The 70,755-nt window shown below is 36.7% G+C and overlaps 6 protein-coding genes across 9 annotated transcripts; 3 read left to right on the top strand and 3 right to left on the bottom strand.

Annotated features, from left to right (window-relative positions):
• Positions 1–1,097: 1,097 nt before the first annotated feature.
• Positions 1,098–2,630, bottom strand: LOC121753367 (GATA transcription factor 5-like). Its single transcript, XM_042148651.1, has 3 exons — positions 2,440–2,630; positions 2,017–2,341; positions 1,098–1,923 (listed from the first exon to the last, which is right to left on the bottom strand). Exons 2-3 carry the CDS (start codon positions 2,320–2,322, stop codon positions 1,276–1,278), a joined length of 954 nt encoding a protein of 317 aa, XP_042004585.1. The 5' UTR covers positions 2,323–2,341; positions 2,440–2,630; the 3' UTR covers positions 1,098–1,275.
• Positions 2,631–16,698: 14,068 nt separating this feature from the next.
• On the top strand, positions 16,699–21,506 carry LOC121751572 (SH3 domain-containing protein 2-like). The gene is made up of 10 exons (XM_042146333.1): positions 16,699–17,358; positions 17,968–18,084; positions 18,451–18,520; positions 18,601–18,752; positions 19,217–19,318; positions 19,466–19,666; positions 19,754–19,816; positions 19,947–20,117; positions 20,214–20,288; positions 21,132–21,506. The coding sequence occupies exons 1-10, from the start codon at positions 17,299–17,301 to the stop codon at positions 21,246–21,248; spliced, it is 1,128 nt and encodes a 375-aa protein (XP_042002267.1). The 5' UTR covers positions 16,699–17,298; the 3' UTR covers positions 21,249–21,506.
• Positions 21,507–21,944: 438 nt separating this feature from the next.
• Positions 21,945–28,728, bottom strand: LOC121751570 (squalene synthase 1-like). Of its 2 annotated transcripts, none has more exons than XM_042146331.1 (15): positions 28,568–28,728; positions 28,223–28,424; positions 27,770–27,812; positions 27,598–27,687; positions 26,884–26,959; positions 25,762–25,831; positions 25,268–25,411; positions 25,065–25,169; positions 24,790–24,936; positions 24,627–24,702; positions 24,384–24,472; positions 22,777–22,868; positions 22,650–22,698; positions 22,498–22,568; positions 21,945–22,193 (listed from the first exon to the last, which is right to left on the bottom strand). In XM_042146331.1, the coding sequence occupies exons 2-14, from the start codon at positions 28,415–28,417 to the stop codon at positions 22,503–22,505; spliced, it is 1,242 nt and encodes a 413-aa protein (XP_042002265.1). In that variant the 5' UTR covers positions 28,418–28,424; positions 28,568–28,728; the 3' UTR covers positions 21,945–22,193; positions 22,498–22,502. The 2 variants fall into 2 exon arrangements, with proteins under 2 accessions (XP_042002265.1, XP_042002266.1); XM_042146332.1 differs by having other exon boundaries at positions 28,518–28,700.
• Positions 28,729–32,085: 3,357 nt separating this feature from the next.
• Positions 32,086–37,150, top strand: LOC121752000 (protein DETOXIFICATION 46, chloroplastic-like). Its single transcript, XM_042146857.1, has 14 exons — positions 32,086–32,587; positions 32,720–32,814; positions 32,890–32,998; positions 33,085–33,140; positions 33,687–33,742; positions 34,277–34,415; positions 34,532–34,669; positions 34,746–34,814; positions 34,887–34,997; positions 35,246–35,374; positions 35,900–35,977; positions 36,411–36,482; positions 36,641–36,703; positions 36,787–37,150. The coding sequence occupies exons 1-14, from the start codon at positions 32,164–32,166 to the stop codon at positions 36,892–36,894; spliced, it is 1,647 nt and encodes a 548-aa protein (XP_042002791.1). The 5' UTR covers positions 32,086–32,163; the 3' UTR covers positions 36,895–37,150.
• A 146-nt stretch (positions 37,151–37,296) lies between these two features.
• LOC121752656 lies at positions 37,297–54,488 on the bottom strand. The gene is made up of 7 exons (XM_042147770.1): positions 54,289–54,488; positions 53,984–54,130; positions 53,639–53,875; positions 38,965–39,637; positions 38,028–38,381; positions 37,609–37,696; positions 37,297–37,511 (listed from the first exon to the last, which is right to left on the bottom strand). Exons 1-6 carry the CDS (start codon positions 54,486–54,488, stop codon positions 37,610–37,612), a joined length of 1,698 nt encoding a protein of 565 aa, XP_042003704.1. The 3' UTR covers positions 37,297–37,511; position 37,609.
• A 797-nt stretch (positions 54,489–55,285) lies between these two features.
• Positions 55,286–64,753, top strand: LOC121752020 (kinesin-like protein KIN-7D, mitochondrial). Of its 3 annotated transcripts, none has more exons than XM_042146891.1 (25): positions 55,286–56,062; positions 56,197–56,294; positions 56,516–56,605; positions 56,821–56,873; positions 57,431–57,496; positions 57,649–57,702; positions 57,999–58,058; positions 58,351–58,429; positions 59,162–59,229; positions 59,530–59,586; positions 59,699–59,803; positions 59,892–59,996; positions 60,260–60,367; positions 60,460–60,591; positions 60,747–60,929; positions 61,144–61,365; positions 61,697–61,837; positions 61,971–62,090; positions 62,184–62,234; positions 62,380–62,427; positions 62,578–62,724; positions 63,134–63,874; positions 64,072–64,201; positions 64,286–64,399; positions 64,507–64,753. In XM_042146891.1, exons 1-24 carry the CDS (start codon positions 55,737–55,739, stop codon positions 64,366–64,368), a joined length of 3,267 nt encoding a protein of 1,088 aa, XP_042002825.1. In that variant the 5' UTR covers positions 55,286–55,736; the 3' UTR covers positions 64,369–64,399; positions 64,507–64,753. The 3 variants fall into 3 exon arrangements, with proteins under 3 accessions (XP_042002825.1, XP_042002826.1, XP_042002827.1); XM_042146892.1 differs by having other exon boundaries at positions 55,287–56,062; positions 63,146–63,874; XM_042146893.1 differs by lacking the exon at positions 61,144–61,365 and having other exon boundaries at positions 55,287–56,062.
• The last annotated feature ends 6,002 nt before the right edge of the window (positions 64,754–70,755 follow it).

The raw sequence follows: 70,755 nt of genomic DNA, 5'->3' as shown, positions 1-70,755 counted from the left end.
AATATAAAATGGGCTCATTTTTCACTATGAATATTTCAAAATTTGAAGTTTGCCAGCATGTGGATTTAAATGAATTAATTATACACAGCAAAGGGCAACAGCAAAATGGCAAGGAACACACAACAAACTGTGGGGCCCAAGCCCACCTAAATGACGTAAATGCCAAATCTGGGCCCACATCCATCAAATTATTTCAAATATTTGCTTTATCTTCACATCAAAGCAATGAATTTTCATGCGGGGGTAAAACAGTAAATTTAAATAACTCCCGCGTCGATAGATTTTCCATTTTCAAAGGCAAATAGCCAGCCAGAAACCGCTCAACTGCTTAGAATTTTTCAACCTGGCTACTTTTCATAGAGGGGAGTACTACGGGAATTATTCCACTTTAAATTACATACTTACCCCCAAGAATTGCATTTTGCTAGTATTTGACATAAGAAATTGTAGTTGTCAACTCACTCACTATTATGCCCTCCACAAATAATGATCACACATTATTTTTTTAGGAAAAATGATCAATAACCCCTTTTATATAACCCTTACCCAATTACTTAAATCACTTCATATCTCCTTTTTTTGACCTTAGATATAAAATTTTACTAACATTTTGGTCATCTAATTCGTACATTAATGGGGCACATTGATCGGTGCATGTCTTCTAATATCAATTCAAAAGAGTAATAAATACATATGGTTCAACTAGTAGTACAACTATTTATGAATGCAAATGTGCGAAATTCTAATTTTTTTTAACAAAAACAACTTTATAATGTTGAAATTTGCATGAATTTTATTTTTAAAATATTGTAAATAATTTAGTTAATGGAATACTCCATCTATCTCATTAAAAATGAAATTTTTTTATTATTTCATTAAAAATAAAACGTTTCTTAAAATAAAATAACATTATACAATTATTTTTTCATCTTTCTTACTTTATTCTCTTTTCGTTAACTTGTAAAATAATACTAAAATCTCATGCAGAAATTCAAATGTTTCATATTTATTGAACGAATAAGTAATCTCTCTTATAGTGAAAATAAAAAATAAATAAAGATTACTAGAATAGTGTAAATGAAATTTGCAAAATAATCTCAATTGGCAAAACTAATTAATATTAGTCTAAACACTGCAAAAAAAAAGATGGATTACATCGAAGCAAAAAAGAACTTAATTCAACCTCCCTATCACTACGGTTCGCCACCGAAATTGAACATTTCAGCAGCCACCGGTCCGCACCTACCGGTTCTAAAACTAGCACCAATCCTAATCTCACTGACTCTGAACCGGTGTCGTTGACTCCGGTTTCACCGCGACGACCACCATATCCTTCTTCTGCCGCATTTCCAAAACCTTCCGGTGGCTATTCGAATGCAACTCCTTCGAATAAGTCGGGCTAAAAGCCGGTCTATATTCAGGAAAGAGCCGGCCCGACTTGAACCGGACGCCGCAAGCGTTGCACAGCGTTTTCGGACCCAAAGGCCCGGTCCGCCACTGCGGCGTCTTCTGCACCTGACAGTGCCTACATCTCCGCCCCAAAACCGGACCAGTGTCTCCATCGGTTTTCCGCTTTTGTTTCTTAACCACCGGTTTCTCCGCGCTGGAGAACCACTCAACATCAAACGAGGGTAAACCGGAGGAGCTGTGCGATGACGACGTCGTCGAAGACGAGTCGACGGAGCTCAGCGGCGCCGCCGCCAGATACCACGGCCAGCCGGTGAACCTCGGCCGCTTGCTCCTGGCTTTAACCGGAATAGGAACCGGGAAATACGGAGGCATAATTCGCTTCGCCTCTTGCATCTTGTGAACCGGATGCGACCGGTTCACTGATAAAATTCCGGTTGGGCACAATAACGACACCTCCGACGTCGTATCATCCACAAATTGCGACAACCATTCCAAATTCTCGAAATCCTCAACCTAATAACCCGAAAATTGGAAAAAAAAAATCAATAAAATTATCAGAAACAATTCTGAATTTTTGCATGTTAACTATTTTTCAAAATCAGTTACCGGAGCGGTGAGCTCGGCGGAGAGGCTTACGAAGTCGCCGGAAAAATTGGAAGACGAAGAAGAGGAATAAACCGAATTTCCTTTCTGCGAAATATCCTCATCTTCGTGAGAAAAGCAGAGCTCCTGAAATTCCTTTTCGGGAAGATCAAGGTTGAGCAGGTCCTCGACGGGAAAATCCTCGGAAACAACGTTGTTAACACCGGTCAAACACCAAACGTCGTCGTTGTAGTAAACTTGAGAATTCGTTTTCAAAGCCATTTGCGACAGGAAACTCGGTTTCAGCGCACGTGCCTCAATGCATTCCATTATTCAAAATTCCCAAAACCTAAAACAAAAGGAGCAAAATTCGGCAAAATTCAATCAACAAATCCAATTAATTATTCCAAACCGAAATTCCTCATGCATATGTACACATATATATACCTGGATATAAACAGTAGGCTAGAAATGAGAGAGAATAAGAAGAAGAAGAATAGAAGAAGAAGAAGAAGAATAAGAAGAAGAAAAGAAGTTGAGCACAGAAATGAAGGCTGGTTCGTGGGCGAAACTGGTGGGGGCAGGGGCGGAAACCCTCCTTTTCACCGTTTTGTAGCTTTTTTTTTTAATTGCAATCTACCAGTAGAGTACTTAAATTTTATTAAGAAGACAAATTTAATTGGACAAAAAGAACGAAATTGATAGCACTTTATAAGTTCGAAGTCTCTTTTTAAAAAGTAAAATATGTGTCAAAGTTATTAATGTTGGTCAATTTGATTTTTTTTATATTACTTAATTTAATTTTAAGTTACTCATCTTCTTCCTCACATCCGACAGCGCTATTGTTATACATTTTCTGTGCAAATTTTCACTTTTTCCTTCTTTAAATTTTTAGCCTTTTACAATCATTCGTTCCTAGAAAATTTGTTCTTCAGTAGCATTATTTGATAAGGGCTTAACATCAATTTTCAAAATTTTAAAAAATTTAGAAGTAAAAAATTACAAAAAATGAAAATTGGGTAAGGGCTTAAGCCCTACCCTTCACCCGCCCCTGGGTGGTGGTGTGGTAATGGTTTTGCCTTTTTGTATATATATTTATTTTAACTTTATAAAAATTGGTGTTGAAAACATTGTGTATGGTATAATGGTGAGTTGTAACGCACTGTATAATTAACACGGGAGGCGAGATTTTTAATGAAGGAATGGCTGACTATTCATAGATTTTGCATGGAATTGGACAATGGAAAAAGGTTAGATTTTTCGACTTCGGACCGTATCTACAGTTTCCACTAGGAATTTTCCATTGACCATTATTTGCTCAGTTTATGGATTAGAAAAGTCATATATTTAAGGTGGGTTATTTCCAATGTGGTCAACAATAAAATTGAGATAATTGAAATAGAAAATAGGCAAATTTTAATAACTATAACGAGATTCGATATTATATAAATACATGTGTGCATGCATAATAGATTGCAAAATAAAATACTATTGTGAGGTCAATGAATTTATTTGTTTTGAGTGGAGGAAAATAAATGCTCGTATGACGTATTTGTGTTAGAGCTAAGATTCGAGATTTAATAGGAATAATACATTTATGCAAGTTTATTTTTAGTTTTTTATTGTGTTGAATATGCTAACACATTTTTAGTTTTTTTACTCGGAACGAGCACAGTATAAATAAAAATTCTACATACTGTATTTACTCGATGTAAGAAGGATTGATGCTATATTTTAACATTGTATAGCGACCACATAAGTTTATTCTAGTACATTTGAAGGAGATAAATATAAGTGATCGTTAAAATTGAAAGTACTTATATGTTTTTTTTTGGTAATAGAAAGTGGCACAGTTCGAAAACCATGCCAATAAAAAACATAGAAAACATATAATTAATCACGCAGAAATCAAATATTAATATCCAACAAAATGTATTAAGAACATGGACAATTGATTAGTAAATGAGTAGACATGTTGTGATAAGTAGTCGATAGTAAAATTACATAGTCGTAGCAAAATTACTTTCTCGATACACTTTGTCTCCACAATTAAATTTTATAAGGTTATTAAAATAATAATTGAAACACATGATAGAACACCTAAAAAATGTACAGTCTCCATACGAAATTTTAAAAAATAAAATTGTACGAGTCAGAAATCTATATAAGAAGCTGGTCGATCAGTCATTACTAATCAGTGAGGTAATGAAGTGTGTTATTTATTGCAACCAACTGATGCGACATAAAAAAAATATATAAGAATTTATATTTAATATTTCATGTATTGTAGATTAGTCTAACAGTTGTCGACCAAAAATTAATAATTGAAACGTTAAAATATTTTTTTGGGATTGTCAATTTTTTTTTTGGTATTATTTTTTATTTTAAAAAATAAAAATAAAAAAATGATTTTTCAAATGATATGCCGTTGGCCAATCAGAACGCGCCACATTGCCTGCTAGCTGGCACGGACGTGCTCGATGCATCGAGCAGCGCCCGTGCCAGCGGCAGACAGCGTCTCCGTGCCGCTGGCACGGACGGACAGACGCGTCCCTGCTCGCCGATGTGAATGCTCTAATACCCCACTCAAAACCAATATTGAAAGTTATTGTTTTCTTTTTCATTAATGTGCAAACTAAATTTAATACCAGTTGAACTAGATTATAACATATTTATATTTATATTTATGCTATACAACATGAGTATATATATAGTTGATAATATAATACGTACACGCATATAATCATTCCCCTTTTCTTTTTCTTGAATACTACTACTATCATTCATTTATGCATCTTTATATATGTGGGTGATATATCCATTTTTACTTAATTTCATTGTACAATATAACAAAATGTTCCGATGAGACGTAATTTTCGAAGAATTATGACATTTAAATGGAGTACTAATTACAACTGCAATATATTGTAGTTTTTTTAAAATTTTGTAGTCAGGTAGTTGTTATGTGTCACAAAAATAAAAACATGCCACCAAATTTGATGACATATGTGAATTTAGCTAATTTGTGACATTTAAAAGATTGCTTATATATATTGTGATATGTGAAAATTTAAAGCTAATTTATAATCAGTTATTGAAAATAAATAATTATACTAATGATAAAAACACTATAATAAAATTGTGTTTCTGTAAATGTGTGAGGGAGGGAAGATTATTGTGAGAGAAAAGATAGAGATTTAGTGTGTGTGACCAAGAGATATTGTGATATATAATAAAAATACTTCGGGGTATCTCAAAATGTTTAGCAAATTAAGTTTAATTATATAACTCGATGTTATAAAAATTGTTACATTTATATATAACAACTTTACTTACTTTTTGTTGGAAAATTTTGAGATACAAACTTGCCGGGCGAAAATTACACGGTAAAAACAAAGAGAAAATTACACGGAAACAATTGAAAAGAAATTACACGGAAAAACTTGTGGAAAGCGTTAAGCCGAGTCGAGGGGTCCTCTTTCCGCAAGACGAGATACACCCCGATAGTACTCTCGGTTTGGCGTGCCGTCCCCAAAGATAAAACGGCTTCGTCTCTGAAGTAGCAGCACCGCTAGCAGCAGAGCTCCGGCGAACGGGAGTAAGGCGGGGGCAGAGCTTCGACGGGAAGATTATGCAGAGATGGAGAGAGCGTGTATGCAAGAATGCTTGAGTTTGTTGTGTGTTGAATGCAATGGATGCATGTCTATTTATAGGCCAAGTCCACCCGCAGGGGTTGCTGGAGTCAACAGACATAATGTCTGTCATCAAGGCCATTGACCGTAACCGCCGGGGTTACTGACTGGTGCACTAGCCGTCGGGAGCTGAAGAGACACGATGCATCTGAACATACTACACGATGAGATACACCCTGGACCGTCGGGGTCCATCGGGGACCTTTTGTCTCCCGTTATGCGTCGGGGTCCAGCGGGGACCTTTTGTCTCCCGTTATGCGTCGGGATCCAGCGGGGATAGCGTGGAGTTTGAGGTGGTCTAAAAAGAACAAGTGGGGCTTGAACCACGCTCAATGATCAGCTCCAAATAACAGCCCAAAGACCAATTGCCAAGGCACAAGGCGCCCGGGGCACGAGGCACGGGTCACGGTGGGCGGTGCACGGCTCGCGGGCGGGCGGCGGCGGCGGCGCGCGTGTGGGCTCTGTCACCCATCTTATTCCATGATAATTATTACACATAATAATTCATCTTATTAAATACTTCATCAAAGAAGTTTATCATCCCCGATGTGGGATAATTAACACTTAGTTAATTAATCCCTTAGTTTTTCTCATAGCTCATTTCTAGCTTTATTGTGACTAACTTTATTATAATATTCCTCACTCACCGGGAATCAGATTTGAGAAAATGAATATGCTACGGTCATCTACTCGGAACGTAGATCGACGCTATTGCATTTAATTTCACAAAATTAAATGTCTTGTAACATTTATTATTAGTCAAAGTCGTTTCACCAAGCACGATTCCAACACTTTTTATGTACCAAAACTATGATAAATTTTGTGACATTTTTCATGATGCAACTCAAATTGTGACACTGCTAAACATTTTATTATAATGATATATTCCCTCTGTCCCACAAAATTTATCATGTTTTGAACCGTCACTAATTTTAAGAAATATAGTGAAAAGTAAGTTTAAAAAAATGCAATTGAAAATAAGCTAGTAAGATGTAGTGTTCAATATAAAAAAATGGTAGAGGTGAAATGTGATAAAGTTTATAGGACATACGAAAAATGGAAATAAACGACAAACATTCTAGGATGACGGAGGGTTACTGTATAGTTAACTGAAACCAAATTATTTGAGATCTCAATTCAGCACGCGAGTATGAATATCTGAACTTAATTGATATATTGATAAATCAAACAAAATATAGCATAAACTAATCAAAACTGAGTTTTAAAATAGTACTAGTAAACATATCCAATAGAAATGTGGCAGGTCATTCACAATTGTAACTGCACAAGAAATCGAAATTTTGAAATGGGTTAGGGCGCTAATAGTAGATAAATTTGATAATTCAAAAGTGAGAGGAGTCATTTTCTTTAATTTGAAATATTTGTTATTTTAACTTCACGCGATTGATTGAATTTTGATTTTTAAGATTGGAGTAACAAGAAAAGTAGGCAACTTTGCCGCATTCATCGCGCCGTCCATTTTGGTCTTTTCGCCAGCAATCTTACACAGTTACTCCTATATCGCGTCACGCCTTTTTTTATTTATTTCAACTTTGGATTTAAGCGTCCATGTACTCCATAATTTCAGTTACGACCTTCAATTATTATATTATTTGTCAATTATATAAGAAAAATATGCAAATTAAGTTTTTATCAATCTTGTCATTCTCATATTCATGGTCCGTAATGTTAAATATTACTCCATCTGCCAGCCATTAAATGTATCATTTTTCTTTTTTCATATGTCCGCCTATAAATATCTTATTTCATTTTTACTATATTTAATAAATAGACCCTATATTCCACTAATTCATTCCAATCACTTTTACAATATTTGGTAAAATGGAAAATGACAAAAATATTTTAAAACAATGCAAAAGTCCTTTTGGTGATTAGACATAATTAATGGACTTATGATAGTACTGCTCTCTATTAAGGACCGCAAATGTGAGAATGACAAAGTTTAGACACTAAATTTATAGTTTCCTGTCAAATAATAGTAATAATATTGCATGAAATCTAGGTCGAAGGTAGATAGCCGTCTATTTATTTAAAAAATAACGTAATTGTTAAATTATTATAATAACATCATCCTCTTTAATTTCATTTATATTAGTAGAAAATAGGATTTTAACTTTTTCGATCATTATAGACGTGCAACATCAAGCTTTAAACAAGTTGAATTGAAAAAACCACGGCCATGCAAATGCAATTTGACAATAGCGGTTCTATTAAAACAAGCAACTCCAACTACCATATCATATGACCATAGAAATTTGGGTGGGGAATGAGTTCAACTTCACCATAAATTAAAAGGTGCTGAGAAAAGTCTAATATTTCAATTATCGTGCTGAAATTATAAAATGGGTCAAAGTTTATGCATTGGACATTAAAGTATGTGAATAAATTAGGAATTCATACCAAATTTAGACACGTAATTTTGGATAATTGTGTTCGATTTTTATAATATCTACATATAAATGTTAGAGATTGTCGCTGTCGATCATTTGTTGCATATAAATTTCTGTTACAATTACCCTTTTCTCTTTTCTGAGGAAATATGTTGGAATTACTTTACTAACAATAAAGGCTTGGCACCCAATTTTAGCCTCGACAAAAATCAAGTACTCCATTTGAATATAATTATCAAATTTTATATACGTCTGAATATAAATATAATTAAATTCTAAATTTTCTTAAAAAATTATATACACTATTAATATTATATATAGTCCTGGTGTTGAGGTTAATGTGAGGCGATTATTTCTGACTTTTTATTGTCTTTCTGATTTTTATTATTAATTGAATACAATTAAGTTAGTAGTATTACTTATATATAGATGTGTAATATAGACAATAATATTTTACAAATAACTATTATGCATTTATACCTTTTCTATATGAATGCATTATTCGTTAAAAATCATAAAAGTGAAACCCCAGTTTCATGTTAATTAAGTACAATATTCATACATGCACATTTTTTTATAAAAATATTTCTTTAAAATCTTAATTTATTATTCATCTATCTATAACCACAATCAGTTACAGCATTTAGTAAGTCGATTAAAAAATGTATATAAAGGCATTTATTTCATTTGAATTCATGGAAGTGGATCCAAACTCTTAAGAGCACCCCCATCGCTACTCTTTGTGGCGGATGGCGTCCGTGCCAGCGGCGCGATATAGCCCCATCCGCTGCTGTGTTCGTGCCAGCGGCGCGATACGTCAGTACCGCTGAGCATGGCGACGTGGCAGCGTGCGATTGGCCAGCGGCAATGCCGTTATAATTTCCTTTTTTTAAAAAAATCGAAAATAATACCAAAATTTTAAAAAAATATATTGGATTCCCAAAAAATATAGTTGTTTATTACCGTTTTTTATTATTTTTTAAAATTTGTTAATCCCAAAATCATCTATAAATACACACATTCATCATCCATTTTCTCATACAACACATTCATCATCCATTTTCTCATACAACACATTCATCATCCATTTACTCATACAACACATTCATCATCCATCTTCCTCTCTTACTCAAACTCCCTCTAAAAATTCAAAAATGGATTTCACCGATATCATGGCGGAAGTAGAGCATGAAGAACAAGAATAATATGAACAATATCGTAATTTTTAGGATTTGAATCATGTAATTTTTAATTTTTTAATAATTTGTAATAGTATTCTGAGTATTTTTAATGCATTCGAATATTGTGGAAATATTTTTATTTAAATTGAATAATAGAATGGTGGGACCCTTGAGCATGTCCTTACGGAAGAGTATGAATGTGAGTGTTGTGCTCTTAAAGAAGAGTAGAGAGTAAAAAATGAATAAAAATAGATCCGGGTCCACTTCTATGCTTTTGCATGAAAGCATGGATAGGGATGCTCATCGAACAAACTTAGTTTGATATTATCGCAAACGGTGGTATGCATTGCATGCATGATTCGTGCATATCCACAAAGCGGTGTCGTTTTGCTCGACACGTGGGCTGCAAATAAAGAAGTTGTCTTTTCAACTGAAATTTATGCCGGCAGTGGCTCAAATACTATGAGTCACATCATATTTAAATAAGTTGAATTCGAAATGATACAGCCTGAATATGGTTTGGTTTAAATCCGCAAGTTTAGCCTTGATCAAGGGAAGAAGCAATAAAAATTTAGCCTACCTTCAACATTTTCAATATTTAGAAATCGTGTATCTAATGTGGGTTGGGTCGACCGAAACGAAATTACAATACTGAAGCTTTATCCAATTTCTTGGAATTGTGGTTGGCTTTCGTTTTTGTTCGCCATTCATTGTCAAATGTCAGTAATTACTTCTCATCGCTTCTTCTTACACTTTGTCTATCTTTTTCGCATAACCCATCCCACAAATTCTATTTTCTTAATTTGTTAATAATATACATATATATATATAAATTAATTAGACGTTAATTTGGACAATTCATCTTCTCATGGCGCGCGAAAAAGAAGTATGGAGTACAAGAAAATCATTATTATAAGTAGTATTTAAAATTAAAGAATTTAAAACTATCTATATAGAGGTAGATAAAAAATCTACTAGTAATATTTTTTTTTAAATCTAGCATAGTACTTATAATTGAATTGATTAGAATAGCGAATCAATAATCCTTCATTTAGGCTGGGGAATATAATTCCACTATATTATGCTGGTATAAATCAAAGGACACGTATTATGAAGGAAGTGATATACACGTTGATAAACCATACAAAAACACATCCACTAAAGGAGTAGGAGTGAGTGTGAGTGGGCTGCGTCGCATGACTTGCCGGTTGCCCCACACTTTTTTTCTTCTCCAACAATTGCTCTATCATTCCACTTGCCCACCACACACTGTGTACTCTTCTTACTTCTAATAGTACTACCTAATTTTACACAATTATGGAGTATAAATATTTCCAAGTTAGATACCAAACACAAACTGCCTAATTACAAAACAAAACGCAATACATACATGGATAAAAATCTACTTGAATAAGTCTGAAGTTTATGGACTTTTTTTGCCTAATTAGGCTAGTATAATAGTATCAAAGTATTATAAGATCCGTGTAACTTTGTAACGCTTGTATATGTAATTATATGCATCGAGGCCGAATTAAATATGAATTCTTATTTTTCACTAACCATGAACCAAATATTATTACAATAGGAGAATATGATTAATACTTTATTGTAACATATAAAGAGCGTGAATAGAAATTATGATGCACGAGATTGAAACATTCAAATATTTTTTAAGATAGAAGTGTATTGTCTGTTTATTAAGATTTATTTTATACACGAGATTGAAACATTCAAATAATGGTCATTTTAGTTTGCTGCACAAATTGAAGTTCCGAAGCAATGAACTACTCCCTCCGTCCGTCATTAGGAGTCTCATTTCTTGACGGCACGGATTTTAAGAAATGTCAAGAAAAGTGAGTAGAAAAAAGTTCGTGAAATAGATGTCCTACTTGTATATAGTATTAGTTTAAAATTAAATGGAATGAGTTAGTGGAAGGTGTGACTCTATTACCATTTATGATAAAAGTGAACCGGGACTCCTATTCGCGGACGGACTAAAATGGAAAAACGGGACTCTTATTCGCGGACAGAGTGAGTAATTTAATTAAGCTGACCATAAAATAGGCGCAATTATGTTGTGTAAAGTCTACTTCCGCTTCGTTTTCGTTTAAATTCAAACTAATTAGTACATCCGTAGCGTGACGCATTTCTAAATTACTGCAATTTTATGAAGTAGAAGAAAAAATAAATTAAAAACTAGGAGTACTAGATATCTTATGACATGAACTTAGAATCCATTTGTCCTAACATAGCCCAAACTTTAAAAAAAATCTATGTGAATTTTTATAAAACTTGTAAAGATAACATCATGGAATCACACTTTTAGATTCGAACTATATAAATTGAAATCCTCATTTCTTATCTCATATCGATTTTATAATGTTAACCAATAAGAGCAATAGAATTATAGGAGCAGTTGGGAAAACTCCAATATAAGGCAGTGCTACTTTTCGAAATTTTATGAAAATTCATGACATTAAATTTTAATTTAAGCTATATTTAAAAAAATCTAGAATCAGGTGAATAGACTATATAATGAAACTAAAAATAAAAACGGAGTCCCAACTCCCAATTTACCAACAATAGAAATCTGGTTGAATCATTGAAGACTTGGAAGTATGGGCAAAATATAAGTAGAGCCGTATAGGCAAAAAATAAGGAATCTTATCCAATAATATAAAACAAAAGTAAAAGTATAATATAAAATCTAAATTTGCATTTAAAGGCCGTGAATTCAAATTCTTTTAAAATGTACACGGTGGAGCCCATCCCATTTGCATAACTTAATACACGATTTATTTACCAGCAACTGATTAATAGTAAAATAAAAGAGAAACTTAGGAACATTAACAATTTGAAGTGAACAACGCATTATTATTTTATCCAAGCCCCCTAGCTCAAGTGGTTGAGGAGGGAGGCAAGGATACCTCCTCATCCTGGAGGTCACGTGTTCGACCCCTGGGCGGCGCATCTTGGGAATTTATTTCCCCTGGGGCTTATGGATTCACTGGCCTGGACCCTGGTATTAGGGGAGGCTGGTGGCTTGGACCCGTGCTAGGGGGAAGGTAGGTAGACCCTTTGGTTGAGTCACAATATACCAAAAAGCGGCTAACTGATCAAATCAAACCAAAGTTGGCCCATACCCGATTTGCGCATCTTGGGGATTTATTTCCCCTGGGGCTTATGGATTCACTGGCCTGGAGGTAGACCCTTTGATTGAGTCACAATATACCAAAAAGCGGCTAACTGATCAAATCAAACCAAAGTTGGCCCATACCCGATTTGCGCATCTTGGGGATTTATTTCCCCTGGGGCTTATGGATTCACTGGCCTGGACCCAGGTATCGGGGGAGGCTGGTGGCTTGGACCCGTGCTAGGGGGAAGGTAGATAGACCCGTTGGTTGAGTCACAATATACCAAAAAGCGGCTAACTGATCAAATCAAACCAAAGTTGGCCCATACCCGATCTGAAGAGGAGTGAGTATTATTCAAAATATGTGGTTAAAATTAAAAATAATAAAACGGCTAACTGATCAAATCAAACCAAAGTTGGCCCATACCCGATCTGAAGAGGAGTGAGTATTATTCAAAATTATTGTGATGTGATTCAGTTTAATGTTTATGGAAAAATTAATTTGTGACGGTAGCCCTAATATTATTCCAAAACTAAAAAAGAATAATTCATACTACTATTTATTACTTAGATAGTGAGAGTGATGAACCCGAAATGCGACCTCGCAAGTCCATAATTCGCATTAAACTCAAGATAAATAGTAGGTCAACAACTTTTTTTTTGCTTCCCAATTTTTATTTTTTCAAATCCATATTGTTTCATCGGTACCACTATTGTGCACTGATATATGTCACTCTTGAATTTATCAATCCCCTCTTTAGCTAGTAGCAAGACGGCAAATCTTTTACTTGTAGAAGATATATTCCTATAAATTTTGATGTGCCTATTTTATACTACCTCTATTCTAAACAAAATAGACAAGTTTAGAGTGATTTATATTTTAATATAAATTAATAAAATATAAAAATGAAAATAAAAAATCATTAAAAAAAATGTGACCTATGGCCATGAGCTGTCCCAAAGAGGGGGAGGGACTTTAAGCCCTCAATAAAATATTTTATTTGTTCCCTTATAGTCTTTCATTTTGAAAAATTTACTTATAGTTGAGTCATTTACCTATATAGTACTACTTTTTAATAATGATTATTTTTTCTCACTCTTACTTATCCTTTACTTTATTCTCTCTACTTTATTCTTTCTACTTTTTTCTACCTCTTACTTTTTATTTATCTATTTTAACACGCTAAACATCCATTACTTAAACTCCGTCTGAAAAGTTTCGTCTTAACTATGAGGAAATGAAGGGAGCAATTTTTTTCAATTATTCTATTAACTTTTTGGAAATTTAGTCAAGTTTACCATAAGTTATGTAAAAGCCTTTACAAATTATCTAAATTACTAAAAAATATACATCAAAATAAAATTTAGAAATCTAAGCCATTATCGATGTTTATTTATGCGTCCGCCCATGGACTCACCTCATTAGAAAGTGAAACCTTACCAAAAATAAATATACTATTTTTATGAGACGAACTAAAATAGAAAGAATATTTATTTTTATGGAATCAAGGGAGTATAAAGGGGTATGTATTAATAGTTCATACTTAAGTTTTATTTATTTGATAAAAGTTTATAATCCTTCTTTTACGGTTGAAATTTTTCGAAGTTTACTTTGTTTAGCCAAAATTTGTTCCGAAACTCTACCACATTTGGGGAATCCTCCCTCCCTATTGCTGTGTTTGGAACATCAAATTTGATGACATGATTGTTGTTTGAACAAAAGAACACCAATTTTCAGGAGAAATGATCTGTGAATATACGAAAATAAGCAGAAAACTGAGATGGTTTACTTTTTTGCTGAATTGCAAGTCCACTTGTGCACAGGGTGCAGACTGACCTCTTTCATCTGATACAGAGTCTAACACCATCGGCATCTCTCACGGCTATAGCTTCCGGTAAGGGAGAATCTCTGAGTTCGTGTCTCAAAGCAAAGAACCACCTCCCCGTGCCAACGAGGCATTCCAGTTTTGCTCAACATTAGGTGACTACTGATTCAACATTTTTTATTTATCAATAGTGATTCAATATTGTGTGTGCAATGTTGTAGAAAAAGACTTATCTATCTCAAATTATGATACTACTGCTAAACAATGCAAAACCCAGGAGGGGTCATTTCTACTGAGTGATCAAGAGCTTCAAATAACTTCAACTTCCTCTTATTTTTTGCTCAACATAAACTAGAAGTACCAAACATTGCAAAACGCCAAAAGGGGTAATTTCTCTTGATTGATCAAGAGTTTCTTCAACTCAAAGATTTCCCCTAGAATAACTTCAACTTCTTTTGATTTGTTGTTTAACATGAACTCTTTATGCTCGTGATTTTACCCAATGCAGTGTGAGAGGTTGAGCTCCTGCCCTTCTAGGCAAACTCCACTCCAACGAGACAGCGTAGCTTGGACACCATCTTCGCCTCTGAAACTCTCTGATACAGGCTATATTAATCCTGCACTAAACCAAGAACGAATGGCATGAAACGAACGTCCTAAACATCTGCAAGCAAGCAACATCACCTGTCAAGAGGATTCCATCAGCCAATCACTGATTATCTACTTGCAGAAAACCCTAACTCATATTTGTGTGCAGATGATATATTCGATTAGGCATCACACGAGCAACACCAGGCAAATCCTGTAGGCCGTAGCAGAATCTTATTCTTACAAACAAAGCAAGATAGCATCCTACACTGTTGAGGGAAATGGAAAACTAGACAAGGAGTAAACCTGCCATGAGAGCTTCCATATATAATCCTATTCCTATAGAAGCTTCTTTTCTAGCATAAATTCAAGATGAACTTATCTCCTATCTTTTTTTTTAAAATAGAGAGCTGTCATATATAATCTAGTAGTATAATTAATAGTAGTAGTATGCACAGTCAAGAACTGAGATGCAAATTGTGATTAATTGTTGAGCAAAAGAGGCATCCTATTTAGAATCATACCAAGCTCACGCCCATCATGTGCATGGCACAGATATTGTAACATATATATCTGCTCAAAATTTGATTTTGATCAAATCTTTCACACAATAAACTGTCTCTCCATTACACGACAGTAACCGAGCCGAGCTAATAATAGTCGTCTCGAGCTCGTCAACTTGAGCTATTGCATCGTTGTCCTGGCTCAGCTCGGCTTGTGTGATATTACTTCCGTCTACCAAAAGTAGTCTTATTTTTTATTACTTATATTAATAAATTTCAAACTTTATAACGAATTGTTCAATTTAAGAATTGCTAGTAATTTTTAGTAAGTTGAAAATATTTATACTATGATTTTCATTCCATATCCCTACAATCTTTTTTACTGTTTCCTAAAAGCCGTCGAATTGATCTCATTCAACGTGTAACTTGTAAAAATAGAAGTTTCCCTTATGTGGAGAAATTTCGGAATAAGGGGTTAACTTTGCTGACATTTCGTAATTAGGGATTCAATTTGCTGACGTTTCGTAATTTGGGATCGAGGCATGAGTATTCTTCAAAATAAGGGATTTGTGATATTTTATCTTATTTATGTTCTTTTTTAATATTATTTTCCTCTAACCATTTATTAATTGTCTAAATTACCCCTTCAAATTTTTACCTAAATTCTACTTCAGAATTTTGAAGATCCAAAGTTCAAATTTCAAATTCCTCTACAAATTGTTGCATAGCGAGAAATTGCAAGATCTCTAGTGGGAGGTATGACATCTACTACATTCATTCATCTCATTACATCAAATATGTACACTTGTTTCTAATCTAACCTTCACCTGAAGTGTATCTTCATTATCTGACTACATACATTTCAGATGCCAGCTTTAGTTGGGTTGTAAGTATAAAGGAATTCGCTCATCCCACACTTGAAATAACTTCTGCCATGCTGAGGGCAAGGCCGACCTTTTTCCTGGTCATTTCCATGTTTTCCTTTGTCTTCCAAATTAGTGCTTTGATAATGGAAAATGAGCTCAAACTTCATCAGGTATTCGTTTCAGCTAAAAAGAGCAATTGTATTATGCTCGGTACTAATCCATGTTCTTTTGTGTTCTTTTCATAACAGGCTATGACGATGATGGGTCTTTATGATACCGCATATTGGTTATCATGGTTCACTTGGGAGGGAATACTAACCTTTATTTCATCCCTTCTAACAGTACTTTTTGGGATGATGTTCGGATTTGAATTTTTTTTTAACAACAGTTTCGCAGTTGTCTTCCTCTTGTTTTACCTTTTCCAATTGAGTATGGTAGGTTTGATCATCCTAGCACGAAACTTCCTCAGTTCACATCTGTTTCCAAGTCTCGACTTGTGGAAAATGCATAAGGAGATTCCGAGTGATAGAATAATTTGTTGTTTTATTTCTCAAGTTGGTTTCGCCTTTATGTTGTCTACCTTTATTGGCAAGTCATCTTCATCCTCAACATTATTAAGGAATTTGAAATTTGAACATTGGATCTTCAAAATTCTGAAGTAGAATTTAGATAAAAATTTGAAGAGGTAATATACACAATTTGATAAATGGATAGAGGGAAATAATATTAAAAAAGAACATAAATAAAATAAAATATCACAATTCCCCTGAAGAATACGCATACTTGGATCTCAAATTATGAAATGTCAGCGAATTGAATCCCTAATTACAAAGGTCAGCGAATTTAACCCCTTATTCGCGAATTGAATCCCGGTCAGCGAATTTAACCTCTTTTTCCGAGATTTCTCTTAAAGTAACCGTACATCAGTAAACTGTTATCCGGAAAAATCAAGCACATTCATAATCATTTTGACGCCTATAGCTATAGATCTTCCTTTAAACCTGACTCCGTTTGCCGTATACATTCCTTTTTCTGAAAAAAAAAATTAGAACTGTTTCAGCTGTGTGTGTAGATTATAGCTACGGGAGGTGTTGATCGATTCGTGAATGGAAGCCATCAGAAAACAAGCGTCCAGACTCCGAGAGCAGGTCGCCAGGCAACAGCAGGTATTCTACCGCTATGCGACTCGCAGATGTGTGTGTAATTTTGATTCTGCGTTTAGGATTTTTTTATGCGAATTTTGCAGTCGGATCGAGCGGCTCAGTTTGGATGCTGTGATCATTCGGATTGGCATGAACTGTAGAATTTATGATACCGGAATATGTTGTGCATCCATAGTTGGAATTGTATTTGATTTCATTGAGCTGATTGATTTGAAATTCAGTGGTTCTGTTTGTTTATCACCTCGATTTAGGTTTACTGGCGTTAATTCTCTTCTTGTTGTTTTTTTAATGTAAATAGATTTTGACAATTAACGGTGTAATATGTGATATGTGGATTCGTGTTATTCCAGATGATCTCTCAATTTTTTGATCCGTTTGACTGCCGCATATGAGTTTAAACATTGTCATTTGAACTGATTTAAATGCAAATGAGCACGTGCAACTGTGCAAGTTTATTGGTCCGATACTGGGGCCTGGATTTGGTTTCTTTTATATGCATTGAATTGAAGTTGTGACTACACGATATTTAATTGTACTACTATACAACTCAGACATATATCTGTTGTTTTCGTACTTACAAGTTAATCTGTTTTCACTGAGCTCGTTTTTCAGGCTGTTTTGAAGCAGTTTGGTGCCTATGGTGGTTCAGATAATGTCATGCCGGATGATGCAGAGTTCCAGCAGCACCAAAAGCTTGAAAAGCTATACATATCCACTCGAGCTGCCAAGGTTATATTGTCTATTGTAGAGTTAAATGCTTAGGATTGTGGAAAGTCATTGTCGTAACTCATAGAGCATAAGCTTATCTGGATCAGTTTTCATAAATCCTAACCATAGCATAAAGCTTATCTAAAGGGGAATTTTTATCCTTCATCCCAACCATAAATAAACTCAAATTCACTAGAGTGGGCGGAAGAGAGAGAGACACACACATACAAAGGGAGAGTGGGTAACTGTGTTATAACTTGGGGGCTAGGGAGCTGTCACAATGGTTCCTAACTATTCAGCCTTTGACTTAGGAATCCTGTTTGTAATGCTAAAGTATTCATTATGTATCATAAGTTTCTGATTGCATTTTGTCTTTTCATACTACAGCATTTCCAGAGGGACATTGTTCGTGGTGTTGAAGGCTATATAGTAACAGGGTCCAAACAAGTCGAGATAGGTTAGTTTTTGTTGATTCAAAATGCTCTTGCATGACGAGTGTAAATATAATAATTCCTTCATGTGCCATTTTCCCTTCAGGAACAAAATTGTCAGAAGATAGCAGGAAATATGGTGTTGAAAATACATGTACCAGTGGGAGCACGCTATCAAAAGCTGCATCAAATTTTGCCCGAACTCGTGCGCAAATGGAGAAAGAACGTGGAAATCTGTTGAAGGCCTTAGGCACGCAGGTTATTATTTTGCTTCCCCGAAACTTGATTACCGTGTTGGTATCGTTACATAACAATATTGTTGATACCTGCATCTTTTGCGAATTCTGCGAATTCTGCTTGTATGAAGTTATTATCAACTTAATTTATCAGCTTAACATTCACCTGATCCAACTTTGTTTATGCTTTAGTTAGATTATTGATTAACTTTCTCATATCCCACTAGGAAATCGTTTGAATTTTACTCATGATTAAGCATTTGGTGTCTATCGCAATATTAGTCCACTGTCATTTCTGTTACTTGGATGCACTTAGACTTTCAGACTCTCTATCATCTCTGTTTCATCATCAACTAATTTAAGCTCGACTTTCAGACTCTCTATCATCTCTGTTTCATCATCAACTAATTTATGCTTTCTGCACAGTCTATTTTACAAAACTTGGACAGCTAGTTCGTTAATGAGTCTTGACTTCTCCTATGCCAGGTGGCAGAACCATTGAGAGCTATGGTTATGGGAGCTCCATTGGAAGACGCTCGTCATCTAGCACAAAGATATGACAGGATGCGGCAAGAGGCTGAAGCTCAGGTATTGTAATTAAGCTATTTCTGTAGTGGTTGACAGGATCTTAGATGAACTTAAAATTGCTTTTCTTATTAATTGAGATGTTCGCATGCTGCTTATTGACTGAGATCCCCTCACCAGCTTGTTACACTGATTGTTGGAACTAGATAGGCTGTTGAAGTTGCAAGAAGACAAGCCAAATTCAGGGAAGGAAATGCCCATCCTGACATGGCTTTTAAACTTGAGGCAGCTGAGTCTAAATTACAAGATCTGAAGTCAAATGTGGCCACTCTGGGGAAAGAGGCTGCTGCTGCCATGGCTGCCGTAGAAGCTCAACAACAAAGGTTGACACTGCAACGACTAATTGCCATGGTAATATGCCTTCGTACTTTTACAGTTTGGGCTCCAGTTTAAAACTTCTCTAAATTTGTACCTAATATATCCCTGTTTGTTTTTAAGGTTGAAGCTGAACGAGCCTACCATCAGCGAGTTCTTCAAATACTTGATATGCTAGAAGGCGAAGTAAGTCAATCCAGCATATCAACTCCACCCCCCCCCCAAAAAAAAAAACAGCAGCAACAAAACATATGCTCTCTCTTGTTGTACTTTTTGATTTGTTTCCATAGATGTTTGATGAATTATATCTTTTCAGATGATGTCTGAGCGCCAAAGAATTGAATCTGCTCCTGCACCTGCTGCTGCTGCTGCAATTCCAAGCATGGGCAGTATGCCTGCACCTCCAGCATATGAAGAAGTAAATAGTCTGCCTACTTCACCAGTACAGGATGGATCAACCGATGCCATGGGCTACTTTCTTGGGGAGGTAGGTAGTTTGCTAAGGCGATATATGTCAGTAATTGTTAAGTACACTCGATCATTGTTGTTTAGCTTATCCTGCTTTTTATTGCTGATACAACAGGTCATGTATCCTTATCATGCTGAATCTGATGTGGAACTTACTTTGTCAGTTGGAGACTATCTCGTCATTCGAAAGGTATGCTAGTTTTTAGTACTCATATTCTCAGTCAACGTATCTATTTCATGTTGAAACTTGAAAGCTGTCATGTTCTATTCTTAGCATACTCAATAGGAAGCCCTTGATCAACATTTCTTCCCTTGCAGTGAATATATTAAGGTGGTGTTCGGTTTCTTTGATAAAAATAGTACCAAGATATAATCTAGGATTGAGTTGTGAGATTATTTTACTTGGAGGGGGTTGGCTATGACTAATTATCACATGATTATCCATCTAGGATTGAGTTGAGAGATTCAATCTCATAAACCAAATACACTATGTATTTTACGTATTTAATCCGAGATACAATCTTGCCAACCGAACAGCCAAGTGAATTCTGGTAAAAAATAACCATAATCCATTAACCTTGAACAAATATTATCTTATGCATAAAAAGCATAATCCCGTTTGAATATCATTCTTGACCATCCATGAGTCAAGATCTATGGACTAGATTGGTTTCTAGTTAACAGAATACGAAAGGTTTTATTTAAGATATGGCTTTACCGAAGGCTTTTATGGCTACTCTATTTTTTTCTTTTTAAGAGTGGCTACTACTATTATTATTGTTTTCTTTTTTCTTTCATTTCAATTGTGAACTTAACATGTGCATTACGATCGACAAACAGCTGAAAGTATAACTATAAACTACACTTCTTTTTTTCAAATTAGAGAGGCAGGCGTGTTCTCTTCCTTTTCCTTTACTCTATACATGTATGCTACCTCTGTCTTTGAATATTGGTTAGTATCAGTGTTGTGTTAGTTAATTAGTTTTATGTTTAAAAAATATCTGGTTAAATGAATCTTGTTCTCCATTTCAAGGTTTCGAACAACGGCTGGGCTGAAGGTGAGTGCAAAGGCAGGGCCGGTTGGTTCCCGTTTGGGTACATTGAGAGGCGTGAGCGTGTTCTTGCTAGCAAGTTTGCAGAAGTTTTTTGAACTATTCTCATGAGTTTCGTTTTGTATTCCTGTATTGTTGGAATATATGCATAATATTAGAGTTCGCCTACTACAGAAAGGATAACCCTCCCTTTCTTTTCTCAATTCATTATTTGGTGCAAATTTTGCAGATTGGTGTATTTTGCCTGCAGTTTTATCGAGTTAATTTGTTTCTGGTTTGTATGTGTAAAATAACAAAATGTCATGTTTTCTTTTTTCTATTTGCGTTAACTTCAATTGCATTTCATTTGCTTTTTCTGTTTTGGGCCTCGAATAGTACATCTGGGTCTTCTGTTTATTTTAGGCATCGATGTTAATTTACTTAAATGGCATAATTTACAGTGTATGAATGCTGATAAAAAATGCACCATTTATTTAACTCTTCATTGCCCCTATATTCTTATTCTCCTTATTGAAGTCCCAATTTTATTTAACTCTTCATCTTATTATCTTATTCTTATCGTATCCTTTATTAAAGTCCCAATTTTTGTTCGTCTATTATGGATCTTTCGTCGCTTAAGTAATAATTTTGGTATATTTTGACATAAAAATTACTAACTGAATTTGTAAAAAACCTTTTATGTCTTATGCAATAGACGACATTATTAATACTAATAATAATAATAATACCAACTTTGCTCAACAAGTATCGAGAGAATATATGAATGTGCAGTATATCTGCTTGTGGATCAGAACTAAAATCAACATGCAAATTGAAATTTGGTTCTATTGCACAACTGCAATTCTGGAATAAGCAAGCAGTAAACTTTGTGGGTCTAATACCAGTCCAGCACTACAAGGACAAGGACAAATTCAAACATATTCACAAATCCATTACCTGTTTTTTTTCTTTTTTATTTTTTGTGACAAGCTTGTTTGTACGTGGAATTAACTCGTGAAGGCAGTAGCAAAGCAAGTAGAAGTTCTCATCCAAGCAAACTAATCCTGCAAATAGGTAGAGAACGCATTATGATTTATGAGTTCACATAAAAAAATATACATAAAAAAGCATTCTACTATTATAGGGGGTATAACTTATGCTGGTCAGAGAGAGAATCTGATATTTCCTACTTTCATTTAATATGTTAGAGACAGGGGACTGAATTTATACAGTCATAATTCTAAATGTCGTTGACTTGAGTAAAAAGCTTGCATTCTTATTCAACTAGAAACAACAGTGTTGTGATTTTAACAATATTTTCACATAAAAGAAGTAGTATTCGAGAAACAAGAGGCGGGAAAAACTCACAGATATTAGGAAGCTTTCTTTGGTGCGAAGTATGCTTGAAGAATTGCTAATATGATGAAGAAAATAGCAACCTGCATTGTCGATTAGGTAATTGTTTTGTTTGGCTTATGACTTCTTTGATGAAAACTTGAAAAATGAAATCCAGAACTAACCATATAAGCAGCATTGTACTGGGGGCCACTCTCAATAATATAAGATTTCCTATGAGTAATAAAGAAGGGTTGTGGTAAGAGGATAGATAAGATTTGTCTAAAATATAACATAATGAAGCTACAATACCTTTCATTCAAGGTGCCAGAGTTCCTGCAAATTTTCAAGATTGTATCTAGTCTTTCGTTTGTCGTTCCCGCATTAGGATCGTTGTTGTCAACCTAAAAAGGATGATGCACGTATTTTTTTAGCAAATTACGAAAGTAAACAGTGAAACATTTAAACAAGGTCTATCATTCAACATGTAAAAGAGAGTGTAATGCTCATAGGAAATTAATTCTAATGATCTTAAATAGTAAGTATTCCAGTAAAAGGAACTGGACCTTTATACGAAAAACAGATAACCAAAATACAATATTTGAGATCAGCACCTATAATCCGTTATAGAAACCAAACAAAAACTAAGTTTGCAGAAATGCCTCAACATATTATTTAAATGAGACATTAATTATTAGGCCATCCGCAATGGGCGGACGATGGCACGCCCGATGGCGCGCATCGTCCGCGCCATCGATCGTCCGCGCCCATTGCGGATACGGACGATAGGTCGCGGACGATCGTCGCGGCCGATACTAAGGGCGCGGAGGATGGCGCGCCCGATGCCTATCGTCCGCGCCATCGTCCTCCCCATTGTGGCGTACACGGACGATAGGTCGCGGACGATTGGCCGATGGCATCTATCCACGGTGGCCTGTTTTTGTGAAGACGGTTAGCTGCCCAATTGGTGAGAAGAGGGTTTTATTTGCGCAAAAGCAGGAGTCGGCGAGGAAGGATGTCGAGCGGACATTCGGCGTGCTCCAATCACGGTGGGCAATTGTGAAAGGGCCGGCTCGTTTCTGGTTCAAGGATGTCATCGCCGATGTCATATATGCGTGCATAATCATGCACAACATGATAGTCGAGAATGAAGGCGGAAGCATCACCGATTGGAATGAAGATGATCGTGCATCTAGTTTGGCCGGCGCGTCGACCGAGCCACCCGATAGAGGGTTACCGTTAGGCTTCAACGAGGTTCTATCTAGACAGGCCTCAATGCGCAACCAACAGGATCATGCGCAGCTCATGAACGACATGATCGAAGAAGTGTGGGCTCGCAACCGCCGTTGTTGAGTTCGCGTTTTTTTAATTCGCATTGTAATGTATTAATTTTTATTCAATGAAATGAAGTTTTTGAAATTCGTATTTTAATGTATTAATTTTGTTAAATTCGTATGAGTTTTGTAATAAATATTAAAAAAATGATGATGTGGCGCGCCATAGGGCGCGCCTTAGGGCGCGTCTTAGGGCGCCCCACTGCAGGTGAGGAGGTAGGAGGATAAAACTGCTGACGTGGCGCGCCATAGGGCGCGCCTTAGGGCGCCCCATTGCTAATGCCCTTAGCACTCAAATAAAGAGGACTGAATCAATATGTTTATTGTAACAATAGATCTATCAATTAAATATAGCATGAACTACGCTTTAATTGAGTTCTGCAATAATTTGAAAAAATTCCAATGTGATACTATTCAAACGAACTCAAATTTGCCAAACATGTTCCTCTCTTGAAAAAATGATATTGTTGTTTTTTTTAAATAGCACCACATGTTCCAATGTGATACCTATTCAAATGAACTCAAATTTCGTATGTCGGGGCGACCAGCCAGACCAGCTTTCAATAGGTCTAAACAAGATGGTACCTTAAATTTCAGCATCCGAGAGAAGTCGTAAAAAGCTCCATATACATCAGACATTGTTTTGGTTCTGTCGATAATTTTAGCAGTAAGGCCTAGAAAAAGAGAGACATAAGAAACAAATACTATTAGATTTTTTAATTGGTCCAAGAAAGGAAAAAGAATTGAGAGATGGCAGAAAGGAAAAATTCACGTAAATAAACAACTTAGATTCACACAGCAAGAGGAACACTAAGAATGTCAGCATACCTCTTCTCATTTTCACAACACCTCTGAACACTTCAATGTTGTTGTAGCATAAAGCTAATGTCCCAATTGCCATTATCTGGTCAAAAAAAAACAGAAATCAGATGCACCTTCTGTGCAAATCCAAACCGCAGATGAATGAAAAACACTGCATTTACACGTATACCTGTGGAATTGCACAAAAACGAAAGATAGCTGGATCTCTCAAATCAGACATGTACTTGAGGCAGTCTTCTACATGCACTAAAGCATTTGTGACCATGTCGTTTAGGCACTGCACTGCTTTAACTGAGTTTTCCTCGCTCTTCAAATCCTGAGAACATTACGTGAAAACGTGTAAGGCATTTTCGACATCTAATTCACATGTAATATACATATTCTATCAACATGACTATTGAAATTTTGAAATGTTTCATAGATTCAATGGAAATAATTCTTTACCTCAAGTTTGTTCACGTATTTACTCCATATTTGACGAGGCCAGAACATACGTGACTTTGGTATTTCATTGATATCCTCAAGGTAATCTCTGATAATGTTTGTTTTCTGTATTGTTCCAAGTGTAGAACAGTTCTTATAGTTAAAAAATGACAGAGGTCTCTAAAGCAATGACTTGACTTATCAGCGCATAATGGAATCAGTACCTGAAGAAATAAACCCATTGAATTGGACAGTTCATCTGTAGCAAGATCTTCTTTTCCAGAAGCATGGAATAGTTTGGATAACCCCAATCCAACAAGGCCAGCCACGTAATGACAATATTCATCATAATCATCAGTGGTTTCTACCTGGAAAGTGAAAATTGATCATAAGTAATTAAATGAGATTTACCTGGTGAGCAGAAGTATAATCTGGCTAAGAATACCTATTATGGTTTTTAAATTAACATTAAAGTAATGTCATTCTGATATATATTATATAGTATAATATGCAAAAAAAAAAAAGTAATGTCATTCTGATGTTTTTAAAACAGAAAAAATAACTATTTCCCTAATAATGTGGCCAAAGAAAAATGTGTCTAGGTACAGAAATAATATAAAAATAAGTTATAAGTCTCATGGAATCTACATTAAAATCCAGGATAAATAACTTCATAGTTCAATTCATGGACAGAGAAACAATCTGGTGTGATATATACCTCCTTGCAAATAAATTTTGCCATCCCTGCACCCATTCTCATGGTAATATCCTCAATTGCTTCCTGATAACTGCAAAAATATAGGGGGGGGGGGGTGAAGGTTATCTTTCATGCATAGAAGTAGTTATCTACCAAATTAACTTCCACTACTAGATAAATAGGAGAAAGGCCATAATTTAAACTGAAAAGTAAAATGTTTTTGGTACTACTCTTCTGAAGTTCTCTTGCCAGAGTCCAGAGAAAGTTAACAAACATCTGTCATGTTATCAACTGGTTAAATTTAATCGAATTTCTTGCTCTCGGATTGTTCAAATTTACTTTAATGACAGGATGCATCAATAGTAGTCCTAATATTTCCAGTGAAGATAGTTTATGTACATATTGGCATCCCAGACATCAAGAACTCAAAAGTACATTGTTATAAGATTTATCAAATGCAACTGAGATTGAACAAGTTCTTATCACTTTTATTTTTTTTCCCTGGACTAGGCTTGTCCTAGTGGCTCCACCAGATTTTTATACTGCAGTTATCCTTTTTTATGATCTTTAAAGGAAATGAAAAACTGTTTCACCACATCATTAAGAAGCAATATTATGTCGTTGTTGGTTAGATATAAAACTACTTCCTGGTCCACACAACTGAATGTCACTAAATACTAGTACTATTAAATAAGATAATGCCAGTATATGGACCTTTTCCTACTTCAATCCATCACAATTAACAGTACCCTAGGTCTTGACCATCCAATACCTATGAATTAAAGACATTATGAAGTCAGTATTGTACAACTTTCCAGATTTAATTATGTATTGATCTAATCCAGACCTATTATCTCCAGTCAGTGGCCCTTCTGTTTAATTCCAAACCTTCTGCTTCAAGTTATTAATAATGTTATTCAGACATTCCTCTGTCAGCCACCAACAGAAGTATCATTTGAAAAGCATATAGAAAAAAATTCCTGATCTAGGATGTCACTGCCAAATTCATCTATAATTAAATCATCGCTCAATAAATTTGCATATCGGGGAATATTAAGACTCATGTCTCTTTTTATCAATGCCATGTTATATGTTGACCGAATCACATGAGTAATATACTAATATATGACACTTAAAGAGTACCCAGGTGCGAGCTCCAGAAAAGCAGTGGAAACATGATGGAACTGGTCCATTAGAACTCTGTACTCCTTTGTACCACCTGTCAAACAAATATCTAACATAAATTTGGACGTATAAATGATATCCTTCACTTAAAATAACAAAAAATATAATTGAGATATTCCACTTCTGAAAATTGATTATGGATAACAACAAAAATAACAACAGAATAAGCATTAACTGCAACATTTTCCAGTGAGCACATATGTTCCTTGCACATCAGAGTTTCTATTACTGGAAACACAATAATCCATTACAAGGCTTTTAATTAGTAGTACATTTTAAAGTCGTAATTTGGCTGTAAATATTATCAAACCTGGAGACAATTAGCAGAATGCAGCTCATCAAGCAAAAAGAAACAGTGCCATCAAAATTTTCATTTGATTTGGCTTTAAGAGTGACTATAGGCAATTGTGTGAGATGCATCAGGTCCTAGCCGCCTGAACCCAGCGAGGTGGCCATTCAATTCAATCTTCAGACATATGTTTTCTTTTGTTGACAACTAAATTGGTTGTTTCTGATGCTTATTGTGCAAAACACATTCACAAGGTTTTGGCATTATAAGCAAAAACTCTTATTCACAATCAAAATGCAAATTAGCTCTTATAATGTCCTGTTCAACTTCCTAATCACACCATTACCAGCGAAAAAATAACAAAGACAGAAGTTAAAGCTCACATGAAAAATGCCATTCTCGGTCGTATATGTGACGATGGAAAGCCATCAGAATAGGTACTTTAAGCTCTGTTGCTATGCTAGTATCATCCTCTGTCAAATACGTTAATAGCAATGAAAAAATGATCTCAACAGTGAGACTAATTGCTCTAATAATTCTTCATAGGAACCTTACCAACAGTGTCAAGTGCTCGAAGAACCAAATAGAAAATGCAAATCTGCGAAATCCAAGAAGAATAACGCAGTCACTCTCTGGTGTGACAGTATAGAAAGTTATTTGGAAACTAGAATTTCTTGACCGTATATATTATGTAATCTATCAGTAGAATTTCCACGAAATTGGACACTATCATCACCTGCTTATTGTAAGATCTATAGTCAAGATATGAGACTATTTAGCATCGTAATAAATGTGCTATAAAAACAAACCAAAAATTGCACACTATGTTAAATCATCGTATACAGCAGTTCTTCAGTTATTGGATATAGAAGTAGAGAAATTAGCCGGTCCAGTAACAACAGAAAATCTACATCGTTTATCGCCATACAAGCACGAAGAAATTAGAAGTTCCTTCTCAAAGACATCGATGATTGAACCAAAAACGGATTAAGTATGAAGATCACTCACAGCATCACGAAGATCGGTATCGAGCTGCTGAATAACGAGACCGAAACTTCTAGAAACCTTGTGAAGCATGGTGTAACAAAATCCCCAGTGTGGCTCCGGCGGTATCTGCTTCTCCGCATTCCTCGCCGCATATTTCAGCTTCAGCAATGGATACAAATCATCCGGATGCCTCAAAATCGCACGTAAACTCCCCATCTCAAACCTGCCAGGCACCGATTAACAAACAAAATCAGCTCACGACGGCGATCTAGGCAATAATCGAGCACGAGGATTTCTAATTAATTCATGACCGAACTCAAATCACATTGCTCGAGATGACGTTTCAAATCCGCGGGCGATACTTACTGTTCCTGAAAATACTCTAAATCAGCTGCGTGAATATGGCAGCGAGGACGATGGAATTCGTGCGCGTGTGGTTAGAGACTAGAGTGAGAGAGAGAGAGGGGAATGAAAGAGAAATGTGCGTGAGTGCTTTGGTAATGGTGTGTAGTGTTTATAATATGGTAAATATTCTGGTTTATTTTATTTTATAGTTTATGAGAAAAGGACCATTTCGTGTGAGCGTGTGTGGTGTGTGAAAAAATATGGGGTTGGCGGGCGATGTTGGATTTGACGAACGTGAGTTCTGCGGTTAGGCTGATTGCCAATTGGATAATGGCGTGTTTGGCTGTATATGAATTTCTGATTTTTTGGGAAGGAAAATATCATCCTAATTTGTTTGCAGCACACCTAATTTATTCTGTACAAATTGTTCTGATTTTTGGATTTTCCGTACTAAATTATGTAGTTGAATAACGCAATTACGTGAACAATAATTTAATGAACAATAAAATAAAAGCAGTTCAATCAAGAAATCTATTTTTTCGGTATATCTCATATAACAATCAATGGCTATTGCCTTTGTGATGTTATGCTTGTGGGCCTTTTCTGCAATATTTCTTCGCACGTATATAACGAAAATATCTACAATATTGGGACGGACCAACCTTACTTACCTCTTTGGCATCCATTATAGGGGCGGACCAACCTTTTCTGCAATATTTCGTCTGATTTTATACAAATATAGTTTAAAGTGTAACACGCCCACTTGGTTGGCGTGTTTAAATAAAAAAGACATTTGTGTTAGCGTCTTTAAATCATATATTACGCCTACTTGATTGGCGTGTTTAGGTGAAAAACGCCATCAGCGTTGGCGTTTTTTTTGTTAAAAACGCCATCCAGGTGGGCGTGTTAGCGTTGAACCAGATATTAGACACAATTCTCCCAAAAACGCGAACCCTAATCACTTTCCCTCCCCAAATGCGAAAAAGCTTAAGGAAACCCTTGATCGGGTCGACGCAATCGGCGATTTGAGGGTGAAGATTTTGATTTTGGTTCATTCTTCCAAGCATTAGTCTTCCTATTCGGTTACTATATTTAAATTTTGACCAATATTTGATGAATTTTTATGATAGTATATATTGTAGTGTAATTAATAGAAAAATTTGATGGATTGTTATGATATTATATATTATAGTATATCTAATTTTTTTACCAACATTTGATGGATTGTTATGATAGTATATATTTGATGTAATTAATATCTAATTTTTGACCAAATTTTGGCTCACTGTACATAATGATAAATGTAAAAATAATACATATTTATTTGTGTTTTACATTATTGCAGATAGTATTACGTGGTGTGTCAATTTATATTGGGGTGAAAAGATAATTCCCGGAGCAGTTATTTCAATTTTAGGATTTATTTTATCCAATTTTTGCTAAACACGCCAACACGTATGACTTTTTTTACTTAAACACGCCAACCAAGTGGGTGTATTACACTTTAAACTGTATTTGTATAAAATCAGACGAAATTGTAAAACGCCAACCGCGCTGGCGTTTTTACTTAATAACACGTCAACGAGTGTGGCGTTTTTCCCATGTATTGAAGAAATAACAAAATGGGTACATTTTCGTTATTCTAGTCGTAGACTCCTCCACGGATCCGATTTTCTCGTGGTTAGCCTACTATATTAGGCGCACCTTAGGCGGTGAACACACGCATGGTGTGCATGCCTCTCGCAATTGGAGAGTTGATTAGAGCATTATAGAGTATGGTTACAAAATAATCATAATAATTAAAAAATCGTCTTCAAATCATCATGATAATTTTAGTTACGAATACTAATTATATAATTTGATATCATTTATTGCTGAATGTAAATTTTAATAATCAATGCATGATTAATTAATTTTTTGAATTTAATTATATTATCACAATTAAATGTACCATTTGAAAAAAATAAAAATTCAAATTAAATAAAAATGCACAATATTAATTTAAAATACCCAAAATGCACAATTTGAAAAAATACCCACCTCGAGCACCCTACTTGTCGTTGATCGAGTAGAGACAACGGGCGTCGCCGACCACACGGTCCCACGTCCGTCCACCGAGCATTTACAACCGAGGGGACGCCCACCGCGCCTCCCTCCACGTTGCACCTCCCCATTTCCAACATCTGATGGATTACTCTAATATCTACCGTATTAGTTGTATATTTATGCTTATAAGGGCATCCATAATGGGGCCATATACAAATTTATAGTCCTCCACGTCAGTATTTTTGTATTCATACTCATTCACTTGCAATGGGTGCCTATAACCCGCTCAATCTTTTTTTAACAACTATTTTATATTTCTTTTTAATTTTTGAATAAAATAAAATAGCAAAATACATATAAATCAATATGAAAATCTGCATTTTATTAAAAAGCCAAAGAAGTACAGCGCGGAATACAAAAAAAACTACAATTTCAATGGTTATGTGACCAACTTTCTTCTATGGGAAGTGAATTGGAAAGAGATTGGAAGGAACGAGAAATGGAGATAAAATGCGGTGTATTTATAGAGTGGAAAATAAGGGGGGAAACAAAAAATATATATATAAAAAAATTAGAAAATCATAGTATGAGCTATAGTCCGGATGCCTATAGTCTGAATGACACGCATAAATCGAGAAATGGCTATAGTCCGGATGCCCGCAATAGCGGACTATAGCCCGGACTATCAACTATGAATAGTTCAAGCCATAGTCCGCCCCATTGCAGATGCTCGTAAACCAATATTAACTAGTGTTTAAAATGATTACTATTAACAATCAACCATGTTGTAGTTAAATTTGATTATAGACCGCAACGAAAAATCAACCATGACCAATAATAATAAGGGATATTGGTCTTTAAAACCATGAACTTTGTCTAAAATTTGATATTTCCCATGAATTTTGAAATTGGTCTATAAAATATCACAAACTTTGTTTTTTGTTTGGTATTTCCCAAACTCACTCAAATAAGATATATTCATCAAAATCTTATTTTACGTAGGCAACCGTAATATGTTTTATGATATTTTAAATCACTTTTTAAGTTTATAACATGTAGGATAAAAAGTCACGTTGAACACCACGTTGATTTAATTGTGTCAAATATATGATAAAATGCCTAATAATATAGTCAAATATAGTAATAGACATGCTGTGAGAAATATCAAACAAAGTGCAAAATTTGTAATATTATATACCAATTTTAAAGTTCATGGGAAATACCAAATTTTGGGCAAAATTTATGGTTTTAGGAACCAATTTCCCAAATAATAATACTCTAACTATTGCACCCATAGTTAAAAAAACTGTTGTTGAGTAATGGAAAAAGTTAAAATAAGTAGAGTAATGGAAAAAGTTAAAATAATGAAAAAGGAATAGAGCATCTAACTTGAGTAGAATCAGGCGAGCTCTGGCCGTCAATGTAGTAGTTTGTCCATACGTATACGTCGTATGTATTATGTATATATATACTTGGGGAGAAATACACATCATTTTCTTTGTTATTTCAGCGACGCTTCCCAACTTCCATTCACTCGTCTCATCACTTGACGCCCGTAGCTTTATCTCAGCATGAATCTAAGGGCGCCAGTTCAACATCCCTACCATCTTAATCCACAAACCCTAAACAGATTAAATCGAGTTTCCATTGCATCTACACCCATCCTCCGATTTTCGGAGCAAAAAATTAACCGGATTTTTATTTCCAATTGCATCTCTCCGAGCAATGAAGTTGCAGAAAGCATTGCTCGAATCTCTCCAATTGAAGAAGGAAATGACGAGAGCTTAGCTGCAGTGGAGGAAACGCAGCCATCCGAAGAGACTTCCGATATTAACATTGATGAACTATCTGAGAATGATAGCTTGTGGATTCAGATGGTGGAAATTGCCAAGTTTTCTGGACCGGCAGTAGGGTTGTGGATTTGTGCACCGTTAATGAGTTTGATTGACACTGCTGTTATTGGCCAATGCAGCTCCATTGAGCTCGCTGCTTTAGGTTCTATAAATTTTTATTCTTTATTTATTTTTTCGTTTTTAGTGGTGCTGTTTGTGGTATATTCCAGTTTTTTTTTATCATAGAATCAAATGAATGTTACTAGTACTATTTATAAAGTTGAGATTTTTGCAGGTCCGGGTACGGTGTTTTGTGACTACACGAGTTATGTGTTCATGTTTCTCTCAATCGCTACTTCAAATTTAGTTGCTACATCTCTTGCTAGCAAGGTCTGTATATAGGTGTTATTATTGTTTAGTTCGGAATCCGGTTATACTGGCATGATGAAATGTGAAGTGGTGCAGGATAAAGATGAGGTGCAGCACAAGATATCCAACTTGTTATCCGTTGGATTGGCTTGTGGCGTTTTTATGCTTTTCTTTACAAGGTGCTTCGGCACTTGGGGGTTGACCGGTAAAGAAGGACATCTTTGGCTTTTTATGTTGTTTACATTTTTTAGATTTAAATTGGACTGATTAGTTTAATTCATGCATATCCAGCTTTTACAGGGGCGAATAACCCGGAAATCATAGCTGCAGCAAACACATATGTTCAGGTTTGCTGCTTGTAGCCCAAGCCTTGGTGATAGATATTTGTATTACTTGCATTCAGCAGTGTTCTTGTGTACTCTTGTTTGAGTGTGAAAATTGTTCTTACTGGATTGTTTAATTCACAGTAGTATTGTTTGAGTGAGAGTTCGCTAATTATTTTGGGGAGATGACACTTCCTAATTAGGTGTTCTTGTAAAATTCAAAACAATTATCTACCTTGAAAGGAGGCTTAACAACCTGCAGAGAAAATTAACCCGAATGCTTAAACAGCAGTTCATAGCATTTACTTGAGAACCCGTTATTCTTTTTTTTTTTATTTTTAGCTACCTAACAGTAATATATCTAGGAAATATAGCTCCTTGCTCCTGCAAAGTTATTCCATGCACTTAAATTTTTGCAAAATCAGTTACCTGCTTGTCAAATCTTTAGTGCTAAGTTGCTAACATGTTTGATCTTTTTTTATTCAACTTTTTTTAGGATATAAAATAATTTCTGACCATATTTTGTTGGAAAATTGTTCTTTGATTTATGGAATCTACAACTTTTTCCAGATTCGGGGCTTAGCATGGCCAGCAGTGCTGATCGGATGGGTTGCTCAAAGTGCAAGGTCCTACATTACATGATTATAAATTTATCGTAGAATATGTTCCCTATCATTTTTTGTCGTGTGTTATTTGATAGCGTGTCAGTACTGTTAACTAGCTACATATCCTTAATTGTACTGTACTCTTCGTGATGTTTCAAAATTCAAATTAATAAGAACTTGCTTTGTCTTTGCTTTGCAGTTGGTTAATTGCATTCTTGCCTAATTTGATTTTCTTCTATGCTATCTTATTATGTAAACCTTTTTGGATTGCCCTCACGAGTTTGTCTTCTACTTGTGTGCAATTTCATAGTTCTAGGCTTCTAGCTATGCTTTATAAGGCAAACTCAAACAAGGACCGTGTCCTAAACAGATGTAGTTTTACAAAAGGCAACATGCAAATTGATCGTATGCCTCATAGCTTTCTGTACTCCTTTGCATATTCAAAATCTTGAAATTGATCTATTGACTAGTGTTCATTAGCTTTCGTTGTGTAGTCCCTTAGTCATTTTTTTGTTGTTCTTGTTTTTTTTCTAAATTGGAGGTCTTTGTACACAGTTTAGGAATGAAAGATTCATGGGGACCTTTAAAGGCTTTGGTTGCTGCAAGTGCTATTAATGGCATTGGCGACATAATCTTATGCAGATTCTTAGGATATGGTATTGCTGGGGCAGCATGGGCAACAATGGTGTCTCAGGTTTGCTGAATTTGTTTCCTAGTTGCTTCCTAGTCTTATAATCGCATTGGACTCTGAACCTGTACGTTTACCCACATCTTCATGAACTATATGAATTTAATTTTCTCTTGTTTTAGGTTGTTGCATCTTGGATGATGATCGAAGCTCTGAATAATAAGGGATATAATGGCTATTCAATCTCTCTTCCATCTCCTGATCAACTCCTTGAGATATTCATGCTTGCAGCTCCAGTCTTTGTGACAATGATGTCAAAGGTTTTCATGCCTTTCTTGATTCCGCTTCTGTTTCTCACTTATTTTCCTGCTACTTTTCTGATATGCTTTAGTTTAGGTGATGTTTTACTCTCTACTTGTGTACTTCGCGACATCCAAGGGTACCAAAACTCTGGCTGCTCATCAGGTTTCATTATATTATGTGTCAATAATCTTTTTCTGTATAATACTTGCCTCGGTACCGACTTCCTGTTTTTAGGTCATGATGCAAGTGTACGGTGTGTTTACTGTATTTGGTGAACCTATTTCACAAACAGCCCAGTCGTTCATGCCGGAGCTGTTATATGGAGTTAATCGGAATTTAAAAAAGGTTACGATTCTTGATGCACAATGTTATAACATTACGTTAAGTAGATGCAGATTGGACTTTACTATCTGCAAGCTGCTGGAGCATTTACTGAATTGCTTATAATTGAACTTTTCGCTGGAGATCATAGAGAACATGTTCCATCACTAATCTTTTTTATACTCTCACTTCTGACTTTTGTATTGATTCAATACATACTTGTCCATTCAATTGCATAATACTTCCCTTGAAAAGCCTATGTGGAATGACAGGCCCAATCATTGCTGAAATCACTACTCATGATTGGTGTGGTAAGTGGACTGATATTGGGATCAATTGGAGTATCAATTCCTTGGCTATTCCCTAAAATGTTCTCCCCTGATCCTGAGGTTATACAAGAGGTGTGTTAATCTCTCTCTCTCTCTCTCTCTGACACAGACAAACATACACATTTATATTAATTATAGGCATGCAAAAGCATTCATGTGTAGGTGTTGAGGTAGGTTACTCCGCAACTGCTAATTCCACAGAATCGTGTATAGAATCTGCTGCCTTATTTTCCGCTAATGTCAAAAGGAGGTAGAAACCTTGAAACTTTCAAATTAGTTCCCTCCCCTAAAATCAAATCGGTGAGATTGGACTCATTGGATGATAATACATCTTTCCCTGGCCTTGTTTGTGGAGTATCACACCTAAGTAGCCCTTTATTGTTGTGCTCAAATAGTAATGTTTATCCTTCCAAATTGCATGTCAAACATATTCTTATGCTGTTATGCATGCAAACATTAATGCACCATTTATGTTAATTTTATGCAAGCTAATGTAAAATATCCATGGTATAGTGGTTCGTTAATCATGCGGCTGGGCTTATCATGTATGTTAGTTCAAATTCCATGAAGTTGAAGTGAATTTGTTGTATGTTGCAGATGCACAAGGTGCTGATACCTTTCTTCCTTGCTCTATGTATCACACCCGGTACTCACAGCCTTGAGGGCTCTTTAATGGTACTTAGCTCTATCTTCTTCTTTGTTTATTTTTCCCTCAACAAGAATATATATAGATCACTAAATGCAGTAAGACATGATATTCGATATTACATTTTGAGAATGATGTGTTGGCTCATAGAATTATACGGGTTATCATTTTGTATTGATGGAAAGCACTCAGTTTCTGTCCTCGTCTTTGCTCGTATTTGCCACCTTTACTGCATCTGTCAAGGATACTAGAGGAAAACCTGCAGCGTGATGGTGACATAAAGGGTTCTAAAACCTATATCAACTGAATCTCTAATCAGATGTTCCGATATCTTACTTTTATTACTTATATTCCCTTATTACGAATGCATGCTTAAAAAGCATCAGTTAAAGGGCTTCTGAATAAGTTGACAATTTTTTGTTATTCTTATATTTTGTCATACTTACACTTTAAACTATCCAGGCTGGACGTGACTTGAAATTCATTAGCATGTCGATGAGTGCGGTCTTTGTTTTGGGTTCTCTTATCCTGCTGGTAAGTATCTCAGTTTCAATGGCCCGAGTTACTCACTCCACCAGTTGATTTAAACATTTGATCTTTTTTTTTCTAGCTACGAGTGGCTATTCCAGTCCATCGACCAGTTAACTCAATCTCTAAAATTTAATGAAAATATATATCTCATTAATCTGCAGTTATTAAACAACAGCGGTTATGGTATAGCTGGATGTTGGTTTACACTCGTTGCCTTCCAATGGGTAAGTTGATGATTCATACCGACACTTACTCTATATTGGTGTAAAATCTTCTTTAACGGCATAACTATTTTTTCTCCTTCCAGTCGCGATTCTGTATTGCCTTGCGTCGTCTCACCTTGCCAACCATGTTTCTGTACTCAGAGGACTTGTCCCAGTCCCATTATCAAACTGGGAAGCTAAAATCTGTATAATACTCTCTCAAACCATAAGTCGATTCTGCAGCTGTTTACAACAACCCCACATATTCTGTTGCTTATGAACTTAAGGCAAACGCAAAGGAGTTGCGCAAGCAGTTGCTCCTTCGCATGGTGTAGTCTTTTAGTTCCTTTCTTACATTTGATGGTTAGCTGTTGTATGTTAAACTGTTGTATTTGTAATTTTGTTTTACTTAGATAACCTGTTGGTGTAACGTATAAACATCAATGAAATGTCAAAGTACATTATGCATACTACTGTGTTACCCATAGTACTATATCTTTTTAGTTTTTGGCGAATTGATATGCAATCCAGTTTAGCTCAATTTGCGTAAATATTATATATCACATATATAACACCTGAGATGTTCTAGGTCAATAATTTCAGTCACAGCACGCTTAAGAAACCAATTTTCATAACCATTTTTTTCTATTCATGAATCCTAAAATTCTTGCAAGCAGAAAAGCTGTGGACCTTGAACTACAAAAGACAATATCAGACCACTTCATCAGCTCAAACTCAACAAAAGTCATTGTCTGCACTCTGCAATGAGGTCAGGATTTTGGTTCATCCAATTCCAAACCAGCTACATCAGAATGGATTCTTCTCATCCCTTGGAAATATTGCAGATCAATATCAATTTTGATTCGTCTAATCTGAGAAATAATTCAATACTCTGCTAACCAACATATACAAACTTGCACCAGTACCTCATACTCTGCTAGTTCCTCGCCTACCACGACCAGCTTGTCTTGGCCAGCTTGGTTCTTGCCCTGGCACAGCTGCTGGTCTCCTACTCTGTGATTTTCATGCATGGCCACTCAATCAGAAACTCAAGTAAACGTTAAAAAAGTATGCGCCCACGTTCATGAAAACCATACAATTACAAAAAAAAAACGCAGAGAAGATCTCTACCACATTTTTAAAGTCATGCACAAACTCAGAGACTGATAAAATAAATGCATAGTTTTTTTTTTTGCACTTAAAACACTATGACCAATGACGGGTGCAGAACAAAATCTCAATGGGAACAGAAAACAGACCTCAGCGGATTGTTATCAAACATCTGCCATGTCTACATTCAGGAAATCTTCACAACTACACATTACAATGCATATCTGATCTGTACCTTGTTTAAAGGCCATTGCAACAATAGAAAAGTTCCAACAGGCATCAACAAATTCAGAGAATGGTGCGTTAAACGAAGAGTCCAGCTTGATCTTTTACTATTCAAAACACTATAACCAGAACAAGTCTCGGGGAATAAAAAACAGACATGAGAAGATTGTTTGAATGCCGCTTGTCGTCTCAAAAGGTCCTTCTGAACTTGTTTCTTTTTCTCCTCAGCTTTTTGCTTACTCAGGCTGGGCCGGTAGAGAATCACGGTTCTACCAATTTGGCCAACGACTAGTGAGCCCGTGCTTTCTTCTAACTGCTTCACAGCATCTTCTAATTCTCCAGGGCATGTACCGTGTATCTTCAACTGTAACAAGCAATGGTTCAAGTCAAATGAGAAAAAAACTGCAAAAGATTTTTGGCCATCAATAAGCATTTGAGAGTAATTACATGCATTCAAAAAAACAGCTAATTGTATAAGTACAATAATCAAATAGGAATATCATGGAGTAGCAAATTGGCCACGAAACTCAATGGTTTGAAGAAAACTCAATGGAGTAGCAAATTGGCCACAAAACTCAATGTTCAAACTCAATGCTTACTAATAAAACCACAAAACATTTGGCCACCAATAAACATTGAGAGCAAATTACATGCTTTGAAGAAACAATGGTTATAACAATAAGACTAACAATTACTAGTATAGTAGTAGTACTAGAAAAAAGACAAGTTATTGTAAAAGCACAATAATGTGCTGATAATTAAATTATGAAGGAGTAGCATTACATCAATGATCAAATTCAAACAAATGGAATCTTTATAGAAACCTATAACTAACCACAATCATTTAAACCCTTTAACTTGATAAAATCAAAATGCAAGAAACAGATTGAAAGGACAAGAGCATTGCCTACATAAAAAAAACTACTCAAAAGAAGAAGAAACATTACCTTGAGAAGCTCATTTTTTTCAAGCGTTTCAATCAACGCGCCAATAACAGTGTCTGTGACGCCAGATTTCCCGACCTGCTGCGACTTCAGCTTTTTCTCCAAACTGTGCGCGAAGGAACCCAGGTCCTTCTTCTCCTTCACGCTAAGACACGGCGGCGGAGGCGGCGGGGGGAGAGGTGGCCGAGGAGCGGTTTTAATCACCTCAGAATTCGAAACCTCCGCAATAGCAGAAGCAGAAACTGCGTCGACTTCCCCTTCCGATTCAGTCTGTACATTATCCAGCAAAGCTGAATAAATTTCTCCTTCCGGTTCAAATTGTACATTCTCTAGCAAAACTGCATCACTTGAAAATCTCAGCTGGGTATTCGAGCGCGACGAGGAGGAGAAAGAGGAGAGGATTAAGCGAGAGGAGGTGAATGACGGCGCCGCTCGGGGGAGAGGATAGGATTTTCTGGATTGGGAGTATACGGTGGCTGATGCACTTCGATTGCGGGAGTAGGTAGTATCAGCGGCGAGGAGACGTGACGGCGCGGCGGGACGGCGCGGCGGATAAGACGGTGCAGTAATAGGTGCGGGGAAAAGGAAGAGAGCGTAGCCATTTCTGCTAAAAAAAGTGCCATCTATTCGGCAGAAACGGTTATATAATCGGCGCAATAAAAAGAAATAAATTTCTCTAAAATGAGAGATTTCACAACAAGGGTGCTTGGTCTAGTGGTATTAGGCAGGCACACGGTTCAAAAACTGCCGGTTTCAAACACGGTTCAAAATTTCATTGAATCTGAACCGGCCTGCCAAGGTTCTAGGCGGTTTCGGTTCAAAAAACCGGCGGTTAAACCGCCAGTTGCAGGCCGGTTCGGTGGTTCAATTTTTTTTGTTTTTTTAGTCTTTATTTGACCGATACTACAAGTCACAATTTATAATATTGGACTTGAGCCTTTGAGCGTTTCTAGGCGGTTTCGGTTCAAAAAACCAGCGGTTAATGGGGCGGTTCAAAACCGCCAGTTCCAGGCCGGTTCGGTGGTTCAATTTTTTTTTTCGTTTTAGTCTTTATTTGACCGAGACTACAAGTCACAACTTATAATGTTGGACTTGAGCCTTTGAGTTGAAAGATATTGCATTGGATGATTCTCTTTTATAGCTACATGTTCTTGGATATGTTACTCTTTCTTTCAATGTGGGATAAAAGTCATTATTTGTAATTATATGGTATATTTCCATCATCTTTGTTTATATCTTGACTATTTTCTATTATTGTAATTATAATTTAACAATAAATATTATTACATAAAGTATTATTCTTTAATCATTTATCATTATCGATTCGTTTGTGTGTAAGTTTATGTAGTATATGTTAACTAATAAATACCATTATACACATTAAGAGAATAATTATTAAAATTTGTATTAATATAGCGATAACTATTATATGAATGATTATTTATCTATATACAAATCATATTACTCAATAATTGTTTATTCTTATCAATCAAGAATATATTCACAAATAATAATTTTATTTATATAAATTATACTACATCTATTAGAATAATAGCTATTATACAAAATCAAACTATTAGTCTACTACTAATATATAAATATATAAACTATATTTTATCGCTATACAAATCATTCTTTAGTTATCTATTTTTATCATTATGATACAAATTATATTAATTGTTATTCTTTTCACATTTTAATCAATATATTGAGAAAAATTAGCAACATGCTTACATTTAAATCTAATTATTTGAACACGTCCACATTCTATAAATATACAAATTATGAATAACATGCAACATTCAAATTTAATTAAACTATTCAAACTAAACTATTCTAGTTGATACTATTATCATCTATAAATTTGTCTTAGAAAAAAAATCATACAAAAATAAAGATAATGTTAGTGAATAATAAAATGTAGTACAAAATACAGAAAGTAGAAAACAAAAGAAAGTTTTGTATCCCACATTGGGAAAAGATAAATGAATGATCTAAACATATAGTTATAAAATAAAATACTTCAACATATTTGGTCTCACATTGAAAGTGAAACACAAAATATTCAAGGATGTCTCTATAAAAGTGAAACAACCAATAATGATTTCTTAGAAATATTAAAAGTGAGCACATTTAAATCCAAATATTATTTGAACACATCCACATTATATAAATATACAAATTATGAGCAACATGTAACATTCAAATTTAATTAAACTATTCTATTTGATGCTATTATCATCTATAAATCTGTATTCGAAAAAGAATCATGACAAAAATAAAGATAAAATTAGTGAATAATAAAATATAGTCAAAAAGTAAAGAAAAGTATAAGACAAAAGAAAGTTTTGTATCCCACATTGGAAAAAGATGAATGAATGAGCTAAACATGTAGTTATAAGATAAAATACTTCAACATATTTGTCCCACATTGAAAATGAAATACTAAATATTCAAGGATGTTTCTATAAAATAAAAATAACCAAGAATGGTTTTTAGAATTCAAAGGCCAAACAAATAAATATGGGCTATTATGAAATTCTTGTATTTATTTATTTATTTGTGAAAATTGATGATTTTTAAATATAAAAATTAATTTTTATAAATAATAAATAATAAATATATTTTTAAAAAAATTCATTTGAACTGCCGGTTTGAACCGGCGAACGGTTCCTGAAATTCTTGAACATGAACCGGCCGACATGAACCGCCGAACCGTCTGACGGTTCGGAACCGCCGCGCCGGTTCCGGTTCCGGTTCGTGAACCGGCAGTTCGGTTCGGTTTGTGCATGTTAGTGGTATGATTCTCGCTTCGGGTGCGAGAGGTCCCGAGTTCTATTCTCGGAGCACCCCTCTCCTTTTTTTATTTTTGATTTTCTTTTCCCAATGTGGTGTGTGCTTATTTGACCAATTCATATCTACCTACAATTCCGGGTAAAATAATTTTTGTTTTTCAAGTATCTAAGTTGTCACATATTTTTATCTACATAGGTCGTTTGAGTCCTTGGAAAACCTAGTTACTGGCATGTTTGATTTGTATATTAGAAAAAGCATTAGAACCGGGTTCGTATTTGTAACCCTGCTATCTCTAACCATCTACCCCTGCAATAGACAGCTAACAAGGAAACCTGGATTCATCATCCGTTGTCATATAATAAAGTTCATGCTGTTTTTTTATAAATATATTAAACTACTTTCAATAGTGAATTCCCCAATTTAAGTTTTTCATAAGCAAGGTAACATGAAGTGAGTTGGATCTGTTATAACTGATTTTTAAGACTGGTTGATTCCTTGTTTGGTGATTACTCATATATTTATCCAATCAGATTGAATCCATAACTTTGGGAAAAAAAGTTATAAATATTTTTCTAGAAATTACGACTTCATTAATAAAACTATTGAATGTACACGGATCCAACCGCATCATAAAAGAGACAAGGTACAAATTATGACCACATGACTGACTTACATGGGGCAATTGGTTGAAAAAATCCCCTCAAGTCTATACTGATGGCCCCTCCAACAATCATGGAATTATTTTCCTCAGAAAATAAAATATTTTATGGGATTACATATAGGAGTAAAGACCACTCATTATATAAAACTGATGCAACTCTGCCATGTGCCATGAGAGCTATTGCTCATTATAAATGATGATTGATTGAGACCATGAATTTCATGTATATGTATCTTCGCTTCTACTCATATCTCAAGAATCAAGAGTGAAGAGAAATATTCTACAAGCACAGAGAGATAAAGAATTCGGCTATATTTTGATTATTTATTGAGTTTTTTTCAAGCCATGATTATTTAGTGAGTTATAAATGATAGGCCTGTGATTTAAATTATTTCAGGACAAGTCCAATTAATCGCTAGTTTTTTTTCTAAAGAAAAAAAAGTGAACCGTCTCATTCAACCTAGGGAATTAATGATATTATATTATGATTTTATTCGATCGTGCACTAATTATTATTATTATTATTATTATTATTTCAATTTCGAGTTCGAGATACATTGGCAAGCGAACTAGCCTCCCCCAGCCCCTCTTGGCCGCACGAACTACCGCACGAACTAGCCTCCCCCAGACAGGTCCAGGCCTGTAAGTTGTCCACCCTCAGACGGGTCCAGACCCGTAAGTTGTCCACCCTCAGACGGGTCCAGGCCCGTAAGCTTGCAAAGCCCCAAGGCAACAAGCCTTGTTTAGGCCCACATGGGAAATTAATCTCAAGTTGTGCCATCTAGGAGTCGAACTCGAGACCTCCAGGATAACGCGGTATCCTTGCCACCCTCCTCAACCACTTGAGCTAGGGGGCTTGGATCGATCGTGCACTAATTAATTGCCTAGGGGATTTTTTTAGAGTTTTGTGTATGGTTTGGTTATAAATTTAGTATTTAATGACATATCTATAGTGATATATTTATTCTATGAAATCAAACTTTACAATTGACATAATTCGATCTGAATTGGAAATTTTATTGAAAAAAATGGTACACTTTGAAACTTTCGATCTGATTCTGATCTTATGCTCATATATTGTAGTACTAATATATTTTGCTCATCTTTGCCTTTGGATCCCAATTATATTGATCCTTCTCCGTTCTTTGCTTTGAGACTCTTACTCAAATTTCTGTGTTTTCCTATACAATAATTTAAATTTGGGATACTGAGAAAATGTCTAAACAGATGCGTCTTAAATTCTAACCACATTACTCCCTGCCACGCCAGATGAAATCCATGTTCTTCCCGTCGTAGGGAATATTTAATTTATATTACTTTATTTCATTACTTTTATTGTTAGGTTTGGATTAGTTGAGAAAAGCTTGTCATCCCACATCGAAATTATATCTCACCTTTTACCAACGCTATTTTTAATAATCACACCTTCTCATCCTTATTTATGGATGTTATCCGTAAAACGTTGCTTCCACAAAGGATCAAATTAACTACCACAAAATTCCCCAACTTATCAAAATTGTTTTTTTATTCAAGTGATGTAAATTAACCATCATCTCCCTCAAAATAAATAAATAAGGTCATCCTTCCTTCACAATATTGATACTACATTACTAGAGTTTGATAGATTGATATGGAGTACTATAAATCTAAAACTGAGTGAAATTGCCACTGTAAAACTAAAAAGAAACCATAATTATATTGTCCTTTATAATTTTAATTGATTTCTGTTTAAGTATTAGTATATGATTCATCCAATAGTTTCATTGAATAATCAGTAATATTGAAAATATTTGAGAAAAATGGCTAAAATGCATTATGCCATAGTGTCAATAATCACTCTTATTTTATAAGTAGTAGTACATATGATTCTAAAAATGCATTAATTTAGATTCCTCTATTTTTGCTTTTTGTTTAACTAAACAATATACAACCTCTTTTTTAAGTTTGTGCTTACAGCTGCTGATTGTATCTTGATTTTATGCACTAAAACTCAATTTCTATTATTATTGATAAAAAGGGACAAGGAGTTATATAGTAGTAATAGTTGTACAATACTTAATTGTTTAGAGCATCATCATCCATGCTCTTGCGAGAGCATGGAGGTGACTCCGGACCCACATTTATTAATTTTGTACTCCGTGTTCTTACGCAAGAGTACAACACTCACATCCATGCTCTTCCGCAAGAGCATGCTTAAGGGCTCCACCATTCCATTATTCAATTTAAATACTTCAATTACTAAAAATATTTCCACAATATTAAAATGCATTAAAAATACCCGATACCATTATAAATTATTAAAAAATTAAAAATTACATAATTAAAATCCTAAAAATTGAGATTGAGAGAGTTGTTTGGTATAGTGTCATTTTTTGTGTTTGAAATGAGAGTATTTATAGATGAAAGTATGAATTTTAGGGTAAAAATAATGAAAAAATAAATTAAAAGTGTGGAAAAAATGAATATATTTTATTAGGAAGTGGGAAAATATTGTTTTTATTAAATCTGAATTTTTCAGATTTTTTGATTTTTTTTTAAAAATAATAAAAAATATAAACCAACGGTCAACCAGAGCATGCCACGTCGACTGCACGTGCTCTTGCCATTGGCACGAACGTGCTCTATGCATCGAGCAGGGCTGTGCCGTCGGCAAGAGCACAACGGCGGACACCTGCATGCTGCGCCGACGGCACGTACGCCGTCCTTACTTATGGGGATGCTCTTAGCACATGAACATTTCAAGAAGCGATGGCCGATGGGGGTAAATGGATCTGGTAAATGGAGTATATCGAACCCCACTGAGTCAAATGTTTTTTTAATGATGGAGAGTACATGGATTTATCTAACGTAAATTATAGTCGTATCTATAACTCATTTATGATGAGCCCAAATAAGATGGGTCCCGTTTTAGCAAGTCAATTTTAAGTTACCCTATATCTACTTATTCTTAACGATGTGAACTTATTAGATGATGAATTATACATATTTATGTGTTTTATTTGAATTGGTGAAATTGATGCCACAACAAATCCATGTTACAACTTTTATCTACCCTTTTAAGGTAACGCAAATATTTACGTATTTCTTAGATATACTCATATACACAATCATGACCAAAATTCATATTTTTTCGTTAGAGCATCCACAGTGGGACGGATGTCCGGCGGACATCCCGACGGACTTCCCCAAAACACCTCCTGCCACGTCATAAGGACCTCTCACTGCACTGTCACGTCATAAGGACATCTCACTGCTCAATGACGGACATCCCGATGGACATCCACAATAATAAAAATTCACAAATTCACCAAATTAAACAATTTACGGAATTAAACAATTTAAGGAATTAAAATTTCGACACGAATACGGACGGAGAAAGTGCAATGATAATTTCACTTTTAAAAAAATAGAAAAAGTACATTTCAACAAAAAAAATACTAAACAAATTACATTATAAATATCAACGACGACCCCTCCGCGTCCGTAGCTCTTCAATTATATCGTTTTGGAGTCGAATATGGGCTTGTCATTGGCGCATGTCGGTAAATGCACAGACTCGATCGACCTCTTCATGGGGTATCCCCATACATACATTGGCGGTGGCCACGCCGTGGCTTGGACTGACAACATCAACATCATCATTGGCCCAATCAGTCAGTGTTGGACCTTCATCTTCGACAATCATGTTGTGCATGATAATACATGCGTACATGATATAAGCGATGATGTCAATATACCACAGCCGTGATGGACCCTTCACTACCGCCCATCGAGCCTGGAGCACACCAAATGTCTGCTCCACATCCTTGCGCGCTGCCTCCTGCCGATCCTCAAAATAGATCTTATTTTCTTCTGTTGCACATTTGGTCGTCTTCACAAAGACGGGCCACATAGGATATATCTCATCCTCCAAATAATAGTCTATGTTGTGCTGGTTGCCGTTGGCGATGAAACTGACGGTCGGACCAACGCCCATGCACTGCTCGTTGAAAGGGGCGACGTCTAGAGGACGTTGATGTCGTTGTTCGACCAGGCTACTCCAAAATACGCATGTCAAATCCACAACCGGTAGCCAGCTACCGCTTCAAGGATCATCGTGAGATTCTTGCCCTTGAAACTGGTAGTGTACACCCTTTTTCAGGCGGCGGGACAGTTCTTCCACTCCCAATACATACAATCTATGCTGCCCAACATTCCCGGAAGCCTGTGTTGACTCCCGTGCATATCCATCAGAGCCTGACAATCTTCGGGGGTGGGCTTCCGAAGATACCTATCCCCGAATATCTCCCTAACGCCCTCACAAAAATACTGCAAACATTCGCGGGCAGTCGTCTAGCCGATGTGGAGGTACTCATCGAACATGTCGGTCGCACCTCCGTATACCAGCTGCCTAATTGCGGCAGTGTATGGGCGTGTGGCTGGGTTTACCAACCGCATCTGCCCTCATCCTGAAATACGGGTATCGACGCTCTAAAGCGCCTACAATACGCAGAAATAGCGGACGATGCATCATAAATGTCGCTGGAACATGTTCTCCCCAAACCGCAGCTCCGGAGCGAAGTAGTCCTCATACAACCGACGATGTGCAGCGATGTGTTCTCGGGGTACTATAGCTCGACGATGGATGGGTCGAGATACCGTTGGCTGCTGCTACTGCTGCTGCAAGGCCGCTTGTATCAAACGATTTTCTCCCTGGACGTAACGACCCGCAACTCTTCTTTAATTCACCGGCGTACGTCATCAGCACCCGCACCACTACCTCTACCACTACCACTACCACTAGCCATTTTGGATATACTAAAAGAAACGTAGAGAGATAGAGAAACTCGTTAAGTGGTGCGAATGAAATGAAGTACAACGAGCCGTATATATAGAGTTTTTTAAAAATAAAATAAAAATCTGGACGTTCGTCGGGAACCCGCAATGGCGACGGACGTCGTCGGAAATCCGCGGAACTCCGGTGTCCGCAAGCGACGTTTGCGTCCGCCGGTCGCTCGCCTAATGGCGGACGTCCCGCGTGGACGTCCGGCACGCCGGTCCGACGTCCGCCGCTGCGGATGCTCTTACACTGTTATCCATGAATTCCAAATCATTTTTTCAATTCCTTTAACTTGAAAGAATCATATCATAAGTCTCTAAAAATTGCAAATTACGAGGTCATTTTTCTTCATTTTTTACCCATCAACTCGTAAAGGTATACAATGACCCTCTTTTTATGAAGTACCAACTCTTTAAACTTATGAAATCTCTTTCTACGCTTACTGTATGTACATATTTTTCATAAGTATTCTTAACACAAATATCTCGCCTATCTATTTCATTCTTGCCCAAAATCGAATAAAGCAAATTCAATAAACGTAGTCATTCATTTCCTTAGATGAGAAGTATTTCAAAAATCAAAAATTATTTTCCTAATTGCATCATCTTTAAAATTATGTATCTCTTCAAGTTCATAAAATAACCTCCTTTTACAACTAGTGTTTTAGTTTGCGATTAATTGAATCAAATGTTGCTTCCAACACATTGTAGAGGAAGATGAACAGTTTCTTGATACTAACATGGAAATTTAAAATAAAATAAACATTAAATTAAGGAAAAAAAATCTCAAATAATATTTTGCATTATTCAGAGACATGTAATGGACTTTTTTGATAAAAATAAGACACAAAATTTTAATATTTACTCTTTTGATCTTTTCCTTAGTCTAAAACATGCCATTGAGATTGAGCCTTGAACCCTTTCTAAAAAAATTTGATTTCTTATTTTAAATTCTTTGTTATTTCGTATAAATTGCAATTATATAACTAAAATAAAAAAATAATTTAAATGAAAAATTACATCGCTAGAAATCAAATTACTAATAAAAATAGAGAAATCACATAATTAAAAGCAAATTTCACATACTTAAAATCATAAAATACATAATATAAATAATTCAATACCATAATATATGATATGCAATTAATTTAAATCCACTACTTTGTTAAACTTTCGAGAAGACGTTAGATTTCTAATTTTAAATTGGCCAAGTCCATTCAATTTTAGGCACCGTTTGGTAGCTATGTTACAACTAGAAAATAGGACTTATCCGAGTTTAGCTATGTGTTTGGTAGTCATGTTACAAATCTGCATGACCCGTGTTTTATATCCGACTCAGACAAAGCCCTCCTAAAAGCCTATGTTTCAAGTAACAATGTAACTCTCCATTTACCTAAGTTACATATCTAGTCTACCTAGTTAGTTTTAGAAAAATACAATTTTACCCATCAATTTTATATATAGCCATATATATACACTATATTTTATACACATATATACTTTAATTATTTTTCAATATAACAAATAATAATTAATATAATTAATAATGTGCAATAATATAACAAAATAATAATTGAACTATATAATTATTCATATAATTAATGTACGATGAGAAATGAAATGCTAAGTTATGGTATGCTTGGGTATTTTTAATATACATCAAATATATAATAAAAATAAAAGTAATAAATATAGTTATGATCATATTTATTTAATTTCTCATTTTTATCATTTCTATATAATAAGAAATGGTATGTTTGGATATTTTTTCATATGAATAAAATTATATAATAAAAAATAAAATTATAAAATGTAAGTTATGATCATATTTGTTATGTACTCCATTTTTAGCATTTTATATAATAAGAAATGGTATGCTTGGGTATTTTTCATAGTCAATAATTGCCAAAATGATCCAAGATTAAGACAACATGAGGATATATAGTTTAATCATTAAGTAAAATTAATGAGGATAATTTTGACAATCCTAATTTTTATTTTTAATTATAACTTGTTGTACCAAACATCTAAATAGGATAACTCACAACTATCTTTAGCTACCAAACACTCAATCAAGATAAATTAACTAATCGAAACTATGATAACTATCACTATTTATATCATGTCTAGTCGAAACATAACATAGCTACTATGCTCGAATTTTTTAATTTACAGCATAAAAATAATAAATTAAATAAATACAAAAAAAATAAAATTATAAAATTACATAGGGTTTATAAAATTATATAATATTAATAGATTACAAATTATAAAATTCAGTACATAAAGACAACTATTAAAAAGTTATATACCTTTATTTTGAACTAAATTTAATAAACTCATACTATTCTCCTAGTCTCATTCAAAATGGAAGATTGACGAATTTTTTTAAAAATAAATTTAGATTAAATAATGCGGAGTGGAAATTTCATTATAATTTATAAATTATACTCCCTTCGTCCTACCATAAACGAGGTGCTTTATTTATTAAAAATGCTAAAATAATTTAAGTAGAGAGAATCTAAAGTAATAGAGAGAATAATGTTTCTTTACATAACTCTCTCACTCACTTTACATTTTATCTATTTTAACTATTTTATAGTACTCCCTCCGTCCGCTATTAGGAATCCCGTTGACTTTTCTACACTCGTTTTATAAAAATGATAATAAACGGTTAAAGTGGACAAATGGTAAAGTAAGAGAGATAATAATGTAGAAAAAATTATTCTCTACATTATTCTCTCTCGTACTTTACCATTTCTCCACTTAAACTATTTATTATCATTTTTATAAAACGAGAAGAAAAATCAATGAGACTTTTAATGGTGGACAGAGGGGTACTATATTTTTTCCAAAATGAAAGCAAAAAAAGAAGTGCATTGCTTATAGTGAACGGAAGGTATAAGATTTGTAACTGCCACCAAAATTTAAGATTTGTAACTACGACCAAAATAAAAATCGATTTTATTGTCATTTTAGATTTTATTTTCTAGTTATTCGTGATCATTGAATCCCATTTTAAACAGATTGCATTGCTCATTATGTGATTGTCATTTAGATTTGTCATGTGCTCTCGTCGCTTTAAATCATAGAGTAAGTTTGAACATGTGTGACGATGCATCGATCTTGGCATCGTTCACATACATTGACTATATCCTCTTAGCTTTTAAATTACAGTCTTGGAGACCATTTATGTTTAAGTTGGCGACACCCAATTCTTGTAATCTACGATATTATGCTCTGTGATATTCGGATTTCGATTGAGGAGTTCGTATCATTTGTTATGTGGGCGTTGTTTGAATTTTTTGTGTTTGCGTGCCTGCCATTGTTGTATGAAGTGGTTGTTAATATTTTTGTTGTATTGATTTTGAAATTATTTGTATTGTTATTAACTTATTATTCTTTGTGTTGATGTATTTTGCTAGCAAGTTATTAACTTATTTATATTTCATTCATAATTTTTTTTTTGGCACCAAGTATTATCCGTGCATTATTACTGTTATTTATAACCCGATTTATAAATTAAAATACTTTCAGGTGTATATATCACCTAGATTTTATTTATTTAATAATTAACCGATTTAATTACATGAATACACTATCAATACACACAAGCACACTTAAGTGTGGAAAAAAATACTAGCACATTTACTATGAGCCCTAGTTGAAAGCTCATCAAAGTACTCTAATTTTTACATATTATATGATGTAATGGTCTCATTTAATTGATAGTAGCATGCGATTCTTGAAAAACATTAGCAAGCCAACATCACATGTGACTTTATTTTATTTGATTTTGAAAAATGATGCACTTATTCATATGGAGTAAAATAAATAATTGAATGAGGACGAAACGATGTATTTTTAATTTCTCTTGGGGCAGAAACAGTGTTGTGCACCAATAAAGGGTCCCCAATCAAAGTCGATGAAGAAAACAGAAGGGGAAATTACCCAAAAAATATCTCACCTTATAATTCCAAAACAAAAAGGAAGAATTAAATATGCCAACACAGCTAGAGCTCCTGATTATTTTTTTGGCAAATTACCATTAATGCTCCATACAAATCTGTCACCGGCAACCGATGGAATCTGTCCGCGCGTGCACTCAGCTCACCGGTGAAGCGCGTGCGGCGTGGCTAGTTGGCCGGTGGGCTTTTTGTTAGAGTATCCACTATAGGGGCGGCGCGCCGGCCGCCCCATTCCCGCCGCCGCCCCACCGATCTATAGTGGCGAGGACGTCCGCCCCGAGGCGGAAGGGCCTCCTCCGAGAGTTGTGCGAGGACGCGCCGGTGCCCGATCGCCGCGCCGGCCGCCAAGGTCAATTTTTTTTTTTCTTTCAAAAATTCTATTAGGCCATCCACAATAGAAATAACCCAGCCATAGCCTAGCCACTGCCACATCATCAGCACTAAAAATCCTTCTGCCACATCATCAAAACAAGCAAATAGCCCAGCAATAGCCCAGCCATAGCCTAGCCACATACTATCCACATCACTATTAACAAATATATACAAAATGCAATAATTAACAATAACGCAATATACGAAATTTAATTTACGAGACATATACGGGAAAATTCACTAATATTAATAAAATTTTAAAAGTACATAATTAAAAAAAATTACATAAATAAAAAAAATTACATTAATTAAATTTACAAATGAAAATTTAAAATAACATTACAACTTAAAGTTAAAAAATAAAAAAAAGACATAATTAAAATCTTAAAAAAATAAAAATGACATAATTTAAAATACAATTTTATAGAAAATCCTTGAATGAGATTGTCTCACATCGAAAGTGGAACATAAAACATTCAAGGATATCTCTGTATAAAAGAGAAACATCCTTGAATGAGTTTGTCCCACATCGAAAGTGGAACATAAAACATTCAAGGATATCTCTCTATAAAAGAGAAACATCCTTGAATGAGTTTGTCCCACATCGAAAGTGGAACATAAAACATTCAAGGATATCTCTCTATAAAAGAGAAACATCTTTGAATGAGATTGTCCCACATCGAAAGTGGAGCATAAAACATTCAAGGATATCTCTCTATAAAAGAGAAACATCCTTGAATGAGTTTGTCCCACATCGAAAGTGTAACATAAAACATTCAAGGATATCTCTCTATAAAAGAGAAACATCCTTGAATGAGATTGTCCCACATCGAAAGTGGAACATAAAACATTCAAGGATATCTCTCTATAAAAGAGAAACATCCTTGAATGAGATTGTCCCACATCGAAAGTGGAACATAAAACATTCAAGGATATCTCTCTATAAAAGAGGAACATCCTTGAATGAGATTGTCTCACATCGAAAGTGGAACATAAAACATTCAAGGATATCTCTCTATAAAAGAGAAACATCCTTGAATGAGTTTGTCCCACATCGAAAGTGGAACATAAAACATTCATGGATATCTCTCTATAAAAGAGAAACATCCTTGAATGAGTTTGTCCCACATCGAAAGTGGAACATAAAACATTCAAGGATGTCTCTACAAAATAGAGGCAACCAAGAATGAGTTTGTCCCACATCGAAAGTGGAACATAAAACATTCAAGGATGTCTCTATAAAAGAGAGACAACCAAGAATGAGTTTCATAAATTCGCAAGCCCATTAAATATATATGGGCTATTACGAATTTCCAGTATAAATTTATTTATAAAAATTGATTTTTATATATAGAAAACAATTTTTATAAATAAATAATATTTTTTTATATTTGATTTTTTTTAAAAATTCGAATTTCAAAAATTCGAATTTAAAAAAAAAATCGCGTTGGGCGATCCGGGCGCTGCAATAGCGCCGAGCGGATCGCCCAGCGCCACGAAACCGCCCAGCGCTGCGCGGTTTCTCTCTCCAATCGTCCGCTGGGCGGCTGCAATAGACCGCCCAGCGAACCGCCCAGCGCCGGCGCTCGGCTGGGCGGTCGCTGGGCGCCTATTGTGGATGGTCTTATAAATACCACCCCTCCACCACCCATTTTACACCATTTTCACACACTCTCCATTCATTCAATCTCTACACTTTTACTCTCTAAAAATGTACGGTGGAGACGACAAATCACCCGGCACTGACGAATCGGGATATGCCGACTATCCTTCCCAGCCGTCGGGATATGACGGCGATCCGTCCCAGCCGTGGAGTTGGAGTCAAACTCCCCCTCCGTGGGGATCAAGTCGTCTCCTCCATCTCAGCCGTGGATGTCTTCTCCCACGCCCCAACCTTTTCAGAGGAATTTGAGTCGCTCGGTGTTTGGAGATTACAGACCCAACCTCGAAGCGCTTAACCATCAGCGTCCGGAGACCCCTTTCCAATCCAGCCAATCTCCTTTCACCGATGCAGATCGAGACGCACTGGAGACGATGATGGGTCTGCTAAGTCCGGGCGTACCGGATACGCCGACAGCGTGCGTAGATACGCCCGTTCCGACGAGAGCGGGTGGAAGCAGTGGCGGCGGGGGCGGCGAAAGAGGCGGTAGCCGCGGTGGCAGCGGCGCCGGCAGCAAGGAAGGTGGCGGCGGTGGTGACGGCTCGGGCAGCACCGGCGGTGGCGGTGAGGGCGGCGAGGCAGCGAGGCCAGAAGCCGACGGTAAACGGGTCACGCTCTACACCAAAGCGGAGTCCATTGCTGTGGCGTGGGCGTGGGATGTCGTCACATCAGACCCCATAGTGGGAACCGATCAGACCGAGGGGAGCTTTTGGAAGCGCGTCCTGTTGACATACAACGAGTTCAAACCTCAAGACGCCAAACCGCGTGACGGGGAACAGCTTTGCAAAAAGTGGTGTAGGATTTTGACGGTCACCAAGCGGTTCGCGGGCATATACGAGAACAACCTGCTCAATGCTGAGAGTTGCCGAAGCGAAGCCGACGTGAAGGCACTGCCTATGAGCCAATTCAACACGGAAAACTGGTCAAATTTCACAATGTGGGAGGAGTATCTTGTTCTCGAGCACTGTCCGAAATTCAAGGCCATCTGTGCGCAAGAGTGGGCAAGAGCTCCTAGGGTGAAGCGTACTAGACACACCATAGCCGGGGACTACAGCAGTGGCAGCGGCTCGCAATCAATCGACCTCAACGACGAGCAAACCGAAGAGCCCTCTGCTACCCACTCTAGGCGCCCACGCCTTCCGGGACAACAAGCTTCTATCCGAAGCGCTAGAGTGGCTGGAAGTTCCTCTCGCTTATCGTCGGCCGCGTCTGAATCGCGCATCCCGCAGCCCGCCCCTATACCGCAGCCCATGGCCCCTGGTCCCCACGAGGTGTTGAGGGAAAACATAGATGTGCAGTTGATGCAACAACTGCATGATAACTGCCTCCGCTACGAGACCGCAACCGACCCGGTCATCAAGGGTATATACTGGAAACTCATAGGTCGGATCGAGCGCCGTCTAGGCTTGTCTGATGAGGATTTGGCAGGGGCGGCCGCGTGGAAGCGGCGGAGACGACGGAGAAGAGGGGGAGGAATCCGACTCCACCACCGAGTAGACGGTGACGGCGTTTTTATTTGTATTGTTTTTATGTTCATTGTAAAATTTCCCGGTTTCATAATACAACGAATATTCGGTCCCAAATACCTTGTTTTCTAATTATTTACATTATGATAATTTTTTATTATAATTGATTTAAAATAAATGAAAATAAAATTAAATGAAAAGTGGATACAAAATTTTGGAGCTATTGGAAGTATCCACCTTATCGTTGCGGATAACTTTTTTTGTGGGCGCAGATAAATAAATTGGGGCTGTGACAGTTTTTACTCTGTCCTATGCAGCGATTGCCACTGTTATTCCCGCTCATTTTTTCATTCCGATAAATTCAAATATTAAATATTCCGGCGTTCAGCGCCGGTCATAATCCCGCCGATTGCCGGTTTCCCCTAATTTGAACGTTGCGTTGTACAGTGCGCTAGCCGTGTAGTACAGTAAATATATTTCCTTTTTAGGCAGAATTTCCAACCTGGAGCCTCGCCCACCATAAAATAATCGAATTCATTTAAATTTTAAAATACATAAAATTAAAAAACCCTCGAGTCGTTTTCACTTCTCACCAGTCCACCTCCCCCCTCTTCTCGCGCTCTCCTTCTCTCTCTCTACAAGCTCTCTTCTCTCTCTCTGCTAGTCGTCTTTGTCTTTATAAGGAGAAGAAGAGAAGCTATCTCGCTGCTTACCTTTCCCCACGCACCCATACGTGTGTGTGTGTGTGTACATATCCATTTATATATCTCGGCTCAAGCTTCATTGACAGAGAGCATTTTCTGCTGAGAGAAAGCGACAACAAATCCGGAAAAGAGAATCGAACAATGTCGTTCGCTTTGCGAGCTCGCACCACGTGATTTCTGACACATTCTTCTTCTTCCTCATCATCCTTTTTCCCCCAATTTTTTAATATGTGGGTATGCATACGCATACGCAATGCTGGAACTAAAGCAACTGATTGAACAGAGTGGTGCGAATTCTTTTTGTTGCTTTTCCCTCTTTTGTGTGGAGTGATGGCGAGCTCATCTTCTCGAGGAAGGAACAGTTCACCGTTCCAGTATCAGAAACCGACGAGTCCGTACTCGTCGACGTCGTCTACATCGTCGCTGATGAACAGTCGGTTAATGACGCGGTCGTGCTCTTCTTCCGTGACTTCATTTCACGGGGATGGTTACGGAGCTAGATCTGCGATGCCGGGACAGAGTAGAGGGGATTATCCACTGGACCAGACGCCGGTGAGTTACCCATCGGTGGATGACCAGATGATTAGCGAACCAGATAATTCTACTTCGAGATCGGGGGATAGCATTTCGGTGACGATTAGATTTCGGCCTTTGAGGTGCATTCGAACTTCATGATAGATCTGATTTTGACTGATTCTCGATGTTTCATATTAGGGGATTTTTAAAGCTAGGGCAGGATATAAGAGTATCGAATTTTGAAATTTATTTTGCATTTTCGATTTGGTGACAGTGATCGGGAATATCAGAGAGGGGATGAGATTGCTTGGTATACAGATGACGATAACATTGTGCGAAATGAGTATAATCCGATGACTGCCTATGCATTTGGTATTATTCTTTCCATCTTTTGCATATTCTATCTTACTCTGAGTTGGTAGTTGATCAGAATTCTATATTGGATGAACTGGAATTTGTGTTCAACACTTCAGCTATTGAAATATTGAATAATGTGATAGCATTGGTTGTTTGTTATCTAAGTTTCTAAATTAGTTGGATTACCATTGATATCTAATTTCTTCAATTATGCTGTTTTTTCCTATGTTTGACAGACAGAGTATTTGGGCCTGATACGATTACTGAAGAAGTATATGGAGTAGCTGCTCGACCTGTAGTTAAGTCTGCAATGGAGGGCATAAATGGTATGCTAAACATGGTTCTCAACGCAATGGCTGTTTATTTTATTAAAATTGAACCCCAAGTTGGGGATTGTTGAGTTTCATATTAGTACCTGTTGAAACTGACTCAAGCTCTGATTTTGTTATTCTTTAAATCATCATTCAAATTTAAGTTACGACTGATCCACTGCTTGTACTCATAGGGTGTGTAAACTGACACTTGTTGAGTGGTTATGCAGGGACTGTATTTGCTTATGGTGTTACTAGCAGTGGAAAGACACATACTATGCATGTAAGTTAAATCCTTCATTATCATGCATCCTCATTGATGTTTTGTCTACTACGCGTGATAGAAGGATGGTCTAAATCACTAATAGAGTTAGGAGTTGCGAGAAAACTGAATGCATGGAATTTGGTTAAACTGTAAGAGAATAGTTAATGTTATTATCCTAGTTAACACGTGTTTCATTAATTATCTTGAACAAGTAATATCATGACCAATGATTGGTACATATAATGTTTAACATTCTATTTTGTCACGAATCATCAATATGGGCTTGTTATTTGAGTGTATTAAATGGTACAAATTCTTAATACTTGTATATGGTGTACATTCCTTAAGCAGTAATAATATCTAAAACTAGCAACTCAAATTATGTCGCAATATTCATTTAGTGTTAAAGATGAGATGTTTATGTACATGTGAATGGTTTTGGCTTATGGTCTCTGAGCTGTATCATCTTGTTCCTTGCTTAATACTTATCCTGAGCTCCCAAGTGAGTTTAGAGGTTTTGTTTCAGTAGCGAAAATGACTTAGCTGATCTCACTGTTGTATCCATATCTTATCAGGGGGATCATGATTCTCCTGGCATAATACCATTGGCTATAAAAGACGTCTTTAGCATGATCCAAGATGTAAGTTTGCTTGTCCTCTTCTACATGTTTCGATAGCTTCATTTATTGCATATTTAATACAGACAGAATTTATTTTTATCTATGCTTCTGTTTTGTTAACTAGAGCAATCTTTTAATGGATACATTGATGACTAATGTTAATGTCCTATCAGACTCCAGGTCGCGAATTCTTACTTCGGGTGTCATATCTCGAAATCTATAATGAGGTCAGTTCTAGATTATGTATTCTACATTTGATAATGCACCATGAATGTGGGGCAGAACACTAATTTTTGCTCTACACATCTTAGTTTATCTAATTGTTACTCAGGTTCGATGAGTACATCCCTTATTAAGTTATTGAAAAGAGTCACTGCCTTTAAAATTTCTACCATGGAGCCTACGTTTTACTGAATTTATATGCTCCAAATTTCTAGTTCAAAGCACCTAGCCTAATTGGCTCATTTGGATTCTCTTATGTTCCAAATTTTTGTGACGTGTCTTTTGATATCTATGCTACCAGGTGATTAATGACTTGCTGGATCCAACTGGTCAAAATTTGCGTGTCAGAGAGGATGCACAGGTTTTCTACTTTATAATTGTCCTTTCTTCCTGTCATATTTGCTTTTACGTCATAAGCTGCATGTTGGTAATATGGGAGCGGTGTTGATTGTTTGTTCAAATATTATCCTCAGCTAGATGTTAGCGCAAATTCCAATGATTGTCCTTGTTGAACATTTGCAACTGATATTAATTAGAATAGCTGAACTGGATTAAAAAAATTAGAACTTGGTCAATTGAATCAATTTTACAGCACTCCTTTATAGTATTTCACATAGACTGCTGATTTGTTTTCCTTTTCTGAATATGTGCAGGGGACTTATGTTGAGGGCATTAAAGAGGAAGTTGTTTTGTCCCCTGGACATGCTCTTTCGTTTATTGCTGCTGGAGAAGGTATCTGCCACAGTGTTTCTGTTAGGAAAATACATCTTCCTACTGGTTACCATTTTAACTCTTCAATGAAACCAACCCTCACATTTACTGAGGAAAAGCTTCAACCAACCCCCTTTCTTCCTCCCTCTTTATGCTATCCCATTTTTCAAATTTACACTACTATGTATTGGTGTTCAACTAAATTGAGCATTTCTTTTTCTGTCGAAGGATTCAACAATAGTCACTTTTACTTTCAGCCAAAATCTGCTGGGCACCTCAACTATTAATTTATTCAATTTTATGGCAGTAGGTTTTTTACTTGCTATACACTTTCGACATTTGAAGTAGAAATGCACGAACTCAGACTAAAATTGAGAGAGTAGGAACACATGAACTTGGACTAAAATTGACAGAGTAGCCACTAAAACAATTTAGTGAGGAGATTGACCAAAATTGATAGAGTAGCCTAAAATGGAATTTTCTCTATGTATGCTACGAGCTCTAACACATTGATGATTGATTTTATTTATTGTCTTCTCATATTGGCAATACATAAAGGATTGCAAATTGCAATCAGAGTAAACGGCTCATTTGTAGAGTTAATTTTGTCTTTATAACTTAAAACTACTGTAAAATATTCCTACACTTCTAAAACTGTAGTAACGACGAAACACATAAATATGTCCAGTTTAACGTATTTGTTACTAAAATATATGGTCCAATAGTTTGATATTTATTCTTATGTCATGGCAGAACATCGTCATGTTGGATCAAATAATTTCAACCTATTCAGCAGCCGTAGTCATACGATATTTACGTTGGTATGTCATTTCTACTTTTCCTTAATTGCCCTCATTGTCATTTATAGTAGTTATTGCAATAAAATGATGCCTCTTCTCTACTATTCTCATGAAGGCATCTTCCGCGGTGATCTCTTTGGAACTTCAATCTTCTTTTGACAATAATTTTTTACCCCTTTCCAATTGTGTCCCTTTGTGCTTTTGCGCTGCATTCTGCAACTTTTCCTTAATATTTCATTTCATCCCATTTTGTCATTGTTATGTCTTCAGTACATTTAATTTCAATCTCCTACATTTGAAAATGGTTCCTTTATGCTACAGATGATCGAAAGTAGTGCACATGGAGATGACTATGATGGGGTTATATTCTCACAATTGGTATGAATGTTTACTTTATCGATGAATATGGAAAATAAGACTGTTGTTATTCATAGTGAAATAGATTACATCATAAAAAGTTTTCATGCTTTGTTTGGTTTTATTTCTTTAGAACCTAATCGATTTAGCTGGATCTGAGAGCTCAAAAACAGAAACAACTGGTCTACGGAGAAAAGAAGGATCTTACATAAATAAAAGTCTTCTAACACTTGGATCTGTGAGTACTTGACTTTATTGGTTATCGTATAAATTATTTTTCGTCTATTTTTGTCTGTTTTGATTTGGTTATCCTTTCTGATGCGAAGGTGATTGGGAAACTTAGTGAAGGGAAAGCGGCCCATGTTCCTTACCGAGATTCAAAGCTTACCCGACTTTTGCAGTCTTCGCTAAGTGGGCACGGACATGTTTCGGTGAGCTCATATTAAATGATATGATTTTTACCTTATTGATAAAGCATCTCATGAGACGCTGTCTAGTACGCTCAACCTTTAGCTTATTTGACATTAATTGGTTCTTTGTCTTCTTGGATATCTTTACATTATAAGCTTTAATGCTCTATGAATATATATCTTCCAAATTCTTTCAACTCTTACTTTATTACTTTTTGTGTGCATTCCATTCTAATTTTACTGTATTCGACTGCCTCCTGACTTCTAGTTCCAACTTTTTGAAGCTTATATGTACAATTACTCCTGCATCAAGTAATTTGGAGGAAACGCATAATACACTAAAATTTGCAAGCAGGGCAAAGCGTGTTGAAATATATGCCTCACGTAATAAGGTTAGATCAATTGTGTATTAGTGTCAAAATATTTTTTTTATTATAAAAAGTGGATCCAGACCCAGAATTGCCAATTTGTGTTAATCTATCAGATAATTGATGAGAAATCGCTGATCAAGAAGTATCAACGAGAAATATCATGTCTCAAAGAGGAACTCGGTCAACTCAGAAGTGGAGTGATAGTTGGCGTCCCCCATGAAGAAATTTTGGTCCTAAAACAGCAGGTACGGTATCTATACATATAATCTAGAATATTGGAAGATTTGTGAGCAGTGTGGGTTGTGGATAAATATATTGCTAAAAGCATGTTGATATCCTACTTGTTGCACATCAAGAAAAATCACTTAGCTTATTGCTCTCTCTGTTGTGCGCTACACAGTTGGAAGAAGGACAAGTCAAAATGCAATCGAGATTGGAGGAGGAAGAAGAAGCTAAGTCAGCTCTAATGAGCAGAATTCAAAGGTTAACAAAGTTAATACTTGTTTCCTCAAAAAATTCAATGCCTGGACACTTGGGTGAGGCACCTTCTCACCAAAGAAGCCTTTCCGCTTCTGAGGATGATGTAAGTAGCTTGGAATATTTTCTTCTGTATATTATAATTTATTGAAATCAACTTAAGTTGTTGCGTCAAAATATGAAATTCTAGTTCCAAGAGTTGTTATGACTATCGCTAGATCTTCCAAGTGGGTCAACCAACTTTCATTTGTTCTATAGGCCTCGAAAGAAAATTAGTTTGTCTTGTTTTCATTTACCGTTCTTGTTCTCTTGTCTAACAGAAATTGGATGTTCTGCATGATGGTTCTGTAAAACTTGATGGCGAGAATCAAAAAGATTCTTCTTCTGCTTTAATTATTTCATCAGAGGCTTATCATTTAAAACATAGAAGATCATTCAGCAAGTGGAATGATGATATTTCACAAGCTGGCAGTACTTTAACTGAAACAACTCGAGCGGGTGAACTTATTAGTGGTTCTTCCTATGCGTCAAAACTGCATATAGTATGTTCTAACTCCTCTCGTAACACACTGTGCCTGCATTTAATTCTAAGTGTAACTAATAGATGTCTAGGTTTTGGCAATACTATTATCTCCGAATGCATGTAGGCAATCAGTCATTTGGTATTGAAAAACAGTCCTCTATTTTTCTCCATTCCTCCAAACTATAACTCCTTTAAAAAACTTTTTCATGATACTAAGTCCGTTTCTACATATAACCCTTTGTTAGCTTTGGCAGTAACTTCCTGTGAGTCTTAGATCCCTAGTGAAGGAGCATCAGTTTGTTTAAATACATCTAAACGGCTCTCTTCTGTTAATTTGTTACCAACTGTAGGATGAGGTGACTATGTCAGATCATATGGACCTTCTGGTGGAGCAAGTGAAGATGCTTGCAGGAGAGATTGCTTTTAGCACTAGCACCCTAAAGCGTCTAGTAGAGCAGTCTGCAAACGACCCTGAAAGCTCAAGATCTCAGGTAATATTAATTTCATTTCCAAGATTATGGTTAATGACATTGTTTTTGTTTTTTTAATTGTGAATTTCTATATGTATGCTTGGGTAATTTTTGAAGTAATTTTAGGACTGATAAAATTGTCATCTAACAACAGATTGAGAACTTGGAGCGTGAAATTCAAGAGAAGCGGAAGCAGATGAAAGTTTTGGAACAACGAATAGTTGACAGTGGTGAAGCTTCAGTTGCTAGTGCTTCAATGGTTGAAATGCAACAGGTTTCTCTATTTATGTTAAGTTAAATTTTTCATGCCCTGCTTATTTGATACTAGCTTGGTATTAATTGTTTGACTTGTTCTTTTTTTCATCAGACCATTACGAAGCTCATGACACAGTGCAGTGAGACGGGTTTTGAGCTTGAGGTTTTTCTCCTTCTACCCATGTTTCTATATTGCACTTATTTGTGTCACAAATAGTTGCTATCACCTGCCATTTTCTGTCATGCCTTTTCAAATGATAAGTGAAAAATTGTTGGGTTCATAAGTCTTCCTTGGTCTTGCAATACAGATTAAATCTGCAGACAACCGTGTACTTCAAGAACAGCTTCAGAAAAAGGTAACCTTATCATCGCCATTCGCCATCATCAATTTTGCAATTTATTACTTATGATCTCCATCACTTGCCAAATTTTCAGAAAAAGAAGGTACTCTTATTTATTGTTGTAGTTCTGCCCACTTAAGGTAATTATTCTACTTTTACTATCAGTCTGCAGAAAACAAGGAATTGGAAGAGAAGATTCTCCAGCTGGAGCAGCAATTAGCTTCTGTTTCATGTGACAATAAGTCATCTACCTCTGGGAATTGTGTCCCTGATGAATATACTGAAGAGTTGAAGAAAAAAGTTCAGTTGCAGGTAATTCTTTTCTATACTCTTGATAAATTCATGGACTTATTATAATGTTCAACAGTTCAGATTGACATCTGTATATTGGGAAAGCCTCATTTGGCATTTTATATTTTTCTTTTATCATTATTTAAACAATTAAACTGATATTTCTTATATTATGCTGTATGCTGGTTAAAAAGGATAAGGATATCTAAGGTTCTGAAATGTGACTTCATTTGTTGCTGCATGTTATTATTGGAAGAATCTTTCGTTTACTTGCTAAACTCTATGACATTTTACATCTTATTGTTGTTTCGTGTCTTACATCTTTCTCAGTCATGTTACAATGTGTTGTTGGCAACTTTTATCGCTTAAAATCCTTATGCATCAGAAGAATTCAAGGGTTTTGATTTTCGACATTTGACTCAAACTGAAGCTGGTCCATCAGGAAATGGAGACTGAAAAGCTGAAGTTACAACATGTTAAAATTCTGGAGGAGAATAGCGGATTGCACGTACAAAATCAGAAACTAGCTGAGGAAGCTTCTTACGCCAAGGAACTAGCATCAGCTGCTGCAGTAGAGCTAAAGAACTTAGCTGGTGAAGTCACCAAGCTGTCGCTACAGAAGTCAAAACTAGAGAAGGAAATGCAAGTGGCTCGTGAGTTGAGCGCTAGAAGTTCTGGCAGTCATGGTGGTAACCGCAATCACAATGATGTTCAAAGAACTAATCGTAGAGGTCGCATTTCTGGCAGAGCAACTGAAGTTTCTGGAATGGTTAATGATGACTTCGACATGTGGAATCTTGACCCAGAGGATATAAAAATGGAGTTAGAAGCCAGAAAGCAACGTGAGGCCATCCTCGAGGCTGCCTTGGCTGAGAAGGAAATTTTGGAAGATGAGTACAGGAAAAAGGTTGAGGAGGCAAAGAAGAGGGAGGCTGCTCTAGAAAATGATCTGGCAAACATGTGGGTACTGGTTGCTCGTCTAAAGAAAGAGGTTGCTGCTATGCAAGAAACAAAGGTTATTGGTACTCAGAATGAAGATGCAGGCCAATTAGGTGATGCAAAAAGTGATGGTGGTCACAAAGATCCACCCCTTCAGAATCGTCAAATTCAAGAAAACTCAATTGCTAGTTCAGTCGTTGCCAAAGAAGAGCCACTAGTGGTCCGCCTGAAGGTGAATTATTGCTTCCTCACTCTTTAAACATGCACATTGTTTGAAAGCTGCTAGTTTATAATTCTTCTATATTGTTAGTTTCTGTAAAAAAAACTTACAAAATCTAGAATTATGCATGTCTGCATGAGTTCTGCTAAATATTCTGTTATAAAAGGACAAAATCACTTGATCTTATCATTTTCTTTGAATCTGTGAAGGCTCGAATGCAAGAGATGAAGGAGAAAGAGCTTCGACACAGTGGGAATGGAGATGCAAACTCTCATGTGTGTAAAGTTTGTTTTGAATCTCCTACAGCTACTATGCTTCTACCATGTCGTCATTTTTGCTGTAAGTTATTTCCTTATTGAAATCCTGTTACAAGCTTGATTGCTCAACCGTGAATCATTTGTAATATTCTTACTATTATTGCAGTATGCAAGTCATGTTCCCTTGCTTGCTCAGAATGTCCGATTTGCCGAACAAGCATCGGGGATCGTATTTTTGCCTTTACTTGATAAATGCAGTTAACCAACCTTCAGAGATAAGGTGAGGCAAAAACCATCCTTTTCATGTCACATTAATTTCAACAACCATCTCATATGTACTAAATCTATCTTATCATGACTATAAGTTTGATTTTATTGGTCATGCAGGGATCACAGTTCTCTTCAATGTTCACCTGCAAAATGCAGGCTCTATTCTTTCATTGATCGACCTGTATGTAATTGAACTCAACTTAAATTATCGTTCTTCGTTTCTTCCTCTGTACAACGGGGACTGTGTTTCCCAAGCCCCCTTGAGGCGAAAACGACTGAGTAAGCTCATGGTAGATAAGTTCCATGGACAATCTCCGCCCGTGGAAGAAACAAACTTGGTCATTTAATGGAACTTGTTTATTTATGCTGAGCATCGTTAATTTTATTTTTGTATAAATAGAAGTAGCGGAATCTCCAAGTAGCTGCTAAATCATGTGATGCGAGGGAAGAAGAAAAAAAATGAAACTGTCAATAATGACAAGCAATTTCAACTGCAATTTTTGGTGTTCATATTCCCTCTTCACGGATTTGTTATGAGTGGTATTAAATCCAAAAATATTTTTCCAGATTGAAGAATTGCATGTGATGGTGTTTATTATGCCTTGTTGTGAAGCCATTTTAAGCTGTTTTTTATGTCAGCATTCTTGCCACTTCCTTTAATTTGCAGGTTTCTACTCTTCCATCATACATGTGCATTGCTCTTGCAACCATTGGTTCTTAGTAGTAACAGTAATTGATAAAATGGAAGTTATTTACAAGTTTGGGTTTTTCATTAGGTGTTTTATTCTAAAAAACCATGAATTTACCAAATTCCGTCGACGCTCGTGAACTACATATTGTCTCTAATTTGATAGTAGTAGTACTACTCTACGTTCACAGGATTGCCAATATAAATTGGTTTAATCATTGTCAAGGGGAAATTTAATCAATTGCAGCTAGGTGGAATGGCTTAGATGAACATTAGTGCATCTGAAACGGTGTACGGACAGCGTCCGTCCGTCCGTGCCGCTGGCAAGGACGAGATCCACCGCCGCTGCGCTCGCGCCGCTGGCACGGCGCTGCTCGATGCATCGATCACGTCCGTGCCAGCGTTCGCTGACGTGGCGGCACGCGATTGGGCAACGGCATAGTCGTTGCCTTTGAATTAATTTTTTTAATTAAAAATCGGTTTTTAATTTAAAAAATCGATTAAAAAAAATTCACTTCCCAAAAAAAATATATCCGTTTTTTACCGTTTTCCATCATTTTAATTTTTTTTATTTTTTCCTCTAAAAATACACATTTTCATCTATAAATACCCCACTTTCACACCCAAAAATTAACCCCACACTATACAATTCTCATCTATACTCTCTAATTTCCATTCTCATTCTCATCTTCATTCTCTCATATCCATTCTCAATCTTTCTTCCACTCCTACAACATAACAATGTCCGGCCAAGGCGATGCCCCCCGCCCTCCCACGGTTGGAACCCCGAATGGTTCGGTTCACAACCGTTTCCTAGTCTGGAAACGGAATATTCGGCCCCTCCTCAAACCCAAAGCTCGGGCGTTCCGGGTGGCTACTGGCCCATACTCAATCGACGACCAAGGTGTCTCCGAAGGGCGATAAGGGTGGACACCGGAGCCTAGCCCGACCGCCCCCTCCCAAACTCCGACTCCTCCTACTCGCGGTGTCTGCACACTGTACACTCCGGCGGAGATGGATAAATTGTTCACGGCGTACTTGGAAATCTCCGAAGATCCGGTGGTTGGCACGAACTAATCCGGCGATCACTTTTGGTGGCGCATCGCTCGCCGGTACAATGAAAACCGACCGGCGGGAACAATCGAGCGCAACGAGAGTATGGTGCGCAACGCCATCTACCGAGCCAAAGATGAAATTGGCAAGTTCAATGGCTATTTTCTCCAGGAAGAGCGGAATGCGGGGAGCGGCCGGAGCGAGGTCGACATCATCACTGTCGCATTGAGCACCTACCAATCCATGAACTACAAGTCATTCAAGTACCTCAACGTTTGGCAGGAGACGCGGACTCACCCGAAGTACATGGGAGGCGTAACATCCTCCTCTAGCGGCTCCTCCAAACGGTCAAGGTCGGTATCCCTATCCGACGCCGGCTCCGAAGAAGTGGCTAGCCAACTCGCCGGAGCTAACTTAGGTAGCCCCGAAACCGGCCCGAGCGGTTCCCAATGCCGACCGCAAGGAAGGAATAAGGCGGCGGCCAACCGCCGTCGAGCCGCGACTGCAACCGCCGATGCTCCAGTTCCCGCTCCCGTTCCCGTTCCATATGCGCCACCTCCACCCCCACCAACTCGTTGTGGCAGCTTTTGGCCCAACTCAATATGGCCGATAGGTCCACTATGGCCCCCTCTCAATTTCGATCGCACGAGGCCATGATATTGGGCCTCCAAAGACAATTGAGGGTAGTGCCGCCGGATGAGTAGTCGTCCACGGGGTATTTTTAGCTTTTAATTATGTAATTTTTAATTTTTAGGAGTTTAATTATGTAATTTTTTATTTTTAGGTATTTTTTAGTATTTTAATTATTTAATTTTTAATTTTTAGGATTTTAATTATGTCTTTTTTATTTTATTTGTAATTTGTAATATTTATTGTGGGTTTTTAATGAATTTTAATTTTATAGAAATGTTTTTGTTTAATTGAATTTTAAATTGAATTGTGCTCGTCCTTGCGGAAGAGCACAGCTGTGGGTGTTGTGCTCTTGCCAGAGAGCAGACAGAAAAAATGGGGTCGGACCCACAACCGTGCTTGCTGGCAAGAGCACGGTTGTGGGTGCTCTTTGCTGTATAGGCCTAACATTTTGGGCATTTATCTCGAATTTTATTTTTGAGGCAATTGATGGATGTATGGAAAATCAGAGTAATTAAAAGCCTGTGAATACGGAGGCATAACAGTTAGTTTACATAGAAATTATATTTCAATGAAAGTTTTTTTGTTTATTTTATCAATAACGCTAACATTCTTTTAGACCATCCACAATAGGAATAGCCCAGCAATAGCCCAGCCACTGCCACATCATCAGCACTAAAAATCCTCCTGCCACATCATAAATAGCCCAGCCATAGCCTAGCCACATCATAAATAGCCCAGCCACATCACTAATAACAATTATATAAAATGACATAATTAACAATCACACAATATACGGAATTTAATTTACGAGACATATACGGGAAAAGTTTAATAATACTATTAAAATTTTAAAAAGTACAATAAATTAAAAAAAGTACATTAATTTAAAAAAAATACATTAATAAAAAAGAGTGACAATTCACTCATCGTCTCCGTCGTCGTCGCCTCCGTCGCCACCATCGCCGTCGCCTCCGCCGCCTACGCCGCTGCCGCCGCCACCGGTCTCCCTCCGTATAGCCTCCAACTCGTCCTGCAGGCTCATGAGCAAGGTTTGAAGCACGCTCTTCTCCACGGGATCCGTCGCCACCCGCCATTCGGCCATCGTCTTGATCAACTGAGCGCGTGTTTGGGCGCGAGCGAAGAATTTGAGGTCCTGGGTGGATTGGCCAAGGGGGGATGCCGACTGGACCTCATGGGAAGCCCCGGCGTTACTTCTCGCCGCCTGCTGAGCGCGTCTGCGCCCAATCGGGCGAGGTCGGCCACCGACCGAACGCGGCGTGGGGAACTCCTGCGTCGTCTCGGGGAGGTCGTGGGAACCTCCGCTGCTGCCGCTGTAATCGCCGGTGTAGTTCAGTCGTTGCTTCTTCGGCCAGCCAGAGTCGACACCTACTCGGAACTTCTCGGACTCGCTCAGTACAAGATAGCAGTTCCAGTAGGTGAAGTCCTTGTATAAACCCTTCACTGGGAAGGCTTTCTCTGCTATTCTCCTGCAGTCATCCTCCGTTTGGCCACTGCTCATCATGCGGAGTTCGTTGGAGTACAAACCCGAAAATCGGGAGACTGCCGCCCTGATTCGGTTCCAGCCCTTCCGGCAATCCTCCCCGTTGCGGGGCCTCCCCTCCGGGCAAAATCTCTGGTAGGCTACTGCTATCTTGCCCCACATGTTGACGATCCTTTGCTCGTTCGAAACGAGAGGATCGTCGCAAACACTCACCCACGCCTTGCTGAGAGCGACGTTCTCGTCGTCCGTCCACCTCCTCCGTACCTCCTCCTCACCCGGCTGCGACGACTCGCCGACCTTCTTCTTGCCCTTCTTCTTTGGGGCGCCACGCCCCGGCACTGCCCCCCCCTGAACTAGAGTCTCCGGAGCTCCGAGAGTATCAAACCCCAACTCATCCAAGGAGAAACTATCAAACCCCAAGGGTGTTTGGGTCGATGTGTGCGAAGACCCAGTCGAAAAATAAAAACTAGGGCGATAGACATCCCCCGCCGTCGCCGGGGACCCCCCAGGAGTCCCCTGTGTAGCCGGTACGACCCCCGGAGTCCACTGTGTCGCCGGTACGACCCCCGGAGTCCACTGTGTCGCCGGTGCTCCCCCGGGCATCATCTGCATCCCGGGTACCCACCCCGGTATCGGCGGAAACCCCCCCGGCGGACTCCCCCCCATTGGGGCCCCGGGCATCATCTGCTGCCATGGGTACATGTTGTAGTACCCGGGCACCTGACCCCATCCACTTCCCACAGGGATCGACGGAGTTTGTGACCCGCTACTCCCGGAACTAGGCTCGTTGTTGAGATCCATTTCCCGTTGTTGATCTTGAACAGAAAGAAAGATAGAGAGAGTACTCGTTAAAACAAGTGGTGCGAATGAAAATGACGAGCAAAGCGCGTATATATAGTGTTTCGGAAAAAAAAAAAATTAATTTTCGCGCTGGGCGGTGCGCTGGGCGATCCGGGAGCTGCAATAGCGCCGAAAGGACCGCCCAGCCGACCGCCCAGCGCCACGCCACCGCCCAGCGCTGCGCGGTTTCTCTCTCCAGTCAGCGGCTGGGCGGCTGCAATAGACCGCCCAGCGAACCGCCCAGCGCCGGCGCTCGGCTGGGCGGTCGCTGGGCGGTTATTGTGGATGGTCTTAATAAATTCGTGTCTTTTCCATTGAACCTACCGACTATTGAAGTAAGCGATAGATGTTGATTTCCTTCCCTCAATGCGTACTCATAAGTTGAAGGAAATATATCAGATGATGCCCCAGCCCCAACGTTGTATGTATCCATAAATATCTAAAAATATAAACAGTAACATTTGGAAATGATTTAGATAATTCTGAATATGAGAGATGCTTGCATTGGACATGATAGTGTCATTTTACCAAAAATCTTCTTAATTTGAAAGAAAAACCTTATTGTACAAATGATCTAAGTTATGGGTCAATGATTGAAGCTTTTAGGAAGAAGCCACACAACTCCACCGTTATCATTAATGAATTTGTCCGATCACACAATTCTGAGAGGCTGGCTGCCCAATTGCAATTACAAATACAAATTTATCATGTCTTCTGTTTGGGTAGCATTTGACCATATGTGATCACTTTTGCAATTTTTCTAATACCAATCATGTGTGTTACTATGGAGTAATTACAGTTTAATTTTGAGTAGATTTTATACCATGTTTACCGAATATTACTTGTGCAATGCTGAGGCCTAATACATGCAGTTTTGGCAATACTGGTGACTCTGGACCCTCAATTTGTAATTGTATCATGCATTTCAAACTTTGCATGCACAAGATGAAATACTCACGCAGTTTTAACACGTTTATATGATTTGAAATCCCATCACTTCCTGTTTAATACTACTAGTAAATTAATCTCTACCAATCTTTTAACATTCTAAAAAAGGACGTAGTAAAAGAGAAAAATATTTATCAATAAAATGACTTTATTTTGTGATGAGGAGGAACAAATGCCACCCTTTTACTTAGATCGTCATAAAATACATTAGAGAATATAGAATTACTACTTAGTTTAATCAGCAATTTTAGCCCTATGAAAGGTAAAGAAAAGTTGATTGGGAAAGTTAGTGAAATGTGATACCCATTTTTTTATATTAATTTTATAATAAAATGTTAGTAGAGTGAATTATTGGAATGTGAGACCTACTTGCTATTTATGGTAAAAATAAAGTGTGACAATTAAGTTGGGACGAACCGAAATAGAAAAAAGTGACAATTAAGTTGAGACGGAGAGAATAATAACTTAATGAAATAATTACATTGGCAGATCAGAATAACTCGAAATATTAAAGTCAATAATATGCTACTCTAATAAATAACCTACAGCAAAACAAAACATCTGTATCACTGTAAGCATGTAAACTGGGCATGCTCTGACAAATTATGTAGTTTTTCAGTTTCTGTTTCTATTTAAAATTAACAAGTGAAAGTGTAAAATAAAGACGTAAAACACCTTTGCCTCTGATGTTGAATAAAACAAT

Source organism: Salvia splendens, chromosome 10 (genome assembly GCF_004379255.2).
Source record: "Salvia splendens isolate huo1 chromosome 10, SspV2, whole genome shotgun sequence".
NCBI classification, from domain to species: domain Eukaryota; kingdom Viridiplantae; phylum Streptophyta; class Magnoliopsida; order Lamiales; family Lamiaceae; genus Salvia; species Salvia splendens.
Note: the sequence above shows the minus strand (reverse complement) of the source record. Positions and strands in the feature narration are given on the sequence as shown.

What these genes read in the sequence shown, in the direction of transcription:
- LOC121753367 (XM_042148651.1), bottom strand. Translation starts at nt 2,322, where the DNA reads ATGGAATGCATTGAGGCACGTGCGCTGAAACCGAGTTTCCTGTCGCAA. An exon ending in CCGCCGAGCTCACCGCTCCG is followed by an intron (nt 1,924 to 2,016) that starts GTAACTGATTTT and finishes TCGGGTTATTAG; the next exon opens with GTTGAGGATTTCGAGAATTT.
- LOC121751572 (XM_042146333.1), top strand. Translation starts at nt 17,299, where the DNA reads ATGGAAGCCATCAGAAAACAAGCGTCCAGACTCCGAGAGCAGGTCGCC. An exon ending in GGCAAGAGGCTGAAGCTCAG is followed by an intron (nt 19,319 to 19,465) that starts GTATTGTAATTA and finishes GGAACTAGATAG; the next exon opens with GCTGTTGAAGTTGCAAGAAG. An exon ending in TGCAACGACTAATTGCCATG is followed by an intron (nt 19,667 to 19,753) that starts GTAATATGCCTT and finishes TTTGTTTTTAAG; the next exon opens with GTTGAAGCTGAACGAGCCTA.
- LOC121751570 (XM_042146331.1), bottom strand. Translation starts at nt 28,417, where the DNA reads ATGGGGAGTTTACGTGCGATTTTGAGGCATCCGGATGATTTGTATCCA. An exon ending in ATACCGATCTTCGTGATGCT is followed by an intron (nt 27,813 to 28,222) that starts GTGAGTGATCTT and finishes TGGATTTCGCAG; the next exon opens with ATTTGCATTTTCTATTTGGT. An exon ending in TCGAGCACTTGACACTGTTG is followed by an intron (nt 27,688 to 27,769) that starts GTAAGGTTCCTA and finishes CGTATTTGACAG; the next exon opens with AGGATGATACTAGCATAGCA.
- LOC121752000 (XM_042146857.1), top strand. Translation starts at nt 32,164, where the DNA reads ATGAATCTAAGGGCGCCAGTTCAACATCCCTACCATCTTAATCCACAA. An exon ending in AAACTCTGGCTGCTCATCAG is followed by an intron (nt 34,815 to 34,886) that starts GTTTCATTATAT and finishes TCCTGTTTTTAG; the next exon opens with GTCATGATGCAAGTGTACGG. An exon ending in TTAATCGGAATTTAAAAAAG is followed by an intron (nt 34,998 to 35,245) that starts GTTACGATTCTT and finishes GTGGAATGACAG; the next exon opens with GCCCAATCATTGCTGAAATC.
- LOC121752656 (XM_042147770.1), bottom strand. Translation starts at nt 54,488, where the DNA reads ATGGGCTGCGGTATAGGGGCGGGCTGCGGGATGCGCGATTCAGACGCG. An exon ending in ACGCGGTTTGGCGTCTTGAG is followed by an intron (nt 53,876 to 53,983) that starts GTTTGAACTCGT and finishes CCCACGCCACAG; the next exon opens with CAATGGACTCCGCTTTGGTG. An exon ending in AAAAAAATGAGCTTCTCAAG is followed by an intron (nt 38,382 to 38,964) that starts GTAATGTTTCTT and finishes TGCTTGTTACAG; the next exon opens with TTGAAGATACACGGTACATG.
- LOC121752020 (XM_042146891.1), top strand. Translation starts at nt 55,737, where the DNA reads ATGGCGAGCTCATCTTCTCGAGGAAGGAACAGTTCACCGTTCCAGTAT. An exon ending in CTGAAAGCTCAAGATCTCAG is followed by an intron (nt 61,838 to 61,970) that starts GTAATATTAATT and finishes ATCTAACAACAG; the next exon opens with ATTGAGAACTTGGAGCGTGA. An exon ending in AGACGGGTTTTGAGCTTGAG is followed by an intron (nt 62,235 to 62,379) that starts GTTTTTCTCCTT and finishes CTTGCAATACAG; the next exon opens with ATTAAATCTGCAGACAACCG.